At 43.0% G+C, this 72,089-nt stretch overlaps 1 protein-coding gene across 1 annotated transcript; it reads left to right on the forward strand.

Moving 5' to 3' along the window:
- Positions 1-513: 513 nt before the first annotated feature.
- On the forward strand, positions 514-38,527 carry PROS1 (protein S). The gene is given in 16 exon segments (XM_035115221.2): positions 514-751; positions 7,348-7,505; positions 9,753-9,777; positions 12,561-12,647; positions 20,558-20,680; positions 20,819-20,950; positions 22,002-22,127; positions 26,118-26,239; positions 27,590-27,708; positions 27,894-28,083; positions 28,672-28,839; positions 31,050-31,218; positions 32,222-32,373; positions 34,502-34,718; positions 38,066-38,235; positions 38,237-38,527. Coding segments are annotated over 16 exon segments (2,064 nt in total). The 5' UTR covers positions 514-672; the 3' UTR covers positions 38,264-38,527.
- Positions 38,528-72,089: the final 33,562 nt, after the last annotated feature.

The raw sequence follows: 72,089 nt of genomic DNA on the forward strand, positions 1-72,089 counted from the left end.
CTTAGTTTGCCTACCCATGGGCTCGGCTCTGTCTCCAGTATGCTTCTGAAAACTAGCTGCTATCAATACATAAATAGAAACCAAAGTCCAGTCAAACATAAACTCAACCTGGCAAGTGACAGCCTTTGATTTGGGGAAGAAAAGCAGGATAAGGCCGGTGGGCCGGTGGTGATGCAGTGCAATGCTAAAGAAACCAGTGGGGAAACATATGGTGGAAAGGCAGCTTTGTCTCTAATATCCCTCCTCCCCCCCCTCTCTCTCTCTATCTCTCTCTCTCTCTCTCTCTCTCTCCAATGTCTTTTCCAGTCAGCTGCTGGAAACCAGCACCAGGGAGGTTCAACAGCCTCTGAGATAGGGACTCGAGGTTCCCTCTCCTGCTTCCTGTTTACCCACCGTGTGAAATGCAGCAGGAATGTTTCCTGGAAATGTCCTGCCTCTGTATGCAACCAGATTCCAGCCCCCAGCCAGTCTCCCCTCCCTCCCCTCCCTCAACAGGGGGAGGTCTGAACATTTCCCCTGCTGCTGCCTCCCTGATTCCAGGCACGGTGTCAACAGAGAAGAAGCAGCAGCTAAAAGGGGACCTGTCAGCAAATGCAAATAGCCCCCTCCCCTTCCTAACCCCCAACAGATACACACGCCCTACATAACCCACTGCAGCTACTCCCCCAAAGGATGAGGCTTCACTGCGTGGCTTGCTTGTTTATTTCCTGCCTGTATATTTCAGCGACCGCTCTCTCTGAAGCTAGGACATGTAAGTAAAATCAGTTGGATCCCCAACTTTAGTTAAAAGTTCATTTTTGTTTGCTTTTCCGGTGAAACTCAGAATTGTGTCCTGGTGCCCTCTTGCTCCAGCTGGCTGCTTGTGTAGTGTGTAATGACAATTGCAAAACGTTTTAAAAAACAAAGAGGGTACAAAGAATATATCCTTGCATCAACAAACTTCTGCAATAGTAGAGATGCAGCACATTTTCTTTGTGTGTTTACTCAGGAGTAAATCCCATTGAGTTCAAGGAAATTTGCTCTCCAGAATGTGTGCGGAGGACAACTGTAAACTTGATTTGGCTCATTTGTATCCGGTATGGCTGAGAATTGCTGAATTTGGTTATAAAGAGCTGCTCTTGTTGGAAAAGTGACCCTATTCTCCTCAAGCAAATCCCCATCCCCCATCCTGAAGCAATCAGTTTTGTGCAAAGCAGAGCTAAGGACTAGGAAGCAATCAATGTGCTGAAGAAGTAATTAGTAATACTGACAAATAAACATGTTTTCCACTACTGCAAAATAATGAGGTCACTTAAAAACAATGCCGTGCTGCAGAATGTTTATGCAATATCTGACACAGGATAATAACAAAAAAAAATAATGTTTCTTTTTCTGATCAAGAGTCAGTTCTCATTTTGTCCGAGTTTTTGGCAGTATTCTTTCACCATTACATTCTTGGATTCGTAAGGTGTTTTTTTTCTTGGTGTAGCAGCAACAGAAGCAGAGGAGGAGCACTACAAGAACTTTTCAGCAGTATGCATTAGCACACTGTTCATTCAGAATAAACCATAGCTTGTTTTAAACTATGGCACAATGTGACTTGCAAACCAGGCCTAAACATGGGCGTAGCGGGATGAGATTGTTGAGCTTTTACAATAGAGGGCAAAAGGGAAAGGCATTTTCATAGCCTATGACCACAATGCCCACTAGCCTAATGTAGGAGGATGAGGAGAGATTTGTTATCCGTGGTAAATGTGTTTAGGATTGCTTGTTCAAAATGTCAGAAACATTAGCTTTCAAGTAACACAGAATTTGCCTCTGCTTTCAATGTTGACATCCAAAACTAAGATTTAAAATTAAATTAAAAGAATGATGTTACATAGCTAGGAAAGCTGGGTGTTTTTTTAAGATAGCATAAAAGTTTTATTATTTTTATTGTAGCAGTCTGACAAGTTTTATTACATCTGTTGCATCTCACAGCGATCTATGGGAAAACACTTTTATTTGATAGACATTTTGATTGGAATTGCTTTCATTCAGAAATGATATGCCGTACATAGAAAAGTTTTTTCAAAGTTATAAATCTTAATAGATCACAAATTTGCTTTCCTGGAGATATTACTTCTGGCAGAATACAGAAAAAAAAATATTCAACAAATTAAACAAAGACAAGGATCCAACAAGCAAATGCCAACTGACTTTTATAAAGTAGAAAGCAACTTGTGCAAAACTTACAATTGTATTAGTAGAACCGAGATATATCTTGAAAGTGCAATGTATGCCATGCTGCTGTAAAAAAAATGTTTTTGCCTCAAAAGATCTGCACTGGAAGGAAACTCAAAGCATTCAATGATTTGAACATGGGGCTAATAAAATGTTTCAATTTTACTTTTGTTTTATTGAACTGTGAAGTCCATATCCGTTGGAAGCCAAAAGCAAGTGCCCTGTTGACTTGAGAAAGATAGCTAGGTCAAATAGGCGGCTAGGAGTACATCTGATCAACTTCAGCTGTTCCTTGACAGGTATAACTTGTATCCACAGCAGTGCAGGCATTGGTGACATCAGAGATGGATTACTGGTTGCTCTGGTCCCTCCAACTAGCTCAGAGTGCAGTAGTCAAGACTCCGGACTAGAATAGCCCATAGCTGTCAAGTTCTCCCCTTTTTAAAGGGAAATCCCCTTATGCTGAAGAGAAGAAGAGTTTGGATCTGATATCCCGCTTTATCACTACCCGAAGGAGTCTCAAAGCGGCTCACAATCTCCTTTTCCCTTCCTCCCCCACAACAAACACTCTGTGAGGTGAGTAGGGCTGAGAGACTTCAAAGAAGTGTGACTAGCCCAAGGTCACCCAGCAGCTGCATGTGGAGGAGCGGAGACATGAACCCGGTTCCCCAGATTACGAGTCTACCGCTCCTAACCACTACACCACACTGGCTCCCTCGTGAGAAAAGGGAAAACTTGACAGCTATGGAACAGCCTGTCACCAGCATATAATGTTGCTGAAATAACTGCACTTGCTGCCACTGTGCTACTAGGCCAGGTTGAGGTCTTGCTGATACTGAAGTTGTACACAATTTGGGACCAGCGTATTTGAGGGACTCCCTTATTTGCTGTGTGCCAGGTATTGCAGTTTTCAGGTGAGGCACTTTTAACTGTTCCACTCCATACCTGCTCTGACATTCATTCCATAACCACCAGGAACAAGGTATTTTAGCATTTCAGAAATTCCCTCTGAACTTCTGCCATTGAAATCCCGGTAATGTCCAAGGAAACCCAGATGTATGGCAACCCTAATTTAGTGGAATTCCCTCTTTTTGGATATCCAGCAAGCGTCCAATGTGCTTTGCTTTGGGCCAGGACTGGACTTCAACTTGCACCAGCCCCAATCAGCATAGCAAAAGGTCAGGGATGATGGGAGTTGTAGTTCAGCAACATCTGGAGGGCTCAAGTTTCCCATTCCTGTTTAGACCCTTATTAGAACTTTCTCATTCTCTTTCTTTCTTTTTGCCCTCTTGTTGTCCACACTACTGAAAATGTTTTTTTCTGTTTTTCTGTATTTTATTTTGTATGTTCTTTCAAGACTGAAAATGTCCCATTTTTCTAGCATTTTCTATATTGAGTTGTATATAAATTCTCCCAAATAGATAAGAAATTAAAAAATATACTCTCTACTTTTGATTGGAAAGGGCCCAAAGCTCATTTGATTTGCAGGCCTCACTGCATTGCAGTGGAGCACTTCTAAATGGGTCAGTTTCCTTTCACTTGAATTGAAACATATGACCTACATGCAAGAAGATTTCTTCTTTCCCTGACAGTAAAAGCCTTATTCATGAATCACTTTTCAGTGACTTTAAACTCCTAAAGCCCAAACCAGTGCTATTTTTCTGGGGGAAAAGGTGGGGGGACTCACTACAAAGTTTGTTTGTTTGTTTGTTTATTCTGGGCCAGTCACAGTGCCATACAGATACAGCAGTGACTAAATATAAGATGTGATTAATAAACTCAAGCAGACAGTGATCTGGATTAGAAACGGCAACAACTTTATTGATTTTTGGCTCAGGCATTGGGAGTATATCAGTTCCAGCCCCCGCAGACCCCCCCCCAATATTTATTTAATTTTTAAAAAGTTAAGGGAACTCAGTTCCTCTGAGTTCCTGCTCAACCTCCCCCTGGCCTAAACCAAATCTTATTTGCTCAGAAGGCGTCCCGCTGAAATAAATAGGGCTGTATTTTTATTTAGAAATGCAAATTTATCCAAATTACTGTCCTCGTCTATTATCTGAATAATGCTCCTGATTGTGGAGAAATGCTCTGAACCATTTGGACTAGCAAAATTGATTTTTAAAATATTTTTAGCAGCAGTTGCTGTATATCCTATAGCTGTATATCCTAACATATTATTTGTTTTTGTTCCTTAAGTAACCTTTTGTTCCTTAAGTAACCAAAAGAGCACCATTCACAGCAGGGTTCAGAGAAACTCAAGTTTCGCAGAAGTTTTAAAAAATACAGAGGGAGAAAGTCTAACCAGGGAGATGAGACACCCCCAAACAGCACAAAGCATTCTTTACATTCTAAGTGGCCACAGGTTGCTGAGCTGTTTGTTGTGGGATGGGGAATATAAAACCAGGCAGTAGTGGTGGGACGGTGTGTCTTTGGGAAAGTCATGTCTAGTGCCCTGAATAGGAGCACTCCATAACTATCTATTGTAGGTCCACTTGTATGATACATTGCTGCATGTTCCCTCTGACAGGAATATAAGATTTTAGTGCTTGAAGAAGTGCTAGTGGTATTGAAGTTATGCTACACCCAGGGGCGGAGCAAGCCATTGGGTACCTGGGGAGGAGCAGGGCGGGGGCGGGGTCAGTGGCATGGGGGCGGGGCCAGCCAGCCATGGGGCTCCAAGGAGTCTGCCTGCCTCCTTCCCCTCAGCCACCCTACAGCTGGGGGGAGGCAGCAGGCGGACCTTTTGGGCAGCAGAGCCTGCGTGCGCCCAAGCCACTGCGTCTCTCCCAGGAGAGACGCGTGGGGCGCACTGCCCAGGATTTTTCACCCCCCCCCATTAGTGGTGGCACCTGGGGTGGATTGCCCCTACCACACCCCTGTTGCTCCGCCCCTGGCTACACCCTCCCCAGGAAGGCTCAACAGGTCATTTTATTGCTTAGTTTTAGGTGGTAGGGTTTATTTCTTTCTTAGTAAACACTGGTGTGCACATTTTGCTAGATAAGCCATGTAATTATATCTTACAGATATGAGCACATTCATGTACTAATTTTATAACTTTTTAAAAATTTGTAAAATATCTTGAGTTCCAGTCTAAAAAGCCATACAAAGAAGAGTCTACTAAATTTACATAGGGCTATGGAAGTAGTCGCCTTCCTGCCTATTCACTACTTGGATTTTTAATCACAGGACATTATTAACAAGGCAAAAATATGGAAAGAATGCACAGTTCCAGATAATCCCACATTACAGACGTAACTATGGAATGGTCTTGCTGTGCAGTTGTTCAGGCACAAATCTGTTTTTCTATTTGCCAATGTAGTATTTTCTTTACTCCATTCTTTACTCAGGTATACAAAGCTGCATAACTAGGCTATTTCAATATTTTGTTCATTTTACCCAGTCACCTAGATAGAAATGTCCAATCTTCTAAACTCTTCTCACATATACATATCAATACCCACAGACCAGACCAGTCCAAGCCAGTAGGAGGAAGTTGAGCCTAGTTTAGCTGGAGTGTACTTGTTCTCTCCCTAGAGTGCTCTGCATGCCAATCAGTCTCTGCTGTCAGGGGCCTCTTTTATACATCCCTGCCCAGTACTCAACAGTATGTGGGAAAGTGAGCTTGTTCATTCCTACTGCACTGGCTTCATTGCTTGCAGATTCCCTCCCTCTCTGTTTTTTTTTTTTTTTTTAAGACTTTCGCAATCTCAAGGTTCCCCGGTTTGATACCAATCTCATAGTTTTCAGTGATTGGTCTTTTGGCTCCTTTTCTGCTGGTGCTCAGCCCCCTGTGTTTACTATTAGAGAGGATTGCAAACAATAGGCGGTGCTCAAAACCCACCCACACCTTTCCTTATGTATAGATGGTTGCTTGATCGCCAGGATAAACCAACTATTCCCTGCCCGATTTGTCCCCCAACCTAAGCCAGGGGAAACTCTAGAGTGGCTGGTTTTTTTACAGTGGTCACACCCGCACCATACACTTCAAGAACTCATATACGTACCACTTTAACAGTCATGGTTTCCCCCAAAGAACGCTGGGAACTGTGGTGCCCATCCCCCAGGCCTACATATCCTTATGCCCTTAAGAAACTACAGTTCCCAAGCTTCTCCATGACTGTTAGTGTGGCATGGATGTGGCCAATGTTCTCTCTTATGTGGATGTGCATCACATGAGGAGCCTGATCACCATGATACTTTCTGTATGAAATAACTTCTGGCGCTGCGGACATTTTGGAAATGGGCAGAGCGGTGCCAGAAGTCACTTCTACGCACTTCCGTACATGCGTAGAAGTAACTTCTGGTGCTGCGGACATTTTGGAAATGGGTACAGCGGCATCGGAAGTCGCTTCTACGCATGTCCGGAAGTGCGTAGAAGCAACATGGCCGCCGACAGGAGCTCTGCAATCCAGGGGAATACGGGGTATTTTGCCGTTCGGGACACCTGTGGGAAACGGTAAGAAAATACGGTGGTTTCCCGGGGAAACGGGGTACTTGGCAGCTATGGGTAGGTTATAGGTGCTGGAAACATGCTAGGCTGTTGTGCCCCACCACCCTGTTCCCACCCACACTATTCATTTGAAGCACATGGCTTTTCTCAAAGAATTGTGGAAACTGTAGTTTAGCCTTTACAGAGCTACAATTCTCAGCACCTCTAACAAACTACAGTTCCCAGTACAGTACACTTTGAGGATGTATGGAGGGTTCTTGCTTGCTGCTATCCTGAAAGACATCTTCAGGTCTACTTAGTTTCACTTCTAACTGAGTGGAAACGAGATTTCTGTTGCCATGTGAAATTGTCCAGAAATAGTCCAGAAACTGGCTGCTTCTGTGGAAGATTTTCCAAACTTCATGGCACTCCATAGGTTCATTCTTAATTATCCCAGTTGGCTTTATGGGGAATTTGTCGTGTTCTTAATATGTTTATCAAGTTCTCAGTGGGTTAGGATTTTCGGCACACGCACACAAAAACAAAGCAATGCTGACATTCATTAGTTATGCTGGTTTAATAGTGGCCCACGTGGTCACCAAAATCTTAACTTTATATCTTTGTTATATTATATTTGTTATACAGTATTTTAATCTAAGACATTGCTTGGTTGCACGGCAGAGCCTCTTACACGCAAAATGTTTGTTTTTTAAAAGTTTTATCTGAGCATCATGCATCAGAGTTTCTTGCCAGAAAACGTCGAGCAAACTCCTTTATGGAAGAAAGCAAGAAGGGGAATTTGGAGCGGGAGTGCATTGAAGAATACTGCAACAAGGAGGAAGCCAGAGAGGTCTTTGAAAATAACCCTGAAACGGTAAGAGCTCTTAAGACTAAGGACAGTTTCCAGTTACTAAGGCTAGCAAGTAGTCTTGGTAGAGCATAGCCTACTTCTGTGATTTATAGAATCATAGAATTGTAGAATTGAAAGGGACCCTGAGGGTTGTCTAGTCCAACCCCCTGCAAGCAGGAATCTAAACTGAAGCATCCACGACAGATGCCCATCCAACCTCTGCTTCAAACCTCCAATGAAGCAATGCCCACCACCTTCCGAAGGAGCATGTTCCACTGTTGAACAACTCTTACCATCAGAAAGTTCTTCCTGATGTGGAGTTGGAATCTCCTTTCTTGTAACATGAAACCATTGGTTTCCAGAGCAGGGGAAAGCAAGTGTGCTCCATCTCCAGCGTGATGTAGTGGCTCCACATGCAGCTGCTGGGTGACCTTGGGCTAGTCACACTTCTCTCAAGTCTCTCAGCCTCACTCACCTCACAGAGTGTTTGTTGTAGGGGAGGAAGGGAAAGGAGATTGTTAGCTGCTTTGAGACTCCTTAAGGGGTGTGAAAGGTGGGATATCAAGTCCAAACTCCTCCTCCTCCTCCTCCTCCTCCTCCTCCTCCTCCTCCTCCTCCTCCTCCTCTCTTCTTCTTCTTCTTCTTCTTCTTCTTCTTCTTCTTCTTCTTCTTCTTCTTCTTCTTCTTCTTCTTCTTCTTCTTCTTCTTCTTCTTCCTACATGTGACAGACCTTTAAATATTTGAAGATGGCTATCACATCTCCTCTCAGTCTCCTCTTTTCCAGGTTAAACATACCCAACTCTCTCAACCGTTCCTCATAGGGCTTGGTTTCCAGACCTTTGATCATCTTGGTCACCCTCTTCTGCAAACATTCTAGCTTGTCAATATCCTTCTTAAAGTGGGGTGCCCAGAACTGGACGCAGTACTCCAGGTGTGGTCTGACCAAGGCAGATTATTTATTTATTTAAACATGGATGGGAAATATCTGTCCTTAACTGGAAGGGAGTTCCACAAAATTAAGCCCACAATAGTGCATGTGTGGCTCCTGATGGATATGAGCCATGTATCCAAGCCACAGGGGACCACTAAGAGTGACTCCCCCAAATACCTTGCTGACAGTGCAGGACGTCCCTGATATGCTGTTTCCAAGTTGTTAAGGGTCTTATAAATTAATCCAAGAAACTGGAACCAAGCCTGGCAGTGTATGGGCAGCCAGTAACATTCCCTTCTAATGTTCAAGATGTGTACATGCACTTATTTAACAGCTATAATGAAGCACATATTTATACACTATTCTGAATTCTCTAGCAAACCTAAATACTAGGAGCCTTTGTTGAGGGTTTTAATAGTCTATCCAGCTCCTATGTACACTTTCACATCATTGAGCAAGTGACGGTATATGGGATTTCTCCATATTATGGCTTTAGTTCAAATTTATACAGCTCTTTATAATGCTCTTGTGTCATTTAATTATTGCTCATATTTCATCTTCACTTTGATAGAGAATGACTATGCAACAGAGCTTTTATCAGCTCTTGTTACTGATATTTTAATTTGCTGGAAGCCACCCAGAATGGCTGGGGCAACCCAGTCAGATGGGTGGCATATAAATAATAAATTATTGTTATTGTTAGGTCAGGTGGCCCTTAGCACTTGACCATGATCCCAGACTATACACTGATGTCTTTAAGGTGTGACCTTAAAATTATGGAACCTCCAGGTTCTAGAGCAGGCATCCCCAAACTGCGGCCCTCCAGATGTTTTGGCCTACAACTCCCATGATCCCTAGCTAACAGGACCAGTGGTCAGGGAAGATGGGAATTGTAGTCCAAAACATCTGGAGGGCCGAAGTTTGGGGATGCCTGTTCTAGAGTGACCAAGCAAAGATGCCCCATCTCATTCTTTGAAATCACAAATGAGATTGAATAGTGAGCTCAGTAACAGGTTCTTAGCCACATAATTTGAAAGGATAACGTAACCTGATCTCAAGTTTGATGGTTCCTCAAGAAGTATTTTCAAAGTTAGGCTGTTTTGCCGCACTTTACTTAATAAATATTTTGTGAGTTGCATTAAAAAACTATTTAATTAAACTATTAAACAAGCAGCAAATACTAAAAATGGATAAATTCAGTTTCTTTATGACCTATTACAGTTACAGCACAAGCAAATTTTAATTATCATCCTAAGCAGTGCAAACAATTAACCTGTTTCTCCTATTTGATTTACATTCTAATGGGATCTGCCTTTCTTCCTTTTTCTTTTTAAACACAGGATTATTTCTACCCCCGATATTTAGGTAAGTTTCATTTTAAAAAGCACAAATTTATTTACTTATTTAACATTTAGATGACAAAAAAGAACATTTTTTTTCTTCAAAAGATTTTAGGAGAAAATTGGATTTGCAGTTAGTGAGACTGCTTAATGTGATTATATTTGCAAAGCATGTAAGTACTTGTCTGTCTGGGTAGCATCTCCCATTATAGCTGCCCCACTGTGACACTATATGGGGTGCTTTTCATTGAAAGCAGGATGCACAGCACAGAACTGTTCTCTGTTAATGCCATATTTTCTTCAATCCAGCAAGACTAGCATCTCCCTATGAGATCACCCACTGCCCTGCTTTCTAGCTTCTGTCTGCAGTAGCAATTATTGGGAGAAAGTTTTCTTAGGAGCAATTATGTCATTGAAAGAAGACTGACTAAAGACTTCGCCAAACGGCCTCAGCCCAGTATACCCAAAGGAGCGTCTCCACTCCCATCGTTCAGCCCAGACACTGAAGTCAAGCACCGAGGGCCTTCTGGCGGTTCCCTCACTGCGAAAAGTGAGGTTACAGGGAACCAGGCAGAGGGCCTTCTCGGTGGTGGCACCCACCCTGTGAAACGCCCTCCCATCAGATGTCAAGGAAATAAACAATTATCTGACTTTTAGAAGACATCTGAAAGCATCCTGGTTTAGGGAAGTTTATAATGTTTGATATTTTATCATGTTTTTAATATTCTGAGAGTGGCTGGGGAGGCCCGGCCAGAGGGGCAAGGTATTGTTGTTGTTGTTGTTGTTGTTGTTGTTGTTCACCAAGCCATATGGGGCCCTCTTCCCTTTAATGCTGTCTCTGTGGCACCAATATATGGGCAAGTAGCACAACCACACAGGCAGGTGAGGTCATGCAATACCCCCACCCACCCACACATGCTTTCCACATGCTTTTCCCATGTGGTGGCAATCAGATGGGAAAGATTCATGAAATGGGACCCACAAGTTGAAATAGTTACCTTGGCCACTTCCTTCCATATGAGTTTCATTGTGGTAATCAGAGCAAGCATTGCTTTGTGCCCCAACAAAAGTAAATATGCATCTGGCATAAATGGGGAGCGACATTTTTGTCAATTCTGAAACACCTTCCCCTGGAAACCTGGCTGACCTCTTTTCTCCCTGCCTTCTGCAAAAAAAGTAAAAAAAAAGAGCTGCTCTTTCAACAGGCCTTTGCTGCTGGCAAAGTTTGATTATCGAGTGACATTCAGGCAAATGGATATTGCTTTTTGTTGGTGTGGTTTTAGATTGTTGTACTGTAGCCTTAGCTGCCCTGGAGGTCACATTCCTGGGACAGAAGGGCATGACCACTTATTTTTTGTCCAAATAAATAAAGCAGCAGCTTTGTGGCTGCGTGTCATTCCACAGTAGGCATAGCAGTATGGGAATTGATCTAAAAGGCATTGAGGGACACATGAAATGGCAGCAAGCCAGATGTTGCTGTCTTTTGCTGCCCGATTTGAAATAATCTCAGCTGAGCTTCATGGGGCTTGCTCAAAGGTAAATGTGTTTAGGATTGTTGCAATACCAGCCAGTTCTTGGGCAGTAATGGCTGATTACTCTGAGATTTCTCATTCTTTCCTTCCCTGTACAGCATTAAGCACTCTTTTTATGCTTGAGCAATCATATTCCTTGTCTACACCCACCTTCTGTACCTGGGAGTGTTTTGTCAGCTTTCTGTTGGTGGGCGCACTATAATGTTGTACTGTCTTGACATGCATTTTATTAAAAAAATGTTTAATCGTATTTAGTACATTTGGTATTTTGTTTTTTGCCAGAATCAGATTGCTATCAGTTGTGAAACCAGGCAGAAATAGTCAGATATGGAGTACCAAAACAAAGTTACATAACTTTACCACTAAAGAACAGTGCTTTTTTCCTGGAAAAATAGGTGCTAGTACTCGCCCTGAAGTTGTCACAGTAAGTGCCATACTTTTTAGCAACAACAAAAGAGAGGTGCTGGTACTGCGTACCCTTGAGTGCCCTCTGGGGGGAAAGCACTGCTAAAGAGTATAATATTATTCAAGCTCTAGCAAAATATGCTACCCATCCCTAGCTCTTATAGATTTCTAGTGCTTGAAGGGACTTACGTTTGAACATCTGGGTGGCCTTCATTTTCTTCCAGTCCTATGATCTCTTTTGTAATGAAAAAGAAATGTGCCTCTTCTGATTCTGACAGGACTTCCATCTGTGCCACAATTTCTAGGCACAATTTCTGTGATTTGTACGGGTCCGAGCATTGCTGATATTTTGTCCTGCCCCTTTCCCCAGGGAAACCCACTTAGACCCATTCCCACAAATCACAGGCTTGTGCCTAGAAATCGCAGCACAAACAGAAGTGTGGGTGATCCCTGAGCTGCGCAAGCAGCAAAACCACATGGTTCTACCATTTCACGTTCAGTCTACAGGTGGAGGATCGAGTTTTTTATTGTTACCTGTGCACATGAAAAGGCAGCATTGAAGGGAGAAGGCTACTTCAAATTCCTTTTGTATGTGGGATGTGGGAGAGCCTTTTAAAAAACAAACAAACTCCCTACAACTCACCAGTAGTCCTCTACAGTCTGAAGCAAGACAATGCCAGAATTCCTCCACTGTGTGATTTAGCTGAATGTGGAAGACCGTCCTTAAGAATCTTTAGAACAGTAGATTGTGGTTGTAGTGGTTACTGTCTTTCAATATGGAGCTTGATTTTCCTTGAGAGGGACAGCCCTGAAAAGCAGCCTATAAATATAGTGAATAAATAAACATCTAAAATTGCTTGTGCTTTAACAGAGTGCCTGGCTTCATTTCGAACGGAAATTTTTACGAGTCCATTACAGACTTCCGGGATTCCAGGTGACCTGAGGTCTTGTGTAAAAGGTAAGCATTTGTGGTTATGCATTATTTCTGTCCCAAACTTTCTTGTAACTGACACCAGTTGGTCTACCAGAAATACAGATTGCAGATAGCACAGTTGCTCATGTTGTGTAAACCCAACCCCCCCCACACATTTACTCTGCTTCCAATGCACTCAGCATTAGTCAGAAGCCATATCTATCCTGTATCTATCCTGTCATTTCTTGTGCATTGCTGCCCTTGGATGTGCTTTCCCCCAAACCATCTTCAATCCAAATTGTGAAAAAGAATGACGCAGCTGTGGTTTAAGCCAGTAATGTCTACACAGACTCAGTTTCTCCAGTGCTTTTCCAGCAAGAAGAAGACTTAACCTTTATTCTGAGGCATAGCGTAGAACTATGCAAGTGATGTTGAGGAAGTCTTCAGCCACATTGGGGTCCTTAAAGGACTGGACTCTCCCATTAATGCTGACGCAGAAAAGTGTGGGAAATGTAATGAAGATACAGTGGTCCCTCGACTTACGAATTTAATCCGTCCCGAATGCACATTCGTAGGTCGAAAAGTTTGTAAGTCGAAAAAAGCTGTTTTCCATAGGAATGCATTGGAAACGGAAAAATTTGTAAGTCAAGTAAACCGCATCTAAAATTTGTAAGTCAAGAAAATCCCATCTAAACCGCAACGGTTTTCCTTTCGGATGTCGAAAAAAAGGTAAGCGTGCGACCATTTTTTCCCATCCGTAACTCGCAATTTCATAAGTCGAGTACTTCGTAAGTCGAGGGACCACTGTAATTCTGTATGATGCTGTGCTCTTGAGCTGTGTTTCTGCACCAGAAAATGTCTCCTAGGCCTCTACAACCTCCTTCGTGTAGTCAGGAAATATCATGATTTTATCACTGTTTTGGCCCCATCTTAGCTCTCCATGCCCTCTGCAATGTCTTCTTTGACTGGGTATCTAAGAACTTTGTCCACAAAGTCCCAGAGTTTATTTTCATCATGGGGTCGAGGAAATGGGCTGTGGTTTGCATGTGCAGCCTGAGGCATAATTAAGGGAGACAACATCTCCCTTAACAGGGCTGCCACAAATGTTGAAAGCTTTCCCCTGTCTTGGCCCTTCCTGAACCCCAATAACGGGTACTGTAAATTTCTACAACATGAATTTGATTCTAGGGCTCTGAAAAAGTTGGAGACAATTGTACTAAATTCTTGACTGATTCTAGTGGTTCCTTTCTTTTTATCCAACTCCAAACATTGCAGTTCATTCAATCTGTTTGATCAGGTGCAAACAGCTTTGATAACCATTGTGGCTGGAAAGGCAATATATAGATTATTTCAAATAAATAAACACATCCAAAGTATGGTGTAAGACATGAGTAAGAAGCAACCCCCCCCCAGAAGCAGCAGCTTTCCTTTGCTGTAAATGTTCCTTCCCATTGTTCTTATTGCAACATATTCTAGGTGTTTGAAAACAGATCCCAAGCAAAGCATACATTCTAATCCTTAAGCATCCGTCTCTGTCTTTTGTCCTTGAGAACAGATAAGGGCAAAAAGGAATCCTTGATCATTATCACACCTGCAGTCAGAGATGGAACATGGCTCCCAGACTGCTGTGCTAGCATGCCTGCAGTCACAAATTAAAGTGTGTTCTTATTCATCCCTTGTCTCTCTCTCTCTTACTCTCATTAGAGGCTCTTGGGGGGTGGCAGGGAAGTGTGAGCAAATTATCTTGCTGAATAGTCTCTAGTGAGGAGCGTCGCTGTACTTGATGTTAATTTTATTCCTCATATGTGCTTGTGCCATAAAACAGTTGTCACAGATTACCCACTGGAGAAGCTCCAATGATATTACAAGCAGCGACAACAAAAAAATGTTGTAACTGCGACTTCATATCCTGGCAATCCAGGCCCGAAAATTCTGTAGCATCTCAAGCTAATATGACAGGCATCCCCAAACTCAGCCCTCCAGATGTTTTGGGACTACAATTCCCACCATCCTTGACCACTGGTCCTGTTAGCTACAGATGATGGGAGTTGTAGTGCCTGCAATATGAGATGCACCGGGCTTGCAGCAGCAGCAGCAGTGATATACCAGGAGTATCGGCGCCTCCTGCCCTGCAGCAAGCACTTTGTGTCTCAGCAGTGCCACAAGTCTTAGCATTCCCACATAAGAATTTTTGAAGTGGTTGGTTGATGCGCCTGAAATCATAACACTTGATCTCACTGTTCGGTGGATCCCAAGGTGCCTTAGGGACACTACGGTTGCCTCCAGACTGTCACTATTTCTACTGGAGAGATTCAGGTGCATACCAGGTATTTAGGCTTGTGCAATTAAAATGGATTAAAGTGTTCTGTAACCCTGGCAACTGTTTCTATAGGGCTGAAGAAGAAGAAACCTCTCTGGATCTGATTCTTAAAGGCCGCATATGTAGGGGGCAACCGTAACTCTTGAGGAATTTCCACCCACTTCATCAGAAATAGGAAGCTTACTATTGTTCAGACTGGTGAAAGAAGTTGGAAATAAAACCTATGTCAAATGTGCATCCATTAGCTGTGCCCCAAAGACCCCGCAAGGAATAAAATACATTTGGCAGGGCTGAATTGGCTTTGTCAATTATTGTTCCTGTAGAGAAAGGTTTTCTTGTAGAGAAAGGAGTTTGGATTTGATATCCCGCTTTATCATTACCCGAAGGAGTCTCAAAGCGGCTAACATTCTCCTTCCCCTTCCTCCCCCACAACAAACACTCTGTGAGGTGAGTGGGGCTGAGAGACTTCAAAGAAGTGTGACTAGCCCAAGGTCACTGTTATGTACTGAGCTGAATCCTAGAACAATAGGATTCAGAATCAGCGGGAGCTACCCAATCCAACTCCAGGTGGAAGTGAATCCGCAACCTGATTGGCCTGCTGGAGCAGCCAATCAGGCGGCTGGCAGAAGTGAATCTGCTACCTGATTGGCCTGTAGGAGCAGCCAATCAGGCTGCAGGCAAAAGTCAATCCACAATATAATTGGCCCACAGGTGTAGCCCTGAAGTAGCCAATCACGCAAGGCCCATTGTGTAAATAATGTATATAAGCAGATGGTTTTGGGAAAAGAGCGATTCGTCTTCTCTTCTCCTCCTTGATGACTATGAGCTGAATAAAGAGCATGAAATTCACTCTTGACTCCGAGTATATTTCACTGGCGACGAAGGTGGGATCCTGCTGAGCTGACCGCCACCACGCACTGCACCGCAGCACCGCCACCTGCTGCACCGCTGCATCGCACCGTGCATCCAGGCTTCAGCTCCAGGACCCAAGGAACCCAGAATGGCAACCGACAGCAGCTTCTCGCCATTCAAACCAGCATCAGGAGACTGGGAAGGGTACGCCGCCCGTTTCAACTTCCTCCTGCAAGCGAAAGAAGTCACCAACGATGCCATGAAGAGGGCGACATTCTTCAGCGTCTGTGGAGAGGAGACGTTTGAAATCGCCCGGGCTCTCCTTGCACCTAGAGATGTCGCTACCGTCTCTTACAAAACAATAATGGAACGGCTGAAGGAGCACTTCTCACCACAGCCCTCGGTGGTAGCTTGCCGAAATGCCTTCTACGCAAAACGGCAAGCCCCGGGGGAAACCATAACTGGGTTTGTGACCTCCCTCCGCCAAGCCGCCCGGTTATGCAACTTCTCAGAATTGGAGAACATGCTTCGTGACCGCCTCGTCGGTGGCCTGAGGGACGAGATGTTGCAACGACGCCTCTACGCCAAAAAAGACCTCACGTTCCAGATTGCTCTGGAGGAAGCCCTGGCAACCGAAGCCGCCGAGAGGTCAACGCAAGAGGCACGACCGGCCCCGCCATCCCAACCGAGGGTCTACCACGAAGACCTCACCGACGAATCCGAATCTGACAGGGAGGAAGTACACCGAGTACAGCGGCGCACTCAAGCAGCACACACACCACAGCAGCCTCGACGAGAAGGAGGGAACTGTGCAAGCTGCGGGGAGAACCACGAGAGGAGGACCTGTCGTTTCCGCAACGCAGAGTGCAGGCAGTGCAGAAAATTGGGACACATCGCCCGTGTGTGTCGGGCTCGACTCACCCGTCGACAAGCATCAGATGACCGACCCAGGAGCCCCAGGTCACACGGCACCATGCACCAAGGCAACTCGACGGAGATCACGGACTACCAGGTATTCCAGTTGCCCCATCCCAGCACAGAGAAAATTTATATAGAGGTACAGATAGAGGGAGCCCCATGCCGCATGGAGCTGGACACGGGTTCAACTCTATCCATAATCTCGGCCCGAACATTAAGGGAACTGTGCCCTAATGGGGGTCCCAAACTAAGGCCGGCCCCATTCACCCTCCGGGACTTCCAGAAACGTAAGGTCCCTACTATGGGGGTGGGGACCTTCAGGGTGCAATATCGAGGGCGAAAGCAACAATTGGACTTGCTGGTAGTTAAGGGCCCCTACGTTAGCTTACTGGGACTGGCATGGTTTGGACCTCTGGGGCTAGCCGTTACCGGGGTGAACCGCACTAGCTTACAAGTGGACGTGGACGCCATATGCAAAGAGTTTCCAGGGGTTTTCGATGGGGCATTGGGACGATATACAGGACCCCCCATTGCCCTACAGCTAGACCCCGCTGTACGACCCATCAGGCACAAGGCCCGCCGGGTCCCGTTTGCCCTGAAACCCCGCATAGACGAGGAATTGGACCGGCTCGTGGAGCAAGGAGTGCTGGAGCCGGTGCCCAACGCCCCCTGGGAAACTCCAATTGTCACACCCGTCAAGCCTAACGGTTCGGTCCGCATCTGTGCAGACTACAAATGCACCATAAACAAGGCTCTCACGGCCCATGCATACCCAGTGCCAGTGGTCAGCCATGTCCTCGCCACCCTGGCTGGGTCAAAAATCTTTGGCAAACTGGACTTGGCCCAAGCGTATCAACAGTTGCCTGTGGACGAAGCCACAGCAGAGGCTCACACGATTGTGACGCACAGAGGGGCATTCAGAGTAAAGCGGCTGCAATTTGGCGTTAGCGTGGCACCAGGCATATTCCAGAATCTAATGGACTCTCTCCTTAAAGGGATTCCTGGTGTCACCCCCTTCTTCGATGATGTACTGATCGCCGGGCCCACACCAGAGGAATTTGAGGACCGCCTCCGCTCCGTCCTGCACCGTTTCCAGACGGCGGGCCTCAAGGTGAAGCGGGAAAAGTGTTTACTGGGAGTGCCGCAGGTGGACTTTCTGGGATTTAAGGTGGACGCAGAAGGGGTCCATCCAACCGGTGACAAGGTACGGGCCATTTGTGAGGCCCCAGCGCCCAAGAGCAAGCCCGAACTTCAGTCATTCTTGGGACTATTGAACTTTTACCATGCCTTCCTTCCCCATAAGGCAGCGGTAGCGGAGCCCCTACACAGACTCCTAGATAAAAGGGCCCCTTGGGTGTGGGGCCAGCGACAAAGGGCCGCATTCCAGGCAGTCAAGGACTTGCTCGTCTCGAACTCGGTCTTAGCACACTTCGACGAGAGGCTGCCAGTGGTGCTGGCATGCGACGCCTCTCCCTATGGCATCGGCGCTGTCCTGGGACACCAACTCCCGGATGGAAGAGAGGTGCCGGTGGCATACTTCTCCCAGACGCTTGCTGCAGCCGAACGAAACTACTCACAGATTGACAAGGAGGGTCTGGCAATCGTGAAGGGCGTAAAAAAATTCCATGATTTCTTGTACGGGCGGCCCTTTACCATAGTGACTGACCACAAGCCGTTGCTTGGCCTGTTTGCCCCTGAGAAGCAGACCCCCCAAGTGTTGTCTCCACGTGTCCTCAGGTGGTCAATTTTCCTTGCCGGCTACCAGTATGCACTAATCCACCGCCCTGGGAAGGCGATGGGCCACGCAGACGCCCTCAGCAGACTACCACTACCAGAAACAGGCCCCGACCCAGCGCCTGCGCAAGAGGTTATGACCCTGGAGCTGCTTCCCGACCGACCCATTCAGGCACAAGAAGTTGCGCACCATTCCACAAAAGATAGGGTCATCTCCCGGGTCCTGGACTGGGTGTGGCGAGGATGGCCCAGCAGCAGCCCCGGGCCAGAATTTGCTGGCTACACAAACCGCAAACATGAACTGTCGGCCCACAAGGGGTGCCTGTTATGGGGAAGCAGGGTTGTTGTTCCCCAGCCCCTCCGCAAAAGGGTCCTCACAGCCCTACACGAGACACACCCAGGGGTAGTGAGGATGAAGGCCCTTGCCAGGAGTTATGTGTGGTGGCCGGGGATTGACAGAGAGATAGAGGCCTGGGTCCAACACTGCCAGACCTGCCAAGAATCCCGCCCGGATCCCCCAAGGGCCCCAGTCCAGCCCTGGGAGTCCGCCCGACATCCATGGTCACGCTTGCACGTGGACTTCGCTGGCCCCTTCCAGGGAAAAACATTCTTCATAGTGGTGGATTCCTACACCAAATGGCTGGAGGTCGCACTGGTACCATCCACTTCTACGGCGGCAGCCATCCGGGTACTACGTAAGCTGTTTGCGACCCACGGACTCCCTGACACCCTCGTCTCGGACAATGGAACCGCATTCACGTCAGAGGAGTTCCAGACCTTCACAGCGCAGAACGCCATCCGCCACATCCGCTCAGCACCATTCCACCCTGCCACCAATGGCCAAGCGGAGCGCATGGTGCGGACCACCAAGGACAGCCTCCGCCGCATGACACAAGGGGACTGGGAATACCGCCTTGCCGCATTTCTTCTAGCACAGCACAGCACCCCAAGCACAACGACGGGCCGGAGCCCAGCTGAATTACTAATGGGCCGGCGCCTTGCAACTAGACTGGACCGACTTCACCCCGACAGAGCTCAGGATGAGGTAGTGGTGGGGAAAGGCAGGAACCCCCGGACAATTGTGGCCCAGGACCCAGTGTATGCAAAGAATTTTGGGGCAGGCCCAGCATGGGTACCCGCCACAGTCACCAAGGTGACCGGTCCCGTGTCGTACGAGGTACTAACGGAAGGGGGGCAATGTTGGCGCCGCCACTGCGACCAGATACGGCGACGATTCCCAGGAGGAACCCGGGAGGAGAGCGGGACAGAGGGGTCCCAAGGGGACAGCAGGGCAGTGAGGCCTGTAGAGCGAGAGGGGTGGGCAGAGGAAGCAGAAGCAGTAGGCACAGAGGGGCGCCCCGAGGCTGGAAGGACACCGGAACCAGAGCTACAACCTAGTGGTTCAGTGGCGCCAGACCAGACAGCCCCGGCACAGCCAGCAGCCTCGGAACACGAGCCAGAACCAGAACCCCTGACCAAGGAACACCCCAGGCCACAACGCACACGGAGGCGGCCAGCAGATCTTGGGGACTACGAATGCAACTTCCCGGGCAGGACTGGAACTTAGAGGGGAGGGGTGTTATGTACTGAGCTGAATCCTAGAACAATAGGATTCAGAATCAGCGGGAGCTACCCAATCCAACTCCAGGTGGAAGTGAATCCGCAACCTGATTGGCCTGCTGGAGCAGCCAATCAGGCGGCTGGCAGAAGTGAATCTGCTACCTGATTGGCCTGTAGGAGCAGCCAATCAGGCTGCAGGCAAAAGTCAATCCACAATATAATTGGCCCACAGGTGTAGCCCTGAAGTAGCCAATCACGCAAGGCCCATTGTGTAAATAATGTATATAAGCAGATGGTTTTGGGAAAAGAGCGATTCGTCTTCTCTTCTCCTCCTTGATGACTATGAGCTGAATAAAGAGCATGAAATTCACTCTTGACTCCGAGTATATTTCAGTCACCCAGCAGCTGCATGCGGAGGAGCGGAGACACGAACCCGGTTCCTCAGATTACGAGTCTACTGCTCTTAACCACTACACCACACTGGCTCTCCAGAAAAGATGAACTACCAAGATAAAGAAAAGGTGAATCGTAAGACTGACACTTTTTCTGCTTTGTTTGCCTGTCTTTGCAGTAATATCAGACCAGTGTATTCCACTGCCATGCAATGAAGACGGTTATAAGGAATGCAGAGATGGGCAAGCCAAGTTCACCTGTGTCTGTAAACCTGGATGGCAAGGAGAGAAATGTGAAGAGGGTATGTAATCGTAGGTGTTTTTTTCTCCCTACGGTGGAAAATAGAGCTGGCTCACTTTTAAATATATCTTTCCATATCAAACAACCACTATTGATGCAAGCCATTTCTTAGTGAAGGTTTTGTTTTGTTTTCCCCTAGATATCAATGAATGTGAAGACCTAACAAACAGAAATGGAGGGTGTAGTCAAACTTGTATTAATTTCCCTGGAAGCTACCGTTGTTATTGTGAAGATGGTTATTATATACATCCAAATAAACTGGACTGCGAGGGTAAGGAAGAAGCCAAACATAGAAATGCCAGCAGTACATAAAACAAAAACATAACCTTATTATGTGACAGGACTTATACCTATTGATTGCAGTGCTAAGGTCCAAAGAGGCAGGTATCAACATGTTTGTCTTATATGGAACTGTGTGTATTAGTTACAGGTAAGTAGCCATGTTGGTCTGACGTAGTCAAAGCAAACAAACAAACAAAATTCCTTCCAGTAGCACCTTAGAGACCAACTAAGTTTGTCATTGGCAAACTTAGCAACTCTGGTTGTATTAGCAACTCTGTATTAGCAACTCTGGCCTCAGGAGTTGCAAAGTTTGGGCACATACCAGTAAATCCACTGGTCTTCTCTGAAAATGTAGTCTATTAACAGATGGGATTGGGTCAAACAAGGGGCAGAGGGAAGGCTACACTAATGCCTGGTGTGACCCATGTGTTCACAATGTGCCATCTGTCTAGCTTGCTGCTGAACCATCCACACCATGCAGGGCCCTGGATTGCAATCATACTGCTTAATTAAAAGGAATGGAGGAGCATGTACTGTACTTCCAATATCAAAAATAGCTGCTTAGCCTGATCGCATGGAACCTTGCCACCTGGGTAAGCACATGCAAGGAAAATATAGTGCACATTGAGAAAATAGGGGAAATAAGATAATTATCTCTTGAAAACTGCCCATTCTTATGGCTATCAACTTTTTTAAAAATAGTAAAATGCCTAGATCCTGTGTTTATGGTTTATGCCAGTGATGGCCAAACTTGACTCTTCAACTGTTTTGGGACTACAATTTCCATCATCCCTGACCACTGGTCCTGTTAGCTGGGGATGATGGGAGTTGTAGTCCTAAAACAGCTGGAGGGCCAAGTTTGGCCATGACTGCTTAATGCTGTTCACATTTTGCATATTTCACTTTTTCTTATTGTCTCTTTAGATCCCTTCTGCCCTTGGGTCAAGTGGCAAGAAACAATAGCCAATAGCAGCAGAAATCAAGAAATCAATCCATTCCTTTATTTGTGGGAAATTAATGATAGCATTTTGCATTTACAGACAGGAATGAATGCATGTTGGACCCAAAGATTTGTGGGACAGCACAGTGCAAGAATACTCCTGGGAAGTACAAGTGTGAATGTCCGGCAGGTTATGCCTATAACTCAACCACAAAGAAGTGTGAAGGTAGAACTTTTTTTTTTAAATGATGTTTTAGCTTACCTTTCTTGACGTATTCATCATTATTTTCTGCAGATTTTCCACATTCTATTTAGTTGTGTGTGTGTGTGTGTGTGTGTGTGTGTGTGTGTGTGTGTGTGTGCACCTTTACCATTGGTTTGTTTTATAGATTTCATGCATTGTTGTTTTTTGGCAATGCATAGGCAGTTTAGATTACTTCTCACACAGATTGCAAATGTCACAATGTTGGGACGATGCCACCCAAATTAGCCCTCTTGAGTTTCTACCATCTTGTTTCTAAAACATAAAGGAAGCTGAACGAAGGGAATATTCTTTAAAGAAAACACCATATCCATCAATATATACAACATACGCCCACCCAGAAGCAAAGAAGTCAAATAAATATGTGGAATACAGAAAAATATCTGTATGTATCATCTACATGTGAAGTAGAGAGCCCCATACTATTGTCTTCCTGCCTCCAGGGCTAACCCTACCATTTGGCAGAGTGATGCAGAGGCCAGAGGGGCAGGAAGTGGCAGCAAGATGTAGGACAGAGCTGTGTCTCCTAGCCACCCAAGGTTCCATCAGCTGAAGGGGTTGGGAATAAAACAATAAAAACATTTTAAAGCAGCAACACTGGCCTGCTCTGCACCCCCTAAACTAGCCTACTGTCCAAAATTGCAGTGTCCTATAGTCGGTAAGATTCACCTCCCAGTCCAGTTAGCTTCTGTCCCTATGTAATCTTTTACCATGTGGTTAGTGATGTCTATTTCCACTGTTGAGTTATTTGCATCTCATCCTTCCTTAGGGAGGCTCAAGCCATATTTTTTTGCTTCTGGTGTCAGTTAGGTTCAGAGAAAGTTGCTCCTACATTTCCAGTACCAAAGGTTTTAAACAGGGCCGTCTTAAGTATATTTGGCACTGTGGTGCGGCGGATCCCTCCGGTGCCCCCGCCCCGCCCTGTTTCCCAGCGTGGCGGGTGGGCGGTGCTGCGCGGTGCTGCGCGGCGGGTACAGCGTGGTGGGCAGGTGGGCGCAGCTGCACGGCGCCCCCTGGTGGCACGGCACCCTGGCGCCCTGCACCACCCAGCCTGGCCGTAGGGCCGGCCCTGGTTTTAAAGAACCTTTATGCTTTTTTTTTTTACATTATTTTAAATCGCCTCAAAAACTGATCTTGAAAGGCTACGTAGAAATGCCAGACAGACAGAAAGAAAGAAGCAAACTTGAACTCTGTGGGACACGCTTCTGAGTAGACATTTTGAGGATTGAGCTAAAAGAGCACCACCTGAGCTCCAAAGCTGAGTAGGAGTTTGGACCTGCCTTATCTATACCCAGACCCAAGACCAGTAGCCATCACACCACACAGATTGCCATGCAAACTTCCTTCCAAAGTTCTCAGAACATTTTACTAATTTGGTTTGGTTAAAGCAGTTACACACTTCATGTGGCAGATGTGACCTGGAGTCTGCTGCAATGGCCACTCAGAGGCTAGATACTTCCAATCGTGGCACCCTGCTGAATGCTTAAAGCTGTGGCCCACAGGCTATACCTATCTATCCCCCCAAAGCTCCTTTGTGGTACCATCATGCCGATGGGTTTTCTGTGACGTCCCAAAATTTTGTCAACTTTTATTTTAAAAAAGAAGGCTATTTTGTACTGTCCACTCCCACAGGTCCCCTGCTATGATTCTGTGATGTCAAAAGGAATTCCACATTTTCCCATTTATAAAATACAAATTAGCCACACCCATTTTGACTCTGCCCCCTATAACACCCCCGCCTGTTGCTGATGGGTCAGTGCCCGCTTTTAAAGCTATTGGTACGACATCCACACATTGTAAAGTTCTACTGCAGAAAGACTGGTGTAATGCTCATGTATTCACAGAACTGGCACCAGCTGTGTAAAGTGTAAAACCATCCTTGGTCAATGAATTTATTATCTAAGTAAATGATATCTTCCTAGTTAAATCTAAGTATCTTCCATTCTATTTTGCCACGTTTGTGTGACCCAAAATGGGGCAGAAATACTGCAAAAAACAATATTTTTCTGCAGCTGTGGAAGGGTTTAGAATACTTTGCAGTTTAGAATACACTGGAATTCTACTTTCCAGTTTAGAATACACTGGAAATATTTAGCTTGGCGAGTCAGACAATGCACATAAATGCTTAGGCTGCTGCAAAACCAAGCTCTGTGACTTAAATTTTATACATCAGGGCATGATAAGTCTTTATCAGGCAAGCGTGATATTTTAGGAACAGGATTTGCAAGATTTCCTGGGCTTGATCCCAGTGGGATCTTTTCAGGCAGTGGGAGTCTTGTTTACTCTCAGAGGAGGCAAGTTACTAATGCTGTCTTTCACACAGCCTTGCACTTCTAAATTATTTATTGTGCTTAGCCAACAAAGCAGAGAACGTAGTCAGCTTCGCTCAGTCAGGACAAAATGTGTTTTGCCCTGGTCAGCCCACATTTCTTTTCTGAATGAATGCTTCCCAAGCCCCCTGGGCTTTGCAATTTGGCACGCACACTCATCTCCCACTGCAATTGTACCGAGCTGATTTTTGCTTTACAAAGGTAGCATGTATGTATGCGGTGCATAGTGTTTGAGCATATAATATGGACCATTTTGAGATGCTACATTTTTTAAAAAATAGCAATATATCATATCATGGTTAAGGCACCTTGGTCTGAGCTTGCTCGCACAATTTACTCTCTGATTATTATTGCTGTTGTTGTTACTTTTTAGCTTTGCAGCTCATTTCTGTGAATATTTTTCTCCAGCAGTTAGTCATGGTTATGCAGTTCACAGCCACCATAGACATTTTCTAGGCGCTTACATTGACTCCCGAGACAGACGGATGCCAACAAGAACATATTTGTATGAGTGGAATGTGGTTGGTTGGGGAAACTGCTTTTGAGTTGCTGTGATTGAGAAAGACAACCACATAAACTGGAAGCCTAGAGCTAGAAGCAATAGTGGCTGTTTCCCATTAAGGGTGGTAGGGCAGAAGGCAAGGTGGCCAAAGCTAGGTGAAGCCAGAACCAAGGATCGGCAGAGCCAACTAATTCTGCTTTTATTCCCCATCCTCCTCCCTGCTGATTCTTACAAGGGCAAAACCATGACTAGAAGAAGGAAGCAGATAGTCAGTGCCAACTCCCTGGAGTAAGAAGGCAGGCAGGTGAGGGCAGACCAAGGTTGGTGGAGGAGTGCTTCATTCATCTTAATGGACCACCTCCACTAGTCCAAACCTTTGCTCAGTGCAGGATTTGCAATGCAGGATGCAACTGCAGCATCCCTGACAGATTGCAACTCAGCTTCTGCTGAAGTACCTCCAGCAAAGGACCGCCTGAGGCAGCTTGTTCCAATGTCAGGTAGCTCTTACCATTAAGAAGTTTCTCCTGATGCTTAGCCGAAATCTGCTTCCTTGCAATTTCCACCCATTCATTTTCATTCTGCCATCTAAAGGGACCAGTCTTCTGCATGGCAGCCCTTTGGGTGTTTGAAGACACTCTCATGTCTCTTCTTAACCGTCTCTTTTTTCACCTAAACATGGACTAAGGGAGTTAGATTTTCCTATTGTCCTTTGCACATAATGTGAAATTTCATGCATGCTGCACCTTAAGATGCATGAAAATAAACATTCAGTAGGCTGGCAAAACTTGTAACAAAGTTTGATGAAGTTGGTGGCGGTAGTCTAGGATTACAAAACTGGAGTGTGGGTGAAGTATCTGCTAAGCCACAATACCTAACTGGTGGGCTGCATTTGGGTTTATTGTCCACAGACCGTTCAATTTTACAGTAGATGAATGTCAAATTCATTTTTGGAAAAAGGCACGGGGACCATGGAGCCATTACCTGGAATTTGCATGCCATGTAACTTAACAGTGGATGTGTTGAGCAATCCCAACACTGCCTGAGCTTCATGCCACTTAAATGTCAGTTTGCTTCCCAGGAGGTTGGGCTTGTGATAAGCTGCATTTTCCCATTTCACTACAGATGTGGATGAATGTGCGGAAAATGCCTGTTCCCAAATGTGTGTCAATGCTCCTGGAAGCTACACCTGCTATTGTGATGGCAAGAAGGGCTTCAAGCTTTCTAAGGACATGAGAACTTGTGAGGTGAAGTATCCCCTCCTTCCTTTCCTTGGAAAGTAATATTCATCCCCAATGAGGCTGAGAAAAACCACACATGCACCAGCCACTTGTCCAAAATGGTCCAGTATATGGCAGGGGAATGTAAACTGGGTCCACATAAAGCTGGTCCTCGCTCCCCACCTCAGTTGCTTCCAGTTTGTTGCTTCCCAATTCAAATGACTGGTTTTGACCTATAAGTCCCTCTATGGCTTGGAACCCCAATACCTAAAGGAAATCTAACCTCATACATGTGCCCTGAGGTCATTGATGGAGACCCTTCATTGAGTGTATCCATAAAATTAAATTTGCAGGGGTTTTCTAGCACTTCAAAAACTTCTAAATCCTGCTGGACCAGAGACAACACAAGGGGGAAACAATTAATAATGGCATGTCCATATCATAACACTTTCAATGGTCCTGCAAATGATTGTCTCTTTCGCTGTTCTCCAAAGTAAGTGTTTATAATAGGTTCAAAACCTGTGTTTGTACTATCCATCACTAGTATAGTTGTTTTATAACGTTAACACGCGGCTCCACTTTTTCAAAAATAATTTAATTCTCTTGCAGCAAGCTAAAAATTCATAAGAGGTGAAGTAAGTGGGCAAAGCAGTTTAACATGCACACTTCTTGCTGAGGAAACCATGAGGCTGTGCACTATTTCAATGAAAACATTCCTCTATGAATAGCTTCCTTTATACTTCTTTGGCAAGGCTGGGCATGTTGAAATGTATTCAGACAGCTACCACTTAAAACAAGCTTTGACGCAGTTCAATGTAGTGGGGCTTAAATAGTTCACAGATCAAAGGTTGTTATTGTGCTTGAACATACTTAAGAGAACCTAGTGAGTGGTAGTTAACTGTGATTTAATGATTAGGCAACCTGGGGTGTGATTCCATTCCCTGAAGATAATGGAACTGGCAAGCAGGCCATTTATCTTCCGAGTAAATATTGCCCTAGAAGATTTCAGCTTCACAGGTTTATTTTTTAAAACTAGGCAGAATAAACAGAAGTCTTTGTTAATCTGGGCAGGATTATTAACAGTCTCCCCTTTAGTGGGTGGAAACTGTTTCCAAATCTAATGTGTGGGAAATTCAGTACCAGGAACCAGTTAAATTAAAGATCATTCCAGTATAATCAATATTATTGCTTATGTGTAAAATCTCCTCACTGCATGGTGACTGCAAGAGCCAACGTACATGGAGATAGTTGGGGAGGGGGTAGTTGCTTGAATTCATCCTATTGATTAGGAATAAATTACAAAAACTGGCCCAGAACAGAAATGTGGACTCACTTGATCAAAACATAATGTAACATTTCGTTTCCTGTTATGTCTAGGTTGTACAGGATTGTCTCGCCCTGAATCTTGAAAAGTATTATGAATTGCTTTATCTGGCAGAGCAATCTTCAGGGATCCCTGTTTTGTATTTAAGGTTCAGATTGCCAGAAGTTACAAGGTAAGTGGATATCAGTATGAATGCACATTTAGTCCTATGTATTATTATCAGTGGCTATTGAATAGCAGTGTGCAGCTCTCCTACCAGCACCATTTATTAATTGTATTGCCGTTCTGTTCTTAAAGTACAGATCCAGTTTCTTTATCAGTCATACTTCATTCTCCCCCTTCCTAACCTCAACCCAGATTTTCTGCAGAATTTGACTTCCGGACTTACGATAATGAGGGTGTTATACTGTATGCCGAGTCCCACGACAACACAGAATGGTTTTTGCTTGCACTGCGAGATGGAAAGATTGAAATTCAATTCAAGAATGAACTGGCAACCAAAGTAACAAGCGGTGGCAAAGCCATTAATGATGGTTTGTGGCACATGGTAAGCCCCCTCCCCTGTGAGTTAGGAAACTGAACATTGAATTGCTTATAAAAGAAGAAGCCACTTTTAAAGCCCCTTGATGAATACGCAATACTAGCTTCAGATTGTCGATTTCACAAAATACTTTCATGTCCTCAAAATACTTCCATGTCTTCATAATAAAAGAACCCTCCATCGGAGCTTTGAGTCTAAGATTCGAGACAGTTATTATTCTTCATTCAGACAAGAGGAGCTCATACTGGCATTTTCTAAAGAATGGCAGGAAAAGCTGGAAAATTCATTTCTAGCGGATCCTGCCCTTTGTGAGCACATGCACTTGTGTGGATATCGTTTCATGTTAAAGGCTTCTGGGCGGGGAAATTCATGGACCCAACACTTCTGTATATGGATCTGTATATGGATGTATCCACATACTATCGGTGTGCACACATCCTGAGTGCTGGAAACAGGTGGTTTTTGTTTTTTGTTTTAACCAAACTGAGCTTTTTCCTTGTGCCAGTCAAAGCAGAATGCTTTCTGAATACAGATCCCCTTTGTTGGTTTAGGATGACTTCTCTCAACATTCATATCTGTTTCCTTTACCTTCAGATCTCCGTGGAAGAACTAGAGCACAGCATCAGTGTAAAAATAGCAAAAGAAGCAGTTATGAGCATCAATAGCCCAAGAAATCTTTTTAAGCCCTCCAATGGCTTTCTGGAGACAAAGGTGTATATTGCAGGACTACCTCGCAAAGTGGACAGCGCTCTCATTAAACCGGTAATTGTTTTCAGTGCTAATGTCACACATTGTTGTGTTATCTCCTTCATTGTTATTAGAGTTAATGCATTCCCCCCCCCCACTTTTAAAAACATCATCATGGACAATATTTCCTGAGATCTATTTGTACCACTGCATTCGAGTGGCCAGCGAGAGATTATCCTTTCAGGTAGATTTGTGAATTTCATTATTTAGTTTTATTGTTAGAACATAGGGCATAACACATCCACTTTGTAGATTAATCTACAAGTCTGGCCTTCCTAGTTCCAGGTAATTCCAGACCCCAGATAGAAAGAAAAGAAAAAAAGTAAACGCATTAGTTTGAAAGGCATTCAAGTTGGGGAGACTTTGAACAGAAACAAATATTCAAGGAAGCATGCAACCAATTGCATCTTCTGCTGCAGATTCATGTCAGTGAAAAGGGAAGCCATCCTGGAATGGAGGAAAAAGTGGTCCAGTGCATTGAGGGTTGTAATGGAGAGGACTAGAATAGGGCTACTAAGCTTGGAAACACCAAATCTGCAACAGGCCCATTTGTGCTAGCAGTTTTGTGCTGGAATTACTGCTAGATTTATTTGTTTAGAAGATTTGTATCCTGCCATTTGGCCACATTATAGCAGAAATATATGCTACTGTAAGAAAAAGGAAACAAAGTGCAAAGTTACCAGAGCAACAGTAAACTAATTGTAGCAGCAGGATGCAGCTTAGAAACAGTCCAAAATCCAGTGAAATTCAAGTGTTTTGACTTAAAGATCCAAGGAGAAGGAGCTTGCTGAGTTTTCCAAGGAAGGACATTCCATAATAATAATAATAATAATAATAATAATAATAATAATAATAATAATAATACCCTGCCCATCTGGCTGGGTTCCCCCAGCCATTCCATATCCTTGAAACCACTCCTGCAAAACAAGGGGCAGACAAAAGAAGCAGCTTTAAGTTTCAAGCATCATAGAATTGTAGTTATCTAGTCCAAGCACCCACAATGCAGGAATCCTGCCCTGGGTGGGCTCAACCCCTCACCTTCTGGTTAACAGCCAGATGCACTGACCCCCTGGACTCTTGCAGCAACAGTGGTAAAAAGGAAAGGAATTTAAAGGGTTCTTAGACTCCTTATGCAGCATTTGCATACAAACAAACAAACTCTGGCCACAATGGAAGTTGTCCTGGTGTGGGAACACTGCACATAAAAAAAACCCAGCACACAGGTTAAAAACCTTGTAAGTGTGAACACTGGCCCTATGGAACATTTAAATTGAGGGTTCTTTTTATCTAGCTTGATGGGCGTATAATTAAAGTTTCTTTTTGAGAACCAGTCAGCCCACAGAAAGCTGTCTCCATACTGCAAGCTCTTTTTTTACGAGAGTTACATAGAAATTGGCTTGTCCAAAAATTAGAATTGAGGTCCTATTTTTCATTCCTTGCTGTCCAGTTGACAAAAAATAAAATCCACCTCTGAAGAAAGAGCAAAAAGCAAAATTGAGCTGCACCACACAGGCACTGACAGTTCTTTTGCTAGATAAAACCCCACTGTGTGATCTAATAAAAGTTTTGTATGTTACTTCAGAGACGGACAAAAAACTCTTGATCCCAAGCAGATTTTTCTTTCTTTCCTGAACTGTGATGGGGGTGGAAGCAGACCCATGCTCATTGCAATTGCTGTGTCAGGGTGACTATGCATTTCCAGAATAAGAGAAAAAGAACATGAATCTGTCTTCTCTCACCTCCAGTTCTTTTCTTCTGCTGACATGCAAACCTTGTGACATTTATCAATTCTTGTAGAGGGGTGAAACTATAGTATACATTGTTGGATTTATGGCAAGTTATGGACACAATTCATTTTGCAGCTAAGTACATGATCTGGGAAATCTTGCGTATTGCTGTAAAGTCTGTGGGAATTCTGTGGCAAATAGAGAGCCTGTGGTTGGTGGTGAAATGTTTGGGCAAATTGGAAAAAAATGCTTACTTTCCTATTAAACCTCAATGTACTCATTTAACAACATATAATATACCATTTATAATTTTGTTAGCATATAAAATTATACTATATGATATGGCATATTTATAAAACTTACATAGTACATTTTTACCAAAAAAGAAAAAAAAGAAGAAAAAAGTGTCTAGATGACATTTTGTAACATGTAGTATGGGATATGTTTTTGGACCATTGTGGATTGCCACAAACAGTGCTGCAACTTCTTCTTCTTCAGATTAACCCACGCCTGGATGGGTGTATCCGCGCCTGGAACTTGTTGAATCAGGGAAATTCTGGTGTAAAAGACATCATTCAGCAGAAAGAAAGCAAACACTGTTTAATAAGTGTTGGGCAAGGATCTTACTATCCTGGCACTGGAGTAGCCAAGTTTCATATTAACTACAGTAAGTAATTCTTGCACTTTCTCTGAAAACATCTTTCAGCTGGGGTAGTTACTATATTTAAGGAACAGCGCAGAGAGAGGGGAGGGTGTTGTCTTTCACTTTGCCTTCAGTGCAATCAGTGGAACTATTAAAATGTTCTCCATCTAACCATGTGGGTAGTAGGCTTGCTGTGGTACCAGAATTCCCAAAGTAGGAGGCAGTGTCCTCTATTTAGTTTGAGTTATTTCTCAGGCCTCAGCTCTGCTTCTGTATATGGCAGATGAAACACCAGAGCACATTTTTAGTACAGGCCTCCTGCCCCATTTCATTCCTAGGGAGATATATAGTGGTTCCTACCCTACCATCTTTCAAGACACCTTTTCATTTCAAAATATTTAAGAAGCAGCATTCTGATTTTTTTAATGTAATTGCTTTTGTTTCAATATAATATTTCAAGGTTTTAATTTTACTGTGGAATGGTTTTGATGCACGCTTGGGAGGGTTTTGCCCTGAGGCGGGACGTAGTTTTTTTGAAACATATATAAGTAAACACTTCTAGACCAGACCATCAAGGGAGACAAAAGGAAGGACTGTAGGCAGTCCTTCAGATTTAGACAGCCTAAATTGTTGTCAGGATGTGATTCTAACTAGATTATTGGGTGAAAAGCTTCTTGTGATGTGCTGTAGATCAACAGCTACCCATTTTCTGTGAACATTGTAATCATACAGTTTGACCAATAACCAAGAATAAGTACGTCAGGGCAACTGGCACACACTGATCCTGTTCTTTATCAGGGCCCTGGGAAGACGTCAGTGCTTCCTGGAAGGCTTATAACCATCAAAAGGGGGGGTCTCTGAGGAAATTACATGCTGGTCGTTAAACAAAGAAGTTCAGGAAGGAGAAAACCCCAGTGTTAAGTATTTGGTTAGAGAGTCAAGTTTTCCAAGAAACCTAGAAAGCAATTCTTTTGTGGCTTGCTAAATTGACAATTTTCTCTTGCTTTATTTGTTTAAAATAAAACAGACAGCAGCCTGAACAATGCCGAGGATTGGTTAATAAACGTGACCCTGGCCATCCGGCCATCCACAGGCACTGGAGTCCTACTTGCCTTGGTTTCTGGTGAAATGGTGCCTCTTGCTTTGTCAATAGTTGACTCCAACTCCAAGGGCACACAGGTACCGTAGTTCTTTGTGCATGGTGGACAGAGCTGGCCAGATTCTTTTTTCTTTTCTTTTTTTCTTGGGGGGGGGGGAGAATTTGTTGAGGGAAAGTGTGGATACTATTTTAGCCCTCACCTTTCCCATGGCATCTGATCTGACTGAAAATCAGTATCCTCCTCCACCCCCACCCCACCCCTACCCCCCAACCCCAGAGGCTTAAAGCAAGGTGAAGACTCGAAGGACAGTTCTAATGTTAGGACTTGTGAATGACTAGGCTGGTTTTGGAATTGTGAATGGAGCTTTTCCACTGAGAGTGGTGAACTCTGAGGTGACTCAGAGGGGCAGCTTTCCTTTCTCGGCTGCACCACTCCAGAATGCCCTTGGGAGGTGGCGTGCTTGAAAGTTTGCTGTGGCAAATCTCTCCTTGACCTTACTATGTGCAGAATTTTTACGACATGATTCTTTAAAGCAAACTCTTCTCTGGATGATAGTACAGTCCTGTAAAGGTGCTTTTACCTCATCAGAAATAATGATGCGGAGCTTGAAGTTCTTTGAAAATGTTCTAGTTACAGGTAGGTAGCCGTGTTGGTCTGAGTCGAAACAAAATAAAAAAATTCATTGAGTAGCACCTTAAAGACCAACTAAGTTTTTATTTTGGTATGAACTTTCGTGTGCATGCACACTTCATCAGAATTTTTTTATTTTGAAAATGTTGTTACAGTTGGTTCCTCTTGTGCTACACTGTGAAAATAAAACATGTCACAACAAAAGGTAATAGACTTCAGAGATTCCCTCGGCATTGAAGTACATCTTTGTCATCTTGTGAGGATTCTCCAGGCTGGGCTGCAGTCGCAACCACTCCTGGAGACAGTTTCCTCCAGCAGCTCATCTCTTTATGTTGCCAGATAAGAGAATGGAGAAGGCTGCCTCTCCTCCCCCCTCCCCCAGTCTCTCTTTTTTGGTGGGAGGGATTCAAGCACACACTGTAAATTTAGGTTTGCGCAGTTAAAGCACTCTCTTGCCCTGGTGCATCAAATCCACTTTAAAACCGCAACAACTGAGACTTTGCAATTGGGGAAGGTATCGCTGAAGGCACTGAAAAATGTAGGATGAATGAAAGATTAGCGGGGAAAGTGTGTAACCAGCACACTCACAAATCAGAAAGAGTGCTCACTGTTATCCATCCCACAGACAAATCACAACAAATGCTCAGTAAAGACTGGACCTTGTCTAACCACTGTGTAAGTACAAATAAATTAGGCTGAATGCTCAATAAACAGGTTGTCTAGGGAAGCCCCTGGTGTGAGACATCAGGCTTGTGATGTGGTGAGCTCCTGTTATTTGGTCCCAGCTCCTGCCAACCTAGCAGTTCAAAAGCATGTCAAAGTGCAAGTACCTTCTCTGGTGCGAAGGTAAACGGGGTTTCCGTGTGCTGCTCTGGCTTCACCAGAAGCAGCTTAGTCATGCTGGCCACATGACCCAGAAAAACTGTCTGCGGAACGGACAAACACCAGCTCCCTTGGCCTGTAAAGTGAGATGAGCGCCACAACCCCAGAGTCGTTCGCAACTGGACTTACTTAACTCTCAGGAGTACCTTTACCTTTACCCTGGTTAGAGGATCTTGTGATTAGCCTAGCCATTCTGTTAATAAACTGCCAGCGGGCTTCCCATAGACACCTAGTTGGCTACAATGAGAGCAGGATGCTCAGTAGGCCTTTAGTGTGATCCAGCAGGGCTCCTCTTTTGCTTTTGTTTAGCTCCTGCTCGCTCTAGAGTGGATTTGTCTGCTTTAACGGTGTGTCACAATATTTTCAGTATATTTTCAGCTGGGGGTTATATTCCACTAAAGTACATGCCCCCTTGTTGTTTATTGCCATGGTTTTGCTGTAGGATGCATTGATTTATTAATTGTGCATTGTTTAGTAAGTGGGGTTTTTTTCCTCAGGTGTTTTATGTACAGTATAGGTTATTAGAGCATTTGTTGATTTGTTGTAACTTTTTTCATGTTTGTCTGTGGATTTTTTTTATATATCACTGTATTTGTTTTACTGTTCTACTGTCAACTGCTTCGAGTTTCCTTGTGGATAGAAAAAAATAAAATAAAATGCAATTAAGGCGGCCATTTTTTGCTTCTGGTCCATAGGATATCATTGTATCAATTGAGAATGTCATTGTGGCCCGGTTGGAGTCAAAGCGATTGTGTACCTCAGGAAGAAGGCTGCTGAGACTCAGAGTGACTAGACAGCAGATGGAACTTACAGCTGATTCACACACTGTGCTTGCCTCCTTGGAACAGGAGCTCTCTGCTCTTGATCAAGTGATGAATGACTCTGTTGATACCTACTTAGGTGGCATTCCTGGTAAGTGTTGTTCCCTTTAATTAATTTAATTGATCAGAATAATTAAGTTATGCTTTAATTCTTTTTTGTTTCAATTTTATTTGTCCTTTTGTTTCTTTTAAAACACTGTTGCATAGTTTCTAGCAAAACCTGGTGTTGCAATAGTGGTTAAAATTGCATTAGTTTAACACTAATAGAAGAGGACTTTCTCTCGCAAAGTCTATTTTTGGACATGACCCTAGGGGACCTATTTTCCCTCTTTCCCTGTCCACTCTTTTCTGCCCCCGCCCCCCCCCCCCCGTAATCTTCTGAAGCTGTTACAGCATAATTTAAGTGTCCTCTGCTGGCTAGTTTGAGGAATTACATACGAAATGTAACTAAGCTAGTGTATTTTGCAACCTATTATTTCTATACAGTATTAATAATTTGGAGATGTGTGAAGGAAAGCCTTTTTATGAGATGCCATCCAAAATGCTACCTACTACTATGATTTGGTGAACTTCCTTGAAAGTGTGTAAAAAACAACCTGGAAATTGTGAATAACTGAAATTTGCTGAGATAACATTAATAAACAATGTTACCTAGCTGGTGCAAGTAAACTTTGGGTTCAGATTAGCTATGGGTGGAATCAGCTGTGTGGTCCTTCAGGACATTGTATGGAAGTTCCATACTCTTTGCCAGGCATCCCCAAACTTCAGCCCTCCAGATGTTTTGGACTACAATTCCCATCATCCCTCACCACTGGTCCTCTTAGCTAGGGATCATGGGAGTTGTAGGCCAAAACATCTGGAGGGCTGCAGTTTGGGGATGCCTGCTCTTTGCTATCCAGTGGCCAGTCGTCGCCCTTTTGGGTGTTTTCCTCTCGTTTGAGAAAGGGGAGATCAGCTGAGAAAAACCTTGGCAATAAAAGTCATGGGGAAAGAGCAAATTAGAATCACATGAAACCACCATGTGCTTCATAGTTCCCAAGGACCATGCAAAGAATTAGCACACACAAATAAATAATCCAGGTACATAAATCAACACAACAGAAAGTCAAAGGGCACATCACCTAGAGTCACATTTTTGTCAATGGGAAATTCTCTGGGAAAATCCCAGTCTTCTACCATCAATTGCCACTTAAGGGAGGTTTCCCTCATAGTTTGAGCCAGGTGGCTACAGTCTAACCATGAGGTGTTTTAAGAAACTGGGAATGGCTGGATAAAGAGAAGGAGCTTTTTCAATAAGATTAACTTATTGGTCTCCTTGGTCTCCCCATTGGTATCCTTGAGAAGTGTACCAGCTTGAAGTTGCTGCGCCATTCTGTGGCAAAATGAGACTTAACAACAAAACCTATAACAAAAACAAAAGAATGTGATGAACAAATTTTGAATGGGTACCTCCAGATTGTCACTGTTTTGCAGAAGGGATTCAAGCTAATCCTGGAAATTTAAGTTTGCAAAATGAAAGTGCTCTGTTGCCCTAGCACAGTGGTTCTCAACCTTCCTAATGCCGCAATCCTTTAATACAGTTCCTCATGTTGTGGTGACCCCCAACCATAAAATTATTTTTGTTGCTACTTCATAATTGTAATTTTGCTACTGTTATGAATCGTACTGTAAATATCTGATATGCAGGATGTATTTTCATTGTTGTGTTCATTGAACACTTCGTCTGAGGTGACAGGAGGGTGGGTGTGCACACTGCTGTCAGAGGAACCCTCCTACCCCACAATGCCAGCATGGAGCACTCCCTGCCCCAGAGCCAAGACGAGAGAGCTGTATATGGGCTTGGGGCACACGAGTCACACTTCCAATTCCCACCATTAGAAGGCACTGGTGACACATAAACAGTAACTAGTTCGTTAATCACAGGGGTGTTTTTATTTATTTATTTTCTTTATTTAAAAAAATACTGTATATCCCTGAGCCCATCAAACATTCCCTGCAAAGTATGGCTTGTATACCTATAGTATGAATGGGCATATTGTGCATGGATAAAAATACTCTACAGAAGGGCCAAGCTTTCCTTAAGTTAGGCACCACGGTTCGGGAGGGGGAGAGAAGTTGCAGCTGATCCTTCTTTCTTTCTATTTTTGCGGGGAGGGGAGCAGTTTGAGTCGTGCCGGGTGCAATGGAAAGGGGGATTTTTGGTTTTAGTTTTTCTAAATCTACCTCAAGTCGTGCCTGGATCCAGGGGCAGAGCTGGAGTCACGCCCTGCCGAGTGTTCCATTCCACCCACACGCACGGGATCCCGCAGCCGCTTTGCAATTTGTGGCTCGTAACCTTCCCCCACCCTCCTGCTTGCCAGCCCTCCCCTCTCCCGCATCATCACGGTTGCATGCAAGCTGGAAACGGCGGCCGTGAGAACCTGCAATGTGGGAGAAGGGATCCAAAGCAAAGCCGCCACGCTTTGCGCAGCCCACCAGCATCCACCCTGCCCCTTTAAAGTCATCATCATCTGCTGCTGCTTTTTATTTCCTGCCTTCGCTCCCCCCCTCTCTTTCTCCTTTCCTAAGTGATTCCTCTTCAGTTGTTCCCTCTCTCTGCCCATCAGCCACCACTTTCTTTTCTCTCTCAACCCCCCCCTCTTTAAATTGCTCCCGAAATTGCTTTATGTGTAAACATTAATCTGGCTTCGCACATGCAGATGGGGGTGAGGGTTGCGCAACGCAAAAAGCAAAGAGGGAAGGCTCAGAGTAAGCAGATCTGTTTAATGGCACTCACGCAGGGGGGGGGCGGCACCGGAAGATACTAGACTGTGGGTGTATCTGCATGTGGGCGGACCCGCCTGGAGACGGATAGAGGAGCAGTGTCTCGGTTCCTAAGACCATCGGAAATATGTCCCTGTGAAAGGGATGTTCGACCCCCAAAGGGGTCGCGATCCACAGGTTGAGAACCGCTGCCCTAGCACATCAAATCCACTTTAAAAAAAACACAGACTTTTTGCAATTAGGAAAGTGAGAAGTGACATGCATTGAAAAGTGGGAGGGGGAAGCAAATTGTTATTGAGAAGACGTGTAAAACAAGCAAATCAGAGTGAATGCTCAATAAAGATTGGTCACAGTCTAACCTCCATGCAAGCTTTGTCAAGCACAGCATGACTGCTCAATAAACAGGTTGTCTGGAGGAGCCCAATGTCAGGAGTACGCAGGGCATTTTCAATAGCTGCAATGTTTGTCTTCCATGTTATTTTATTTGTTTAATCTCTCTGTGTGACATTCCTCACTCTTGTTTGATTTCTACATTTATTTGAATATGTGTGTGTCTCTGTATGTGTCATACGAGATACACAACTGAATACATCTTTTAGCATTTATACATGTCAAAAAATAAAAAGAGGCATGGATCAATATTTAAATAAAGAGTGCTGTTTTTTTAAAATGCAGATGTTCCACTTGAGGCAACCCCTGTAACAGTGTTTTACAACGGCTGCATGGAGGTGAAGATCAATGACAGACAGCTGGATCTGGATGAAGCCATCTCCAAAAAGAATGACATTAGATCACATTCATGCCCATTGCTTATGGATGAGATGCCGAGTCTTGCTGCCACTGATCTCCCATCTGTTCATTAATCTCTCATGAGAAAATCCAGATTGTTTTGCACAACATGAATAAGGACAGAAATTGAACTGCAAAGGTTCTCCTTTTCTAATAATGTGTTTTGAGAACAAAAGAATTGCATCCTTTTCCAAAATAAAGAGACTATACCAAGATTAATATTTCATCAAAATAGTTTTGAGTTATAACATTTCAAGAGTTTTTAGTTGAATTGTTTGCTGTTCAACAATTATACCATTCATATTTTATACCTTGGAGAATAAATCCAGAAACATCTATCTGCACTCAGTTTAATGTCTTGGTTCTAATATATTGTATTGTGGCTGAAAATAATCACACTGAATAAACTGAACCAAGACATTGCATTTTTTCTAAAGAATAATATTGCACATAGATCCTACGAACAGAGTGTTACAGGTCTACAGAGGTAGAGCAAATCAAATATATATGAAGATCCTGTCTCAAGGGTCCCAGGTAAATAATAGTGACACAAGTATTTAGAGAAAAATTACAAATTAAGCCACCCCATCACATTTTTTACTATTTTAAGCGATTATATTAAATGGGTCCAACCTCTTTCTCAGAGCAGATCTATTAGCAGCAGCAACCAGGCTACAACTTCTACTATCAAAAAGTTGCCACAATAGAGTAACCTGACATTCCATTTATAAAACATTCTGAGCCAGAAAGATCTCATTGTACTATATATTTCAAGTTATGATATTCATAGAGGAAGATATGACGAAAGCGATATATCTGACTTATTGGGCAGGTTGAAAGTCTGTATGGATATTAAGGTATGTTGTCCATTCACCATGAGGGATCCCAGCTTTGCACTTCACTTCTAGGAAGAATGCTATATGTGTTTTGCTAGCGAGCAGTATGATGTCCTCCTATGGCATCCCATTTAGATTTCTTCACAACTCTGTTGGCTGAAAGAGTATGTTCCTCCCATTTCTAAGTGGAAAACATGCATAAGGCTTGAAACCTGCACTATATTTTTAGCCATGGCTAGAACATAGCTCAGAAACATTATATGCCGCTTAAGGAACTTTGCACGCCGATACGATTAAAATACAATAATTTTACAAATTTGATCCCTGACACGTTTAAGTAGGTCCAATGAAATCAACCACAGGAATATGTTTAGTGCATCAGAACTTCATGACTTGGCACCTTAATTCCAAATGGAAACCTGCAGTTTCAAATAGAAATCAATAATATGTCAGGGGTAATGACCTTCCAGCCTCTGGGGCAAATCTGGACCCATTTTGGCCTGCAAGGCTATTTCCTCCAAATCACATCCATATGTGACATCAGATGTGGGGCAGGTGGATCTGTGGCTGGATTGGCTCAGCAACCAAGTTCACACAGTCCATCCATCCAGAAAGAATGGTTGAATTCACTGTTCATCATTTGATCGGGGAACGGGGGGAAGTTCAGTCTACTGGATTTGCTGCACAACTGACATCCCCAATCCCTGCAGAATCATGGCTAGGATCATGGCTTAGATCTGAGTCCAAGCCTTTTTTTGATACCTGATCCTAACCTACACATATTTGCAGATATGCATCCCCACTGTTGCTAACAGGAATGACTTTTGAGTGAGTATGCTTAGGATCGCAGTCTCGAGAGCCTAGAGCTTACAGTAAGTGTTAACAAAACTTATTTTTGCATAATTGGGGTTGTAATTCAGAAGAACTAAGTAAAAGTACAGGCAGTGGGTTTTTTTCTGGGGGTATGCAGGGGTACGCATACCCCTAAACATTTTGTGAATCTAAGTTTGGCCTCATTGAGGGGCGGTATTTCAATATGAGTAGGAAAATGAGACATTAAAAAAAAAGCACTGGGTATGTGTAATGTGGTAAAGAGGGCTGGTATCAGCACCTGACATCCTTGGACAGAGCCCAGCATAAGAAATGTGTGAAGACACCCAGTTTCTTTTGCTTGCTTCCTTTTGAGAGCTTTACACACTCAACTGTTCTTGAGAAAATCGGTTTTCACTGTTTATGGCTGGTGTTTTCATTGCCTTTTATGATTTGCATTGAAATTGTGTGACTGTTACCGGTATATGCAAAGTGGCTTTGAGGTCACCTTTGGCAGAAAGTGATCTAGAAAGGCTCTAAAGAAATGTATTAAAAATGATTTGGCAGGCTGAATTCCTGGGTGCAGCGACACCGGATAGTCAGATAGCTTCTTTGCAGCTACCTGTTTGTGTTAACTGGCATGCTGCCACAGTTCACAGCATTGGAACCATACTCAACATAGATATTGGTCTTGTTCAACATAACAGCAAACCAAATTACCGCTTAGCAAGCCTGCACGAACATGCAAGCTCCCTTTTGGTCCAGCACCATGCTGAGCTAAAGCAAGAGCAAACCTTGGTTACAGCTTGTGGCTAGTGAGAACAAAGTTCAGCCACAAGAGTGGGTTAAGACAACTTGCTATGCCAAACCTTGGTTTACTGTGTTCTGCAAGTCATGTGCAGATTGCTAGTTTGTGCCATGGGAAGAGGCGCTTTTTTTGGTATAGTTTTGTTTGTAAATGACATCTTTCTAAGAAAACTAAATGTAAGTAGTCGTTAAATGCAAACAGATAAACAATATCACCAAACAAACGTTTCCCCCTATTTTTAAAAAAAATACCAGTCTTTTTAATAGTAGCAGTCATAGAGTGTAGTGGACAGTAATTATTTTTCAGAATAAGATCTGTTTGAGCACATACATTACTACAGAAGTTTGCAAAACCAATTAATTGAGTTCTATTTTGTTCTTCTGAATGGATATTGTAATGTAAATTACAGAGGTGGGTTTTTCACCAAAGTAAATGCTGCTTTGTTTTAACAAAAAATAAAATAAAAAATAAACAAAAACCTTTCATTTTCTTTTCATATGCTTGTTGCTTTAGTATTATTAATAATGTAGCCTCATCCCTGTACATTATACTTTACAAAGAATGACTAAGCTGGTCCTTGTCCCAAGAGGCTTACAATCTAGAAATAGACAAAAAATGTGTGTTTCCTCTTCAAATATAAAAGCACATCTTCTACAATGATTTAGAAATCCGGGTAGTTTTGTTCACATTTGCTCAAAGCATCTTCACTGCTATTCTTACTGTGACCATTCATAATAATTTCTGTTTGTATATTTTGCTTTCGTTCTTATTTGTCACTTAGCCTTTCCTGCAAGAGACAGAAGCAAAAGCCAGCCAGCCTTGTAGGCTTTCTTTCTGTACCAGTCCACCAGGAGTGGTTAATCTTTCAGAGACCATTTGATATTTTGAGGAATTGCTGTGTGGATATAAGTTGTGGAATGACTGTTTGGGAGAGGGGCGTGAAGTTGTGCAAACTGATTGCCGCATCGAGAAGAGCAGGAAGAAAAAGGACCACAAAATGATGCAGCCTTGCTCCCCTCTCTGCCCATCAATGGGGGGGGGGGAAACGCAATGAAATGTAAGCATGCTTAACAGGATGTGATCAGGGTGTAAGAGAGGTGAGCCCCTTTGCAAAGAAGAAACAGTCTCGTACCCTTTGTGGATTTTTCAGGGAATATTCACTGTTTTCACACAGGCAGTAGGAGGTACTGGTGGGCATGTTGACACCCAAGGGTGTCATGTTGTCAACCCCTGATGCACACAATTCAGAAAAAAAGGCTTATGTCCCTAGTACAATGCCAAAACGCAGTTTCAGCACAGGCACTCAATCTTACCTGGGTGCACAGATAAACAACCCTATTTGGCTCATGCAGTTGGTACTCAAGTGGTACTACACCTACCACCTCTCCTTCTCTCCCCCACCCCACCCCACATTTTTCTTGCCTACTGTCTGAAATGTAGCACCGTAGCGAAGTCACGCCTACAAGATCCACTGAGAGTTTTCAGCTGGTGAGACCCAAGAAGCAGGTGACTCTGCCATTTCTCTTCAGCCTGAAACAGAGATGTCACTTTGACAGGAAAGCATGTCTTAGCCCATCCGGGCTGCTCAGATTCTAGCTGGAGTAGCACCAGGGGGTCTTTTTTTAATAGCTCAGCTATGAACTCTTTACAACACTCGGCTGAGGAATATAAACGGGAAGCCATGCAGTTTACAGGGAATGGGAACAGCTGCTAAATAACTAAGTTTTAACATCTTAGTTGAATCATGAAGCAAGCTCTCTCTTTTTCTTTTGGTGGTGGGGGAATTAGTTTGGATGTGTCCTTTTTAGTGAAATACAACCAGTTCCATTTCTGTACTATGTTTGGATATTTTCATGGTGCCATGTATGGCAACGAGATTAATATTATTGTTTCTGGTGGTATGTCTGTCTTATTGTTCTTCTAACTCTTGCCATACTGAGCTGGGATGATCATAGTAATTGAATCTGCTGTTTGCTTAGGGGTTTTGAGGTCTGAACAGGATGGAATCCCCCCTCCAATTTTGTCTCTAGTTTTTAGGCTTTTTTTTTACAGCTGTGTTCAGTTTTCTCTTTCTGTCTTTATCAGTATTTTGTTTCTTGTGACTACATTGTACACAGTCCAATACATTACTATTATGACTATTATTTCCAATTGCTAAGCAGCCACCAACCAGCAAGCAATCCAATAGCCTAATTATGTGGCACACACTTCTATTTTCTTCTCATTGCTAAAAATTATTATTATTATTTCCAATTGTGAATATTATTATTATTAAATAGTATTTTTATTTTTGACGCTCTCACTGCCCTCACAGATATTCCTTCACAGCAGGATCGACCTTTCAGTCTGGAACATCTGCTCCCTCCATTGCAAACATTTGTCTCACTACCCTTCAGCAGACTTTAGCATACACACTACCATTACCCACAGTAAAACATCACCATTTTCCTGCTTAACTGTCAAGGATGGGCTGTGGGCAACAGTCCAGAGTGAGTCAGGAGCTGCGAGCTGGATATCAGAATTGGAAAACAATTCTGATCAGAGGACAACACAAGAAAGCCGGCGTTTGTCTGCAGACAGCTTCCGGGTCATGTGGCCAGCATGACTAAGCCACTTCTGGCGAACCAGAGCAGCGCACGGAAACGAAGCAACTTTACACCAAGTCAAATCTTTGGTCCATCTAGCTCAGTATTGTTGACATTCTCTGGAAGCAGATCTCCAGCATTTCAGACTGGGGTGTTTCCCAGTCCTACCTGGAGATACTGGGGATTCTGCATACAAAGCAGCTGCTCTACCACTAAGCCCAGCCCTTCCCCAAACAAAGAGCATGTAACTTGAAAGTCCCACTTCCCTTGAGTGGGTTTGCCAAATCAAGAGATGGTCCAGTGTGGTTTGTGGCTAGCGTGATGTTTTAAGCAAGTCGCCGTCTGAGTCTAACCTTTTTCAAATAATTGCAGCGAGCCATTTTGAACTCCTTGTAGGAAGGGTGGAACAAACTTTTTATATATCCATCTATCTATTAGCCTCGCTTTTCTTTACAGTGAAGGATAATGATTCAGAAAAGGAGAATGCAGAAAAAGCACGAAATCTTAGAGTCAAAGACTTAATTGTGCATCTTATAACTGCAGCACGTCTTGCTGTTGCTAGACACTGGAGGACATTAAACGTGAACCTATATGAAGTTTGGTATGCTTATGTCTGGGAATTAATTTTTATGGAAAAGTTAACAGAAAGGGTACGTGAAAGAAAACAATGTGAGAAACTACATAACTTTTACATAACGTGGTCCTCCTTTATTACATTTGCATCAAAGAAAGAACATGCACCCAAGACACATGGGAGCATGTGGAATGATATTTTTTAAACCAGCAACTGTAGAAATAATTTTTTAATTTGATTATATTACTAATGTAATTACCTGGACGTAGTTTTTTTTAGGGGGAAACTGTATGTGATTGCTTCTCTTTGATTATATGTTGTTCTTATATTCAACTAATAAAATATTCAAAAAAGAAATGAAATGAAATGAGAATGGAACAATTCATGCATTTTCCACACTAAACATTGCAATATAAACAATTGCTAATGATTCATAAGACAGCTATACAACCAAAAAACCAAACTCCACTCCATCCATGTACATATTAAAAAGCTGATGTTGTACATTTGGAGGCCAGAAGATGGAGCTGAGTGACTGCAATAATTCAGTTCAAATGATGCTAATAACTTATGAAAGATCATTTCACTAAACACTTCGGACTCTTTCTTATCCAAGAAGTAGAAAGCAAATTTTTATTTAAACCCAATATACATTTTTTTAAAAATCTGACATCTCACCATGGACATCCTTGTTTGGATATTCAGAAATGGTGATTATGGCCTTAAACCATGTTATTTTTGGGTTCCTTTGCTTTAAAGGCCCAGTCAACTGAAAATGTACCTTTTCAAGCATATGGGAGCTATGTAGGAGCATCATTACAATATTGTGCCACTATTATTCCTTTCAGGGAATTATTGATTGCAATGAGCAATTGCTTATTTTCACTATGTGTCTTCTTTGCAGTTTACTTTCATGACTTTTACCAACTTAGGTTGGCTCTCCAGATGAGACCCTGTCTGGAGAAATCAGTTTGGCCATGGCCGCACATGTGCTGGTTACTTCTGGACCAAACAATGGTCATGCTTTCTGTATAGGGCTGCTTTTAAAGGTTTGCTGGAAACTTCAGGTGGCGCAAAATTCAGCTGCCAGAACGCTGGTGGGACTCAGGCAGTTCAATTTTAACACACCAGTTTCACAACAGTTGCATTGTGTACCTTTTCATTACCAAGCTCAATTTAAAATTCCAATATTAATCTTTCAAACCCTGAACAGTTTGGGACCCAGTCACTTGAATGACTGCCTAAAGCCCAGGTCCTAAGATCAGCCTCAGAGACCCCACTCTTTAAGATTTATAAAGTTGGTGGATACAAAGGTCAGGCTGTTTCCACCGATGGCCTCATGCACTTGTAGACTTCCCTCACCCAAAAACTCTCCTTGACCTATACAGAGTAACTACAGTGGAACCTCGGGTTAAGAACTTAATTCGTTCTGGAGGTCCGTTCTTAACCTGAAACTGTTCTTAACCTGAGGTACCACTTTAGCTAATGGGGCCTCCCGCTGCCACCATGAAATTTTTGTTCTCATCCTGAAGCAAAGTTCTTAACCCAAGGTACTACTTCCGGGTTAGCGGAATCTGTAACCTGAAGCGTCTGTAACCTGAGGTACCACTGTATATGGAATGACTTTATTCTCCTAAGATATTTATTGAGTTTACTGCTGACCCTCATATGTACAATTTTGTTTGATGCTGTTTCTTCTTCTTCTTCTTCTTCTTCTTCTTCTTCTTCTTCTTCTTCTTCTTCTTCATTCAATTGCTTTGTTTTGTTCCCCAGCAACCAGCTTGTTGTTGTTGTTTAGTCGTTTAGTCGTGTCCGACTCTTCGTGACCCCATGGACCATAGCACGCCAGGCACTCCTGTCTTGCATTGCCTCCCGCAGTTTGGTCAAACTCATGTTCGTAGCTTCGAGAACACTGTCCAACCATCTCGTCCTCTGTCGTCCCCTTCTCCTAGTGCCCTCAATCTTTCCCAACACCAGGGTCTTTTCCAAGGATTCTTCTCTTCTCATGAGGTGGCCAAAGTATCCCCTTCATGGATCAATGCCTTGTCGTGGCGAAGGGGCTTGAATAACTCAGAGAAGCTATGAGCTATGCCATGCAGGGCCACCCAAGATGGACAGGTCATAGTGGAGAGTTTTGACTAAACGTGATCCACCTGGAGAAGGAACTGGCAAGCCACTCCAGTATCCCTGCCAAGAAAACTCCATGGACAAAGACAACTTTGGCAGCAACCGGCTAGCAGATCACTATTGGTAGCTTGAACTCAGAAAGGCTGATGACGGGTTTCTGATGCTTCTCCGGACTATAGGATGCAAAATATTTTTGAATGTAACATTTCCATATCTGAAGCCCCGCACCTTCAGCTTCCGAGTGCTGATGTGCACAGGAAGGGAACACAACAACCTTCCCGGACAGTTTCATGAAGTAGCAGAATGGGGATTGACTACTTCTGTACTGTGTCAGTATCAAACTGCTCAATATATATCAACACTCAGAGCTGGCTGCTGACCTTGCTGCCCAGACTATCACTGGGTGATAACACACACTCAACAGTTTTGCCCCTTTGCTTTTCTGGTAACAATCCTAAAAGCAAAAATCGGTCAACTTGGGTATTTAGTCTGGTTGATTGGCAGTCTTACTCTTCATATGCAGATGGAAAAATTGTGGCGGAAATGATTCCCTTATTTGTAAGGATTTAGAACAAGCATCCAAAAATTGCAATGATTCATGTCAAGTTAAGGGCAATATATTAGTGGCTGAAAGCAGTGTTTAAATAATATGTGTGTGAGGGAGTGCCACCCCTTTAACATTTGTTGCAGTCCCCTTAGCTATGTCTTTAGAACACTAAAGGAGCCATGATGGGGCTAAAGGGGGGGAGTTTTATGAAGAGCCCCCACCTTTCCTCCAAAAATTCAAACACTGGTTGAAAGTTAAGTATGACAGAAACAAATAAATAACTTTGCCAGAGACTATGAAATGATTTATTTTTTATTCTATGCTTTTTTGGAGCACAGGAACTCTGGAACATTTTTGAGCACATGCACACTTGTGTAGCACAAAATCAGGTTTTCTCAGTCTGGAATTGTTCATGCTTGTCCTCAACATGCTGTTTTCAGTCTAGATTGATTCTCGATCCTGCCATCCAAAGGGTGGGTGTGAGTACTTAAAATGTATTTTAAAACCTTCCCTTCTTTAGGTTATCAACGCTTTTGTCTCCCTGCAAATGCTCCAGGTGAACAAATAAGGAGTGATAACAATCTTGATACACATCCACCCACAGTATCTCTGGGATGCTGATGATACAGCTCCAATAGCTGAGACCCCCTACACCCATTTTCAAATAGGCACACTGCTGGATAATGCAAAAATCGATATGCAGTGATATTTCATATTTGGAATGAAGCCAGTTTCTCAAGAAGCACTTTTCAACAGCAAAAAGGAAAAAGAATACAGTAGATCTAGGTTATGTGTGGACAAGTACTCCATCTCCATTGATTCTAGAATGAAACATTTTACACAGCCTCAGATTCACTCTCATTGTAAAGACTGGAAAATATGAAGGCTGAAGTCCAATATGCATTTACCTGCGAGTAAATTTAACTGAACTCAGGGAGAATGAGTTCCAGAGGGGTTTACTTCTGAGCAAACATGCATAGTGCTGTGTGGGGGAAAAAAGATTAAGAAATATTAATATTAATTTAGATTCAACCCATAAATGAAGCCAAGAGTTCACTATGATAGAGTTATAGTGATATCAGACCTTTAAAAATATGTAAAATTATTTATTTGGCTTCAAATCGTACTTGAATAAAAGTTTAACAATGTAAGTAAGGAAAGGTCATTAAGAGGTTCCACATTACGAAGATAAATCAACTGTATATGAGATAGTTAAGCACCCCCTCTTTCATAGATAGATAACAGCCATTTGGGATAACTATTCATTTGGGATGAATCTTCTGGAAGAAATGAGTCACTGCCTGTGCTCTTGGCCATTACTTATCACAGAAGGAAGAAACCCATAAGACTGGCCAAGCAAACCAGTGTTTCTCACATATGGAGCCCTTTCCTAACCTTCATTTTACCTTTCAGGACCTTCACCTAATCAAGCGTTTGGTGGGCCAGAGCATGGAGTTTCTTGTGCCAACTGGAATGTGCTACGGTGCTGCAGGTTAGAATCTGTGGGCCAAATTGAACAGATATTTAAATTTCAGGGCAAGTGTTATCACCTTCCCTTCACCCCACTGTTGCATACCAAGAGGGTCTGCCTGACAGTAGCATACAAAACATGTTACCTTAGATTTATCATTGTTACGAAACCATCTTACAATGGTTGGTTTGGCTAATTAGGATTCTGGCCAATTAAACAATCTATGCCGTTTGAAACTGGGGGACGCTATTGTTTTGTCTTTTATTATATTATGGATTTTTGTGCTTTTACACAGAAAACTGCCTTGTGATCATCCAAGGATGATCATCCAAGGGCAATATATAAAATAGATAGATGGATAGATAGATGATAGATAGATAGATAGATAGATGATAGATTATATAGATAGATAGATAGATGATAGATAGATAGATAGATAGATAGATGATAGATAGATGCTGCAAATTTCCAACCAGATATTTCAAATAAACTAATTTGGACAATGTCAGGTTTACGGAATCTACTAAAAATAAACTTACAATGGAATGATGTTTCCCATCAGCCAGGGCAAATGATGAAATGGCAGCTGGAGGGCAGGTTCAGCCACAAAATGGCAGCAACAGCCCATAGGGAAATTATCCATATACAGGGATAATCTCCCTATGATTACACTCATAGGACCATTGATCCATCTGACTGGCAGTGACTCTCCAGGGGAGGGGGCATTCTCAGTCCTACTCAGAAACCCCATGAACTGAACCTGGGATCTCCAGCAAGCAAAATAGATACTCTAGCACTGAGCTAATTTCCAAAGAAATTTCCTATCACCAGAATGGAAAAATATGGACTGTAACCTTCAAATATGTGCTTTGTAGCTGGTGTTCACATTGCAGGAATCAGAATATTTAGCTGAGGGGAAAAAAATTCTCGTGTTCATTTTTGATGCTAGAAAATTACAGTTTGCTTCACTTCTTTTTCCATTAATAGCAGTCCTTTACAGTGGCTTGTGAAAGAATCTTATCACCAATGGTGAGTCTAGAGAGATTATAATGGGGATGCTAAATACTCCTCCTCCAACATAAAAATAAAAGCAGGGCCAAAATATTAGCTTTCACCAGCTAATGCAGCCCACCTTCTGGTATTTGTATATTTCTGTATAGTTGATCTCCGTAGGATATGTCCCAGCTGTACCCTTATTTAGAGTCGAGGAGCTTGGGATAGGTCCAATGGTAACGAAGCAGTTTTATTATAAACCATTGTTTATGAAAGAATGATTTAATACCATGAAAAAATATGTGTGATGACGCTCAAAGCAATAGCAATATCAGCAGCACTCAGAGCAATTCTTTACCCAAAGGCTGTAAAGCCTCAAAACCACATAAGCTGTCAGTGGTACATGAATTGTCACTGCCAAGATGTCCTAACTACTGTGCAACACAATTTTTAGTTTCTTTTTCATCAGGCAAGAGTTTGTGTTTTCTAGCTAAGGTTGTTCTGCTTTGCACTGGAACTTTCATCTATGATGTACTATGCAGGATGCCTCTGGTCATACACACCCATTTAAACTGAGTGGTTAAATAAACTAGAGGAGGAACACACTCAATACATTCATGTACACATAAAGAAATGTGCCATAGCTTTGTGGGATGCATAATTGGGCTTAATGCGTTCAAGAGGACCCATAATTGCCGTTGATTTCTGCAACATGGGGAGTAGCAGTGAAGAAAAGTGTCCCAGAATATGTAACTATGCACAAATATCCCGCCCTCACCTATTTAGGTTTAGGGAGCAAAGCTTCTACAACTGATCCTAGGCAGTTTTCAGTTCCAACATGAAAGCCAGGGTGAATCCACACAAACACACTTTACATGCGGCAAGAGCATGGGTCATTTTTCATCACAAACAAGCATGTCCTGCTACCTTTTTATTAGATAATAATGGTGGTAACAATTTAATTATATACTGCTTGATGGCAAAATGGGCTTCTTAGCTGTTTTACAAGTATACAAACCAATTAAGTAAGCAGTAAAATATGAACATCTATAACTAAAATGCACATATTACAATTTTTTTTACCCATTTATGAGGGAGGGAGGTGGCATAAGGTTACACGTATGACCCTATAAATGTACTGTAGTGGTTAAAGCATCAGACTAGGGCCAGGAAGATTCAGGGTCAAATCCCTACTTGGCCATGAAACTCACAGAGCAACCATGGGCCACTCACTGTCTTCCCACCTTAAGGACTTCCCTTGATTATTGTGAAGATAAAACGGAAGACTGGGTGGGGAGCCATGTTTACCACCTTGGGCTGCCTAGAGAAAAGGCAGGGTAGATTTTTAAAAAACTAGGTCAGAACCCTTTCAGCTTTGTTATTTGTGGAATCAGAGAACTGTAGAATTGGGAGGGACCTCAAGAGTCATTTGGTCCAATCCCCTGAAATGTAGGAATACATTCCCACTGTGGGGCTCTAACCCATGACCCTAAGATTAATAGTTTCATATTGGTTTAATGAATCCTTGCATTCTGAGGAGCCTGGCTTATATAACCAATGAAATCCTTCAATCTGATTGAGTTAAACATGAGCAGTTCTTATCCTGGGAATCAACTGACATGGGACATGAAAAATTCCATATTACACAATGCAGATTTTTAAAAAATAAAATAAAAAGTGCCTAGAAGATAATACTATAAATTTCAGTGTAATGCTGTCTGTCTGCCTCAACCACATTCCCCACTGAAACCACCACATGCTTTTTCTAGGTGAACACCATAGCATATTTTGTAGCACTGCAGAATATCTTTTGTGCAGGGGGATCCCAAAAGGCAGAAAGATTTATCAGTTCTTCCCTACCCGCACCTTTCCAATATGCAGAAGAATGTCAACTTGCAAGTTTGAAGGTTTTAATCAGATCTGAAGAAGGGGGAAAAATGAAAAGAACTTTGAACATGAAAGTCCACCGTGGAGCTTACTTTAATGTCGATATTATAAGACTCTCTGAAGAAAAGAGAATAATTCTCAAAGTGTGCAAAAACAGTTGGCAAAGGGTCTTGTCCTTATAGCTATGGCAATGCCTGAATGTGTGATTTAGTTAAATTAGTCAAATGCCGAGCTTTCATCCTCTGAGTTCCAGTTTATACCTTTCTTAAGGCATTAATTAAAAGTGCCTTGACGTTCGGCTCTTCATGCAATTAAATTTGCACATACAAGAAGCATAATCCAAGGTAACTAGAAAAAAATAATAATGCAAAAGGCCAAACTCAGGCAGAACAAGGGGCAAAAAGAGAAGAAAAGACAGCACCACACAAAACTTTGTGTGTCTGGTATCTGACAATGATGATTAAATAAACTATAAAAGAACATTGCAGAGAAAGAGATGTGGGTCTGTGGTAGAATGCACATCAGAGCTTAAAATGCTCATGAGGATTCACAACTGGAAAAGAACATAGAAAGCTTCCTTTTAACTGCTTCCCATTATTGGTGTAGTATTGTCTACACCGACTGGTCATGGCTTTCCAGGGCCAGTCTGTATAGACAACAGATAGCCAATGTGGTGCTTCTCTGATATTGGACTACAACTCCCATAATCCCTAGTCATTGGTTAATCTGGTTAGGGGCTACTTCTGGTGTGGAAGAGACTGAACTAAATATAACAATGGTGTGACTCAATAGTAGGCAGTCTCCTCACTAGAATCTCTCTTTTTTTTATTATTTCAGTGTTGATCCTGGGGTAGCAATAACAATAAGGGATTTAGAATAGGTCCCTTTCCCTTACCATCAATCAACCACAATACCCTTTCCCCCAACACACTGAGATTTTCCAACTTAAGTTGTACAGCAGCTGCATTTTCTCCTGGAACTGAATGAACTGACCGTGGTTATCACCAGCACCAGGCCAGGTTACTGTAATATAATAATAATAATAATAATAATAATAATAATAATAGTAAGAATAATATATTATTTATATCCTGCCCAACTAGCTGGGTTTCCCCAGCCACTCTGGGTGACTCCCAATGGAATATTAAAAATAGAATCAAACATAAAAACCGGACGGTGGAAGGGCACCGACGGTGGGAGGCCTCATTAGGGAAAGCGTGCCTCGGCTTAAGAACGGTTTTAGTTTAAGAAAGGACTTCCGGAACGGATTAAGCTCGTAAATCAAACTCCCACTGTAGTTGTTTATTTCCTTGACATCTGACGGGAGGGCGTTCCACAGGGTGGGTGCCACTACCGAGAAGGCCCTCTGCCTGGTTCCCTGTAACTTCGCTTCTCACAGTGAAGGAACCACCAGAAGGCCCTTGGCGCTGGACCTCAGTGAGCTGAATGATGGGGGTAGAGACGTTCCTTCAGGTATACTGGGCAGAGGCTGTAATGCGTGATACATGGGGCTACCCTTAAAAAGTGAAGAATCTGGAAAAGAACCTGTTGATGGGGTTGGCTGTCATTATGAACATTGGTTGTTGTTGTTGTTGTTGTTGTTGTTGTTGTTGTTGTTGTTGTTGTTAAGAACTTCACTGGCTTACAGTGAGGCTTAAAGGTGATACTTCTGAGCTACGAAGCCCAAATGCTTTTGGACCATGGTGTCTGAGCATGGGCATTTACATCGGGGAGGGGGAGTTGTCCCCTCAGGTGAACTGTAATCTTCAGAGCTCCAGCTTTCATTTTAAAGAAGAGTGGCACTGTGGGTTAAACCACAGAGCCTAGGGCTTGCCAATCAGAAGGTTGGTGGTCCAAATCCCTGCAACGGGGTGAGCAATGGCTCAGTCCCAGTTCCTGCCAACCTAGCAGTTCGAAAGCACGTCAAAGTGCAAGTAGATAAATAGGTAACGCTCTGGCAGGAAGGTAAATGGCGTTTCCATGCACTGCTCTGGTTCTCCAGAAGCGGCTTTGTCATGCTGGCCACATGACCTGGAAGCTGTATGCCGGCTCCCTCGGGCAGTAAAGCGAGATGAGCGCTGCAACCCCAGAGTTGTCCGTGACTGGACCTAATGATCAGGGGTCCCTTTACCTTTTACATTTCTATCATTTGTGAAACTTGAGGTATCAGGCAACCACCCTGCAGATGCCCATATACCTGAGTGGTTCTTGTGCAAACTGCAGCTGGAATCTTTTTTAAAGAACCACATCCATTTATCAGATGACTGTTTGTTGGGAAGGAGGCTTCACTGCTTGATATGCATGGTATCTTCTTTCTTCTTCTTCTTCTTCTTCTTCTTCTTCTTCTTCTTCTTCTTCTTCTTCTTCTTCTTCTTCTTCTTCTTCTTCTTCTTCTTCTGGCACCAGGCAAAGCCTGCTCTGTTTTGCTGACTTTAAATATTTAACTTATTTTGCTTACCAGCTAGCTTAATTTATTTTCATCGTTCTTTGTTTTGGCAGCACAATGTTCAAAACCGAACTTGCTCCTTTATTGTATCTCTCTCTATATATATTTCCTGTTACATATTGTGACTTTTACAATATTGCATTTTATGTTTATGATGTCTTATTTGTTCTTATCTCTCTTGAATATCATTTGTAGAAATATGGCATAATTATACTTAATGAACTTACAAACAAGTAAATAAAAGGAAGAAACTGGTTTCATTTTCAGGTTTTCCTTATCTTTGTCTATAACAGGGATTGAGAACTTGTGGCCCTCCAGATGTTGTCAGAGTCCAATTTCCATCAACTGGAGCCAGCAGGGCTAATGGCCAGGGAAGATGGGAACTGTAGTCCATCAAGATCTGGAAGATCACAGGTTCCCCACCTCAATCTATAACATACCCCAACAGGGAACAGTAGACTGACAACTCTATTATACAGTCTGGAACGCAGATATCTTGATCAGGAATTGCCTTAAATGAACATGAAACATTAGGGAAGGTGATTCTAGCTGACATTTTCACTGCACCCACCAGAACCCTGCATTTCTAGTAGTGCTGGCCTGCTATTTACCATACCTGTGCAAAATTGGAAGTATCATTTAACAACTTATTCAATATATTTCAAGTCAGTCAAAGTCTACTCATGGGCGTTAATAAGGGCTGAATTGGGATCTGATATACGGTGAAAACTGTGATATCCTGTTAATTTTATCTCCGTACATTTTTAATGTTCTATCTACTATTATTTTCATTGTGATCGTCTCCAAGAATTTAACCGGATCAGATATTTATGTAGGTGTTACTCAATTATGCCCTTGGGAAGTGTGCTTAATGAATCACAATAAACTGCATTCCAAGCAAATTGTAATTACTGCCCAAGAGAGGGAACACCAAGAAATTGTTTCCTCTGTCATTTGTGGGAACTGGGTATTACTCTGTCTCTGATGAAGTAAACGAAAATACGAATCAAGCAAGGTACATAGCTTCATATCCATGTGCCTAGATTATTATTATTTTTAAGTCACTAAGAAAGTTAAATATAAGGAGGAGTTGCCCAGTGGTCTGGTAATTATGGTAACATGTTCTGTACAGGAAACCAGATGAACATTTTCCAGAAATCTCTGGGCCAGCCTCTTATTTGACCTTATTTTCCCCTCTGACTCACTCCAGTTATATTCTGTTGTCGTTTTCTTTTAGATTTTTAACAGCCAAAACCAATGGAGAAAACTGACATGGGTCTTATCCATGACCAATTATTTGCCATCTGTTACTGATCTTTAAGATAGATGGTTAGACATGGAGGCTGAATCTTCAATAAAGGTTGCCATACATATGGGATTTCCCGGACATACCTGGAATCCAGCTGTCTCAACAACTTTGGCCAAGAAAAGGTCAACTTTTCTGTCCGGATTTTCACTGTTTGAAATATGGCAACCCTACTTCAATGATGTTTGAGACCTAACTCTCCCTACATTCACTGCTTGGTCATGATAACAGGAAATAGTTGATTTCTCAAATATTCGTGGGACAAAATGTGAATATTTACCTATCTGTGATTTCAGGGCTATTCCGTCCCCCCTTTTCTGGAAAGTGTGCAAATATCTGGAGAAATCATTCAGGCTTGTCTGGAATTCATCCAATGACAATTTTTTGCAGCTATATTGTTTCCTGCCACAGTTGAACAATTTGGTCCTCATGACCAATTTTAGAGGCTTATTCGCTTGTAATGTTTGAGAGGAAAGATGAGTAAGGGAGGCATGTGATAGTGGTGTATGCAATTGTGCATGGTATAGAGAAAGTTGATAGAAGTCTTTCCACCTCTCTCATAATACTGGAACCTGGGGTCATCCAAAAAAGTTCGATGTTTCAGAACAGACAAAGGAAGTACTGTACTTCTTCACTTAGTCAACTCTGACCATTGGCCATGCTGGCTAGAAATGATGGGAGCTGGAGTCCAACAATAGCTTTTGGGGAAGGGGCATAGCTCAGTGGTAGAGACCTGCTTTGCTCGCAGAACTCCCAACATCTCCACGTAGGGCTGACTTGGAAAACCCCTGGCTTAGAACTATGGAGCCTGGGTGGTTTGTAAGTGAAGATGATGCTAATATTTATCATGGAACAATTATCTGACTTTTTATAAGGCAGCTTCCCATATCCCTTAGTGTCAGGTGTAATCCATTGCTCTCAATATGTGTATCTAAACTTGTTTGCAGCTTTAGGTTCAGGAGAAGAAATAGCCCCCTATCATCTCAATGGATAGGTATCCATACGAGATGAGTATCAAGCTCCTATACCTTTAAAGGTAAAGGGACCCCTGACCATTAGGTCCAGTCGTGACCGACTCTGGGGTTGCGCGCTCATCTCGCATTATTGGCCGAGGGAGCCGGCGTATAGCTTCCAGGTCATGTGGCCAGCATGACAAAGCCGCTTCTGGCAAACCAGAGCAGCACATGGAAACGCCGTTTACCTTCCCGCTGTAGCGGTTCCTATTTATCTACTTGCATTTTGACGTGCTTTCAAACTGCTAGGTTGGCAGGAGCTGGGACCAAGCAACGGGAGCTCACCCTGTCACAGGGCTTCGAACTGCCGACCTTCTGATCAGCAAGCCCTAGGCTCAGTGGTTTAACCACAGCGCCACCTGGGTCCCACTCCCTATACCTTTAAAAGATAGTAAATAACAGGAAGCCATTTGAAATGATGACTAAGCTTGGGCCTGAGGATATAGGCACAGGTGGGGCCATTTAGCATTCTGCAGTTAGCTGCACATAAGCCATGAATCAATCTACTTTTGGGATTAAGCTAATTTAGATTTGGCAGCACTTGTCCTGTTAATTTGTTTCCCAAACACACACACCAGTAGGTGGATTCATACTGAATTATAGATGAAATGGTTATTTCTTTATTAAATGAGCATGCTCTGTTTCATTCTAAATTGTTTTTCTTAGGAACCAACCTGGCAAAAATCCCTTTGCAAACGGAATCCTCACCGAGTCTCCTTTTGCAATGCATTAAAGCCGACATCTCTAATTCATTAGAACACAGGAGAAGTAAGAACTGAACAAAAATACATATTAAAGTAGGGTCTGAAAATTACAGCCAAAAAAAGAAAGTCTATGTGTGTTTGACCATTATCACTGAAGTACCCAGGTTCAATCCCCGGAATCTCCAGCTAGAAATAGTAGTTAGGGCTGCCATTGTGCTTACAGTCCCAAATGTCTCTTACTCAATGGATAGCTGCATCTTTTTGGCCTCTAGACTGCACAAAATTATAATGCACAAAGCTATTATTTTATTGTGTACTAATATTGCTTGTTTTTGTACTATTGTCCATTGCTTAGCCTTCATTCAGTCTATCCTTACTTTCCCTTTCAAGTGCATATTGGAAATTCATGATTTCTCAATGAATGACGCTATTCTATTTCAACATATTGCCTTGGCTGCTCTTGCAATTTTGATTTTGGATGGTTCTTCCAAAGAAATATTGAGCATAACACTATGAATTTTTATTCATGTCTTAAACCTGATCTGAGAGATCTGAGTGCTAGGTGGGGGCCAAAGATGGACAAACTGCCTCAGAGGGAATAATAACACACCATACACCACAAAAGGTGGCATTGAAGCTCTAATATTAGGTCAACATCAGTATATTCCACAATTTGCACACAGTTTAAAAATAAGTCTTCTAGGAGCTATTAAAGGGGTACAAATCCCTTTGCAGCTCTGTACACAAGTCTCAGAAGAACACATGCTGCAAAGGGAGTTGGATTCATTTGAAAATCCACCCCATGCTGAGGTCCTTTGAAAATCTTGGCCCAAAATATTATTTGGAAGTTTGATGCAGTTCTCTGTTTGTTTGTTTTAGATGTATTTCTACTGGGGGCAGGGGGTGGAAAGCCTTTAATGTCATTTTTAAAATCTCCTGCAGATCTGTGGATCAAGAGGTTATATCAAGTTCTTCATAACTGTTCCAAGCACCAGTACTTAGTGAGTTAATCCTTCCCCGACTGCATATTGATGTGTTTCAAATTAATGAACTTTTTTCAGGGTCCAAAGAAAATCCAGGCCAAAGTGAAAGTTCAGGGATGTTTGCAGACACCCCATATTGGGCTCAGCAGGAAGAGGAAGGTCAAAAGTTGGCACAAAATAGCTGAGAGATGAGGTAGAGAGGATCACAATTGGAAGATGTTAACATTGCTTTGAAGGCCTGTTGCTTGATGACAATAAGATGATATTTTAAACAAGAAGTGAACATTTCTGGAGCAATGCCTTTGAAAGGATGCAGTATTCTTTCTCACCTTCCTCATAAGGTTTCTCAAGCCAGCCAGGGTTGTCTCCTGCTGACTCAAATCTGTATAGGCTTCAATCTCAGAGTAACTATCTGGGTCATGGGTTGCCATGATGATGTCCTCAAGATGTTTTGAACTACAACTCATGAACTGGCTTGGGCTCAATGGAAGTTGGAGTCCAAAAAACCCGAAGGGCACCAGGTTGGCAGCAGATGATATAAGGCATTTGTTGACTGGGACATGACGATATTCAAAAGTCAGTGGCTGGGATTGAAAGAGACTCATTCAAGAACTACGGTAAAATCACTACTCTTTGATCTCTCAGCCACTTTTGACACTGTTGAGCACAGTATATTTCTGGGACCTCTGAGAGGGTTGGAGATACCATACTGTAGTGGTTCTGCTCCTACCCACAGCGCCATTTCCAGAAAGTAGTCATGTGAGGCACCATGAGAGTTGCCTTGTGGTGTCCCACAGGGTTCCATCTTGTTCCCCATGCTATTTATATATCTACTAGTGTATTTCAGCCCATTCAATAACGGGCGCTAGAATATCCCAGGGTTCGGAGAAGCGCTTGCGCAGCGCTTCTCCGAACCCTGGGACCTGTCCTTGCTGTCGGCGGCAGAGGGACAGGAACGAAGGAGGAGAAAGGGCTGCTTCCTTCCTCTCCCTCCGCCGCCGACAGCCCTTTCTGTCGGTGGTGAGGGGAGAGGAACGAACGGAGAGAAAGCAGCCCTTTCTCTCCGTTCGTTCCCCTCCCCTCACCACCGACAGAAAGCACAGATCCCGGGGTTGCCGGCTCTGTCGGGTGGGGGGAGGGAGAAGCAATCCGATCCTTTGCTTCTCCCTTCCCCCACCTGACAGAGCCAAATGCCGGCTCTGTTGGGCAGGGGGAGGGAGAAGCCGGCAACCCCGCAGCGGGGGCTTCTCACCATTTGCCTTCCCCCCAGGGGGAGGCAAATGGCGAAAAACCCCGCCACGCCATACTTCGGCTCCGGGACTGGCTTGGCGGTGGCGGGAAGAAGGGGAGGAATTCCTCCCCTTTTTCCCGCCGCCGCCAAGCCAGTCCCCCAGCCGAATTGCCCACTGCCGCTTCGACTTCCTCGGCTACGGCAAGCAGGCAGACAGCTCACCTGCTTGCCTTCGCCCAGGAAGCGCTGTCCCATGCCAGCGCATCTCCAGCATGAGACGGGGCTTCAGAGCGGCGGTTGGCGGAGCGGCGGTTGTCTCTGCCTCCAATCCCTGTGTCCCTGGCGCACATGCGCAGTACCCCAGGGACACACGGGACAACTTGGACGCAGGGACAACTTGGACTTTATTATATAGGATATGACGCCTCTGGGAGCTGTCATCAGGAGATTTGAACGAAGTGTCACCTAAAAAGCACTGAGGTGTCCTGGTTTAGGACACACACCTTGTTATGGTGGTAGAAAACATGGTATATGCTAGGGCGGTGGTGGGCCTGCCAACTGCTCAAGTGTGCTCTACGTGCTGAGGGAGGTTCCCTTCTCCAAATGCTTGAATGCAGCACTTTTCTGTGCTTCATTGAACCAGAAGTGCACCTTCCTTCATGATACACACCTCTCTCTTTTGAAGAGATGGATCCAACCATGTAGTAGTAAATAGCTGACAGTGAGCCCAGCAAACCATCTGTGGGGCTCTCGATTGATAAAGAAAGGAGAAAAGAGATCACACTGCTTTACTGCAGCGCAGTGTCTCTCCAAATTGACTTGGGATGCCCTTTGAGGAGTGTGGTTTACACAAAGCTAAGCGTGTCTGTTATTTTCAGATGATTTACTTGTCACAGTTGCTCATGACATAAAAGCCAACAATCAGTCATTAGAGCAGAGGGTTGTTTTTTTAAAAAATAAATAAATAAATAAATCCCGTGGTATTATGTATTGTGTTTAGACAGTGAGAACACGCTGCTATTATTTATTCATCTTGCTGTAAATTATTCTCATCAAAATGAACCCAGGTCACGTAAATGCTGACTTGGAAAGTAACGGCTGGCCCTTTGGTTACTCCCACGGCATTTATTTACCTTTTTAATCAATTTGTTCTCCTACAATTGAAAGCCAAAGATTAACAGAGTCGAGGTGTCTTAAATCAGTGTCCTGCAATGAAACAGCACAGTGAAACATTTATTATGTCAGGGGTGAAGTCACAGCCTATAAATTGTTGGTGCCTGAACATTATTTTGTTACTCGAGCGTTAGGCTTAAGCCGGCCTGTTCAACGATACCCTACAGGAAAAAGAGAGAGGTCCTTAAACCACTTTCAAAGCCCCACCCTCCGGCCGAATCCTGGTACAGTAACTGTAGTTTACTCTTCAGAAAGTTATAATTCTAAGCACCCTTAACAAACTACAGTGCCCAGGACTGTACCACTTTAGCAGTCATGGCTTCGCTCCCAAATCTGGAAACTGTAGTTTGTTCAGGGTGCTGGTAATTGTAGCTCTCTGAAAGCTCCCCGAAGTACTCACAGCACCCTTAACAAACTACAGTTCCCAGGATTCTTTGGGGTAAGCAATGACTGTTAAAAAGGATATAAGCGTGCTTTGAAGGTACAGTGTGGATGACGTGAGTATTGGGCTCTGGCTAGGGTGTGGCCCAATGCAGGTACCCGGTGAAGGCAATCCTAAATGGTGATGCTAAAGGTAGGTTTGGGGGCTGAGCTGTGAAAAGCTCTGGATCAAATTCTATCCTAAAAATATGGCCACTGCAAATGCTGATGTCAGTGCAGGACATGGTCCTATGGCCGAAAAACAAAAACGCAAAACTTGTGCATTTGAATATTTCCCCATCTGCTTAGTTATGCCTCTGTGTCCATTTTTTTTTTTTTGTAGACTGGCCAGTTTCATAGAACATAGGTCCAGGAAGAGAAGAGGAAACAGTGTTATTAACTTGGACGAGGAATTAGTGAACATGGCTAAGTTAGGCCCAATAATTTTAATGGGTCTATTCTGAGCAAAACTTAGTTGAAAACCAACCACAGTCTTCTAAGCGACAGTTTCCATAAACTTCCAGCAATAAATCCAGAGTCAAACTTCTGCATCCACTTAAATTTAATGTGAGTGTAAATGTGGCTAGAATTTGATGCATGTCCTCTCTTTCAAATAATCATTCATCTGGGCACTAAACTATTTCCTATAAACTTAAGCCCATCCCTCTTCTCCTTATCTTTCATTTTCATTCTTTACATCTATATAAACAAACAATTAGGGCATCTATTATCCAATCCATATCTTAGTTTTGTCACTTTATTATTACTATTAATATTCTGTTGGGAGCTTCCCAGAGTGGCTGGGGAAACCAGCTGGATGGGTGGGGTATAAATTATTAATTATTATTATTATTATTATTATTATTATTATTATTATTATTATTTAGTTATCCAAAGTTATCCAAGATTTTGATTATCAAAATCCTCCCTACATTGATACACTTATATAAACAGCTCAAGGCTCCTGTCACCTGCAAGCTTTATTATTAATATATTTGAAACATACTTGATTAAAAAACCTTGTCTTGTTTGACAATCTAGATAACTACAGTATTATGTATTAGAGTCACACTATTATCATCCATTTGAAGCCAGCTTTTATATAGCAAAGCAGTTACCATTTGATTTTTTTTAAAAAAAACGGTTCTGTTAGTTGGCCAGGTACTGGACAGCTTTATTAGAGTAAAATGTGGAGCTGTATGCTTCATTTTAACCTTTTCGCTATTATTTTAGGTCTCCCTGACTTTAGGGAGGGGAGGGAGGGAGGGAAAGGGGAGTTTTCTGTCTGTCTGGAACTTCACCAGGGATCTCTGAAGCAAAGCAGTTCTATCCATCACATGCCCCTTGAGCACACTTGTAATCAGGATGTGGTATCTCACACAGAAAAGAAATACTTCAAATGGAGAGGGGGGGAAGCAAAAACAAAAAGTTGGTCGCCCAGATTACTCTCCGTTCTTATCCATTGGAAATGAACACATCAGGAAACTTGGCTGAGGCAATCATTACAGATGTTGATTCAGTCCCTTTGACCTTAACTTGTGATGCTATGTCCGCAACTATAATTTTAACATTAAATTCTATTTACCTAGTTTATAGCTGCTGCTCCTTTGCTTTTTCTCATCAACTGGTCACAACTGCATTTTCAAGACTTTTTTATTTTAATTTATTTATTGTATCAGATATCCCCTCAGAGCTGAAAATCCTCTGAGTCCCACACTTACTTCTCACAGTGAGACCCTGTCTCCTGATTGGCAGGTTTGGAGCAGTGATTCATCACTTTTTGGAGCAAAGATTTTTATAACTGTATTTTTTTAGGCAGACAGTGACCTAGAAGCACCCTCTCTCCAGTCCCCTTCCCACAAGATTATTTCAATATTCTCTATATTCCATTGTGGCTAGTCACTGAGTTTGAAACCCAAATATCTCACAGCCCACGTCCCCTTTAAATTGAAGTTTTCTTCCTAGCCTGGCTCGTCTCTGTGGGAGAGTCTCCAGAATGTCTACTCCCCAGCTATAATATCACATCAGGAGTTATCTGTTATGTTTTAACAGATTGTTTATGTTATGTTTATGAGAGTTTAATTGGGAATTTTAATGGCCTATCATAAAAATATGTTGTTATTATTATCTGCTACTATATATTTCGGAAAGTTCTCTATCTGCACATCTGTTCTCTACACATTTGGACACCTCTTCAGATATCATAACCAAATTCTGTATGGCCAAAGAGCAGGTATTCTTCTGTCTTCAGATACAATTGAATCAAACTATTTTGAATCAAACTAGTGGACTGAATCTTTCAAAACTGCAGTGATGTTAACCACTGGTTTCAAAACTGCACCTGCCAGAGTGGTGCATGCTCTCCCGCTTGGACTACTGCAATGCGCTCTACGTGGGGCTACCTTTGAAGGTGACCCAGAAACTATAACTAATCCAGAATGTGGCAGCTAGACTGGTGACTGGTAGTGGCCGCCGAGACCATATAACACCAGTCCGGAAAGACCTACATTGGCTCCCAATACATTTCCGAGCACAATTCAAAGTGTTGGTGCTGACCTTTAAAGCCCTAAACGGCCTCAGCCAAGTATACCTGAAGGAACATCTCCACCCCCTCGTTCAGCCTGGACATGGAGGTCAACCGCCAAGGGCCTTCTGGTGGTTCCCTCACTGTGAGAAGTGAGGTTACAGGGAACCAGGCAGAGGGCCTTCTCGGCAGTGGCACCCGCCCTATGGAATGCCTTCCCACCAGATGCCAGGGAAATAAACAACTATAGTGGACACTCGGGTTGCGAACGTGATCCGTGTGGGAGGCACGTTCACAACCTGCAGTGTTCGCAACTCGCAGCACAGTGTCTGCACACACGTGGGTCGCGATTCGGCGCTTCTACGCATGTGCAAAGTGAGATTTAGCGCTTCTGCGCATGTGCAAGTGCCACAACCTGGAAGTAACCTGTTTTGGTACTTCCGGGTTCACGCAGTGCAAACTCGAAAAGACGCAATCTGAAGCTTCTGTAACCCGATGTATCTGACTTTTAGAAGATCTCTGAAGGCAGCCCTGTTTAGGGAAGTTTTTAATGTTTGATCATTTACTGTGTTTTAAATATCCTGTTGGAGTCGCTGGGGAGGCCCGCCCATAATAAATTATTATCATTATCATTATTATTATTCCCAAGCAATGCTGGGTACAAGGCTGCTAGTTAAGATTACTTTATTTTTCATTTTAAATATTAATTGAGGTAGCGAATGAAGGTATATATATATATTTGAATAGAATTTAAGTACAGCATTTAGGGAGGAAAGGAATCTTTCTTAAAGGGTTCTCCCAACAAGATAGTATGGCAAATGGGTGGGTGGGGGGAGCCACCTAAATTGTGTGTCCCACTCAGTAACGCTTCAGGACGCACTGGGAAGCACTGCTACAATGTAATGAGTGCATAAAACTGAATCAAGTATCATTCCATTTCTTGTCCACAGCCATCTGTATTCATGATTCCCATTTTTCAATGAAAGGTCCTTGTATGTTACAATTGCCTAATGGAGAAACAAGATGTTGGCATCTTCCATGTCAGAGGTAGGGGAACTGTGACCCTCTAGAGTTCGATTCCAACTCCCATCAGCCCTAGACAGCATGGCACATGGTCAGGGATGATGTGAGTTCTAGTCCAACAAAATTCAGAGGACCACAAATTTCCTACTCCTGTTCTAAGCCTTGCTAAGCATGGATCATTCATTAATACTGTTAATAGTGCTATCCCTCTCTGCTATCAAACAAAGATATGCCCATTGACCTGTGGATTCTCTCCCCCCCAACACTATTTCAGCTCTGAACTATCTGAGGTTTCCTGCCACGCTTTTCATTGCCTAATATATTTTCCACTTAACATGGTGTTAATGTGCTGATGTCAGACAGGAAGTCCACAATCCCTTCTGAACTCTGTCAAAAAAATCTCATTTAATGATTCATTTACACACACACACACACACACACACACCACAATTTCTTCTAATAACTTTGATCCCTATTCTTTTAATCGGGAACATGACCTTTGAAGAAATGAATTGTACAGCAGTGGCAGCAGTTTATAAACGAGCTCACTAATAAGTTACACATTTGAAAAACAAATACTTCGGTACTGTTAGTTTATTTGTGAACAGTGGCTAAGTTTGGGAGGAAGGCACCCCACTCTGGCCACTGGGCTGTGATAAAATAAGCAAGACATAATTCTACATCATCTTCAAAACAGACACAAGATTTAGGAAATAAACCTGAGGTTGCCTTTTCCATGGTCTGAAATGACCTCTATTCCTGTGGATTGAAGTGCATACCAGAAAATCCCTTCCCAAACATAGTTAGGACATGTAGCTTGAAAATTACACAAATCAAAAGAAGGCAAGGAAATGCAGCTAAGATGCAGTAAATGATTTTACTTAGGAAGAAGAAAACGGTGTTAAATTACATTGCAAGCAATATCTCCTCCCTCCTTGTGGGAAAAAAACCATCACATTTTTTTCACCTCACCTCTCTTTTCAAGAGCTACATACTCCCATGGAAACCTACTGTTCCACTGATCAAGGAGCAGGTAGTTTCATAAAATTCCATACGTTGATCATAATAACATGGAGCCTGAGCCTGATAAAGGGTAATGTGAGCATGAAGCTATTAAGTGGAAGCTGGCTGGCCTCTTTGAGAGAGCTGAGATATGGAAGAGACTGTCCAAATTAGATGAAGAGGTCCAAGATTTGGAGAGTACACTGGTACCTTGGTTTTTGAATGTAATCTGTTCCGGAAGACCATTTGATTTCCAAAACATTAGAAAACCAAGGCACAAAGGACGGTCTGCAAATTCAATAGAGAAAATTGAAAAAAAAAAAAAAACCCTCAGCGGAAGCTGTTCGACTTCTGAGGCGCGTTTGGAAATGGAAGCATTTACTTTCGGGTTTTTGGCGTTCAAAAACTGAAATGTTTGACTTACGAGATGTTCGAAAACCGAGGTACCACTGTAGTAGTAGTGTTCAATCCAAATTTACAGCAGAACCACTGCTGCTGATGCCTGCCCTCGCCATATTGTGTTGGAACTGAAAGCCACCATTTTAAATTTCCCAGAATGCTTTTGACATAGTATCACTCAGGTATATGCTATATCAGGTGGCCGGTGCGAAATTTGAATGGTGGCTCACTACCACTGTCCCCAGGTACCACTGAGGTAGGAGGCGGCCTACCAGACAACGCTGTTCCCAGGGCTCACCCAGGCCCGGAGCCAGTCTTGAAAATGTCAATGAAAACTGGCTTTATTTTACATAATGGGAGTCCAGTCCAACTTGTTCCCCACCCGCCTCATCACACATTCTATCTGGAGGGCAGGGAAGCCCTTTGGACGCTTGGAAAAAGAAAGGATAGAGCTGTACTTTGCATTTCCTCACTACAGCCTGACAGAAAATCTCTCCAAGGGCTTTTGGACTCAGCCTCTCACACTTTACTTTTCCCTTGCTGCTCTGCCATGTCTCTGTCTGCTGATGTCAGTTCTGAAGCTTCGTCTGATTGCACATGCGAGTGCAAGGAAGGGGACTGGCTGACAAAAGGTATGAAATAAAAAGACAAAAGGGATGTGGAAAGGAGGAAAGTAGCACATTCTTGCAGACAGGATGGACAGATTTCATCCTGTGAAACAGGGAGGGGGGGATTTGGGTCTAGCATTGAAGCTTATAGGAAAGTTACAAGTTTATCCAGCCCAGCGTTCTTCATCCTCAGATCCCCAGATGTTGTCGGACTACAACTACCATCATCTCCAGCCAGCTTAGCCAGTGGTCAGGGATGATGGGAGTTGCAGTTCAACATCATCTGGGACCTCAAGGGTGAAGTGCACTGAAAATGCGTAATCATAATTGGACTTTCATACAAAGTGTATATATCTTGTATCTTAAATTCTTATGTTGACTGACAAATAGCATCCTGGAAATCAGATTCATCCCCATATTAAGTAGACTTAACCTGTTCTCTTGAGACTTGAGACAGTGTCTCTGTGGAGCTGCTGCACAATTAGAGTGAAAATGTTGCTGATTTTCAGATATGCACAGAGCAGAATGAATAGCAGATGTCATCTCTGATAAATGATCGTAGCTGGTACCATTTGCTTTGTATATAGCTAAGAATTATCCATCTTTCCACTGATCATTTATAACTCTGGGATTGCTCATGTGTTCCATTGTGCCAGGCATTCCATTCGTGACCCACTTTTAAATAACATTGGATAGCTAGTTCAATAAGTATTTTAGCATGAGATGGTAAATGCATAATGACATGAAATTGGCGATATATGACACATTAGTGGTGTTGTTCTTGTACTTTGTGGCAAGGCATCAGATTGAAATATTAGTCCATAGGCATGCCTTTGAATGCATTATCCTTCAAATATAGGATTTTGCACCATGTTTAAAACAAAACAAAAAGTTAACTGTCTTTTAAAATACTTTATTTAGTTGCTAGAATTCAGTCACTAGCTTCCTGGCAGGTGAGCTCTTATTGCTTCCTGGGAGGGAGGGAGAGGAGATGCGGTGAGGGGGTGGTTAGGTTGACACAATGTAAACCTAAGGTATGTTATGGGGCTTTGTAGCAACTCACTTGAGGGCCCAGGGAAGGATTAGGTCAGGCATCCCCAAACTGCGGCCCTCCAGATGTTTTGGCCTACAACTCCCATGATCCCTAGCTAAGAAGACCAGTGGTCAGGGATGATGGGAATTGTAGTCTAAAACATCTGGAGGGCCGAAGTTTGGGGATGCCTGGATTAGGTCTTCTGTGACCTTTTCAAGCTTAGCTATTTAATTTTAGTCTGAAGAGAAATGCCATAGAGTCTACTCTCCCATTTTTTACTGATTTCTGTGTAATGATCAAAGGGAGATGGGAGGCCGACATGGAGGGACACATGTGTGGAGAATTTGTGGCACATTCCACACATATGTGACTTGCTGGCAGGCTGTGTTTGTGTTTGCAAGTTCATCTTCACTTGTGTCCTTCAAGTAGGAAAAGTACCAATGTAGCCATTTTTTGCTGTGTCAGTTAACATGCAATGTGCCTCTTTCCTAGGCACATGTTTACCTCATAGTTCAGATGTGCTCATCCATTGCATCTATTCTAACTGCTATGTTCTCTCTGATATTGGCTTGTGTAACCTAGCCGTGAGGGATTGCCTGGGTCTGGTTAATGTCTCACTGGGAGAGGGAATGGAATCTTTCATCTTGAAGGAGAAGGTAGCATGGCCCTGCCCGAAAAATGCCCTACCGGGATCCAAAGGTACTGGACAACTATTACCTAGTTGTGAATATCCCCTTTTGTTACTGGATTTCAACTGCTGTTGGAGTTGTGTCTGTCCTCTTCGTTGTTTGGATTTGGGAATCAATTATAATAGTTTCTGTTTGCCCAGCTTTTTCAGTAGGATCTTGTAAACTCTGCCCTGAACACCAGTGCATGGATTCGTGTCTTTTATGCAAGTGCTTTTTTTCTATATAAAAAATATGTTTAAGGGTACTCTCATTTTGACTCAAGAAAATCACCATTCAAATCAGGAAAAATAAATGCAGCAAATGGACAAAAGTGTGGATTTTATGCCAGGATCTATCCACGTCTTCAGTCCCTCTTCTGCCCCGACTGGGCTAACAGGACGACTGGAACACCTTCAGCTTAAATCCGCCTCTGCTACTATGGACCCACAACTGGATATATTGTGAGCACCAACTTCTGCTTCAATAAACAATGGATACTGTAAATGTGTATTTACAGAATATATACACAGGCTGTATGAAAGTTACAAACAGCTCTCACTGCAAACACACAGCATAACAGAGCCGGAACTACTCACAACAGCTACAGAGCAATATAGCAATTCCACACCCCACTAAATTAGCAGAGTCAGGAAGGCAATTTAGTGAAGGAACAGTTCCCACCCACTTCTCTCTCTGGGGACTATCATCTGATTCTCACATTGGGAGGGGTGAAAATGCTAACAAAAAGTACAAAGAACATGCATTACTTCATATTACACAGCTGACAGCTCACAGTAACTACCACATTGGCATGAGGTTGTGTGCACTAACATCTTCCTGATTCTACACATCCACATTCCACATTGCTTCACACATTAAACGCTCACTTCCATCTGAGACTCAGGAAACACAGTGACAGGAAATGAAGCTGCCATCGGGGGTAGCAACAGAGCTGATGATTCATCGTGCTAGCGAAGAAACTAAAATATATATATTTTTGTTAGTTTCTTCTCCCGTTAGGTTCACAAAATGTTTAGGGGTATGCATCCCCCAGAAAAACAACAACACTGCTTTTATCAATATTTAAGTTCTTTGGTAATTTTAACCACTGATGTAATTCTGTTGTCATCTATTGTTCTACAGCACCCTAGGCTCTATTGCAGAAAAGATTATTAATAAAAGTTGATGTTGTTTTCACATTCTAAATGTTTCAGACTAGAGGAAAAAGAGCTCCGGGGCATTTTAGCCCCCAGGGATATTCAAGACTCCTCTCAATATTCAACTTTCATTTAAAAAAGTAATCCTTTGCCCTTTTATTTGGGAGGATAAAGGGAAGAGTTATGCAGCATTCTATGCAATTGCACACTAAAATATAAACAGTCAAAGAACATTAAAAAAAGCCCAACTGTGTTTGTGTTCTGGATGTCCTGCAATTCATCCTTGGTCCCTCAGGCCCCCCTCAGCATAATGATCCTGACTACAGGCCTGCTTTAGGCTGCCTGGTGTATCCACTGGTACATTCAGTTAAGGACACTGATGGGGGTCAATGGTGGGGCACATACAGGCTGCGCAGTACGCACAGTCATTTCCCCATTGTCAATGTGGAGTCGTCCTGGGGAAAAATGTATCTGCCTTTCCAGAATAAGAACAGAATGGAGCTGCCATTCTTATATTTCCCCTGGAACGTAAGCGGAGACTATATAATCATGTCTCTGTTTTGTACTCTGCCAAGTGCTCCATAATTGCTAAGTAAATGCAAAAGTAGCATTCACAGGAAATGGTTGGAATAGAACACTATTTCAGTTTTCCAGGTTGTCAACAATTTCAGATCAAAAAAACCAGGAGACATTAAAGTGATATAGAGACATGGATGCAGATTACAACGAAGTCGGAGTATGATGGATGGACATTTGCTTTGTGATTTCTGTGAAATCTATGTGCGTAGCTTTCTTTTGCAATTGACATAATGGGAACATCCCCCCCCTGATCTGTTACTAGCAATAGATCTAAGTCACAGCAGACTACAGAGTCCCAGTATTCTTATAAGCATTTCCTTCCGAGTGGCAATTCTATTCTCCTGTGAATTTTGAAAAGTATGCATCATATCAAAGGATAAGAATGCGCCAGTACTTTTCTCTGGCCAGAAAAGGTGAAGGCTCCCCCCCCCCCCCTGAAGAATGTCAGGTCGCACCTGCTGGCACACATGAGAAAGATGAAAAGGAAAAACTCGAATTGTTAGCAGTGGACTGAAAAAACACCCCCCCCCCAAGTTCTTCCCCCACACCAGTGTGTGTGTGTGTGTGTGTGTGTGTGTGCGAGCGCGTGCACAAAATATAGTGTTGCTAGAAGTTCACTTTTGCCTTAGATAGAAAAGTGAGGAAAGAATAATGCTTAAATCTCAGAGTCATGGGTTCAAGTCCCACATTGGGCAAAATATTCCTGCATTGCAGGGGGTTGGACTAGATGACCCTCATGGTCCTTTCCAACTCTACAATTTTCTGATTCTATGCCATTGGTGGGCCAGAAGCACATTTGGATAGAGTAATTAATGTAAAGTTTACTGTGGTACAGTGGATTACTTTCTCCACTCACTCACACACTCCTCTCTGTCTTCCAACCTGGCAAGCAAGAGGCCTTATCAGAGTTCAAGGACACATCCCAGCCAGGCAAAAACATCTAATGAGTGTGCAAAGCAGGGCCAGTAGGGAATGTGGCTGAAGAGGTGTGTGACCTAGGGAGGGTCCCAAGGGCCACATGGAGAAGTTTGGAGGGCTGCATTCAGCCCCATGCCTGAGGTTCACCATCATTGGCTCAGAACAACATCAAATTTGAGTTAGCGTGTGGAGAATGCAAGATGATGGCCAGGCTGCCAACACAGTGACTTCTGTTGCAGTAGCAGGAATGAAAAAACCTCTTAGAAAGATGCTATGCTACTGTAACTTCTAATAGTCAGCCCTAAATGGTGAATGTTTGTCTAGGAGTATCCACTAATTATAGGTACTAAAAAGTAAAGGTAAAGGACCCCTCACAGTTAAGTCCAGTTGCGAATGACTCTGGGGTTGCAGCGCTCATCTCGCTTTACAGGGTAAGGGAACCGGTGTTTGTCTGCAGGCGGCTTCCAAGTCATGTGGCCAGCATGACTAAGCCGCTTCTGGCAAAACCAGAGCAGCACACAAAAATGCCATTCACCTTCCCACCGGACCTATTTATCTACTTGCACTTTGACATGCTTAACTGCTAGGTTGGCAGGAGCTGCAACCAAACAACAGGAGCTCACCCCGCCACGGGGATTCAAACTGCCAACCTTCCAATTGGCAAGTGGTTTAGACCACAGCGCCACCCGCATCCCTAATCATAGGTACTAGGGATATGGTTACTGCTTCTTTTGAAACCTGTGAATGCCTTTCAGGCATTGCAGAAATTGTTCAAATCATGGCAGAGGTGCAAGAACACAGTTTTGCTTATACCACGTGAAGGAGGCCTTCAACAAAATACTTTGATGGTTCCTTTTCTTCCTTGTTATGTTGCTCTTGTCAATTAATTCTAGCTGAATTTATTCAAGACCAAACTAGGAGGATTTATTTAAGACTGGTTCCTCCATTGCTGCTATTGGAACATCTGTTACATTGCATTAACCACACTGCATGCTGAGTGTAATGCGTGCAGAATGGCTTATTGGCAAGCTGTTAATAGTCATCCCAGTGTCTCATGCAACCCAATGCTGTGTGTGTTTACTCAGAGATAAGTCTCATTAAGTTCAATGAGACTTACTCTAGGATCATATCCTTAGTTTGTTCCAGATGAAGGACAGCTTGTTTTGGACCAACCTATATTGAGAATATTGGAAATGGTTTTTCAAGTTACAGAGAACGTAGCTTCAGGTGTAAACATTGAGGATACGTCCAGACTATCGGCATTTTGCAAGAAAAACTCAAGCACATACTAGGAGATGTAGATTTGTGCAATTAAAGCTGATGAAAGCACTCTGTCACCCTATCACAACAAATCCACTTGAAAGAAAAGGAAGACTTTATGGTTAGGAAAAGGATAGGGAAATGCATTGAAAAGTGTTGAATGGGTGAATGATTCAATGGGAAGACATTTAAACACTTCACAAGCAAATCAGGATGGGGACAATTTGTTAAGGGTGCTGGGAATTTTAGCTTTGTGATGGGTTTCCTAACAACTCTCAGCACCCTGAATAAACTGCAATTTCCAGGATTCTTTGGGGGAATCCATGATGATTAAAGTCATATAAGAGCACTTGTGTGGATGTGACCTCAGTCTGGAATGAAACCAGTGTGGACAATATTCACATTTGCCTAATAATTAACTGCACATGCTATTGCATAGATCAGGAATCCCCACACTGATAGCAGAGAAAATGCATAGCAAGCCTTTGATATCCCCCCCCCTCCATATTTTCTTCCTTCGTGTTTTAGCCAAAGAAAAAGAAAAACATTTACTAATGTATGTAGTTAAACAAAATAGTGCTAATCATTCTAAAGCTTGGGAAGCATTTGGGTGTTCTTGTTAACATTTCTAATAAAAAATAGAATGTCCCTATTTTCATGTGGAATGCCCACCTAGGTTTGTTAATCCGGGGTATAGTGAGATACTTTTTTGGCCTGTTTGTAGTGCTCATCTTGTAGGGTTGATTTGTCCTTTTTTATAAATATTGATGGATAAGCATATTAGGTACCCTGTTTTATTATTGTTTTATATGCTGTTGTAATTGT

Source organism: Zootoca vivipara, chromosome 4, assembly GCF_963506605.1.
Source record: "Zootoca vivipara chromosome 4, rZooViv1.1, whole genome shotgun sequence".
NCBI classification, from domain to species: Eukaryota; Metazoa; Chordata; class Lepidosauria; order Squamata; family Lacertidae; genus Zootoca; species Zootoca vivipara.